The sequence below is a fragment of the Bidens hawaiensis genome, unplaced genomic scaffold (assembly GCF_021521415.1).
Source record: "Bidens hawaiensis isolate Kalapana, Puna unplaced genomic scaffold, B.hawaiensis_p1.1 tig00029593_1, whole genome shotgun sequence".
In the NCBI taxonomy this organism is placed as follows: Eukaryota; Viridiplantae; Streptophyta; class Magnoliopsida; order Asterales; family Asteraceae; genus Bidens; species Bidens hawaiensis.
The window spans coordinates 92-72,180 of NW_027494895.1; the positions used below are offsets into that span (position 1 = coordinate 92).

The following is a 72,089-nucleotide window of genomic DNA, read 5'->3' on the forward strand; positions in this document are numbered from 1 at the left end:
CTTTAGAGTTTTCTTGAGGGCAAGCAAAAGATAAGTGTGGGGATGTGATGGTTGGTTAATTTGTATATTGTTTAGCGCGTTTATTTCTTAGTTTTAATCGTTTATTTTAGGAACTTCGATACTTCATACGTGTATTATTGTATTTCAGGTCACAGGTGTTAAAGTACTCAATTTGGACCTGTTGTGTCACGGAATGAAGACCCTGGATGTCCAGCATGCGAAACGAGAAATACAAGTAAAGTTTGCTGGTGACAAGTCCCATCGCGATACGCGATGGGCTTGGATGAAGGCCCATTGCGTATCGCGATGGGTTTAAATTAAGTGTTGACTTTCTGGTCCATCGCGATACGCGATGGACCAGTGAAGACCCCATCGCGTATCGCGATGAGGTGTGCAGACGGCTGTTAGGGTTTATATTATATTTTTCATCATAAACGAGGCTATCTTGGTTTTTTATCAAAGAAGGCGACTTTCAGAGGTTCCAGGAGTGATTCCATCATCCCATATCGTACCAAGGCCGTATACATGATCCATATCACCATTATTGACGATTCGATGATGTCGCGACTCGGCTAATCTCCTTGAATCTCACTGATATAATGCTAAATATATATGTTTCCCTTGTTTATTTTATTTAATATTTTAATTGTTTTTGTTCGTTTTTAGTCAAGATTTGTATACTATTAACGTTTTTGTGCGTCGTAGGTTCCGGGATTTGATCGTGATTAAAAAGGGCAAAAACGAGCTAAAACGAGACGAAACGGAGATCCGGAACGCGTCAGGAAGGAACCGGTCTGACCGGCCCCCTTGGTGGAGCACACGGCGTTGCGCCTAGGGGAAAGGCAAAAAGCCCTTAGCGCGGCGTCTAGGCAATGCTGATGGGTTTTTAATTCGTTTTTGGTTATTATCGGGCCTGGTTTTCGCTATTTAAACACCTTTAACTTAAACCTTACATAACCTGGAAGCCACCAGACGATTTTAGAGTTTCTTGGAGCATACTTTCCAGTCTTGTGGTGATTTTGAAGGCACGGGAACAGCCGGTGAAGAGCTTTACGTTCAAGATCGAAGACTACGGGTTTTATCGCCTTTAATCTTTCGTTTCTCATTATTTCACCATGTTTTCAGTTTTATTTGCTTTGTTTGATTTAGATTATATGATGCTAGGCTAAACTTCATAAACTACCTAGGTCGTGATGAACCTTTGTTCGGTTTGATTTTGATTGGGATTTCTTTTCGTTATGGATTTTATATTCTAAGTAAAGTGTTGAGTTTGAATTAATTGATGCGTATGATTGCTTGGTTTTATTTACTTGGATTTATTGTTTCACATTACCCTTGGTGATTGTTTCATAGGATAGGGTTTTGTTAGGTCATTTACTGTGTGTTCTTGACTAGTTTATGATTGATATGCATTAAAATCATAGAAACAATAAAATCAATTAAATAGATAAAAGTGAGCTCCTAGCCTAGAAAGCTGTAAAGTGATAGGTTATTGATAGATCTTTGTTGGTCAGGATTGATAGATTTAGTTCTTCGTAAGGAGTCCGTCTAGGTTTGATTGTCAGCTTGGTCTATTAAGTCAATCGAGTCTTCTTAACTATCTTTGCGCGCTGTAAGGTAGGATTTCGTCATAAAGATACTTAGACATAAATTATTAAATAACCGTAAGGAAGTTTAATTCATAAAACTGGTGAGTCTTAAAACTTGTTAGAAATCCATAGGTGTCTTCTTGAAGGTCAAGGGTCCTGTTCGGGTTTTCTGTCAAGGGTCTATTTTACGATCCCAGTTTTATAACTTAAGTTTCCCATTTGATTGATTGTCGTGACATCGGGGATTCTAGCCTAGGTAGTTATTTCATCATCTGAGTTAATCTAAGTGTTTTAATAGTTTATTATATTTTATTTAATTAGGGTTAGGTTTAGTTAATTAATAATTAGTTTAAAACCCTCCTTCAAACATTATTATTAAACAGTCACGTCTTGTTGTTGAGTCTAGTTAGCTAGTATACGTAATTTATAGAGTCTCGTGGGTTCGATATCCGAACATACTTAGCTATACTAGAGTCGACCGGTACACTTGCCGGTTAGTAGTTTAAGTTAAGTTTAAGAGTCTAGAATTATTACTTAGTGTCTAGATTAGCTTATTTTTAGTTAATAATTATTTGACTACTTTTAGCACATCAAGTTTTTGGCGCCGTTGTCGGGGACTCTTGGTGATTGCGTTATTAGTTTTGATTGGACTTACTTGCTATATACGTGCTATTGTGTTTTGATTTTAAGTTTTTAGGGTTTTAGTTAATTAGCTTTTTACGTGGTTATTTTTTTATTGTGAGTCGTAGGTGTCTAATTGTCCGTGTCTTTTGCTTGTTTAGATTCTTGTAATTATGTGTGAAATTTGTAATGAACCTCACTTTACCATTAAATGTCCATATAATAGTAACATTAATTGTGATACATGTGGTGATCCTCATTTACACTATGATTGTCCATACAAGGATTCTCACTTTATTTGTTATAGATGCGCTGGTTGTCATATGACTCGTGCATGTCCATATAATCGTACTAACCCTCTGTGCAGCCGGTGCAAAATTTTTCACATGGACCTTTTCCGTATTATTTTGATAATTCGTATTAGCAACCTCAGTAAAACCAGGAGCAGTGTTATGATCAATTTTCTAAAAGCCTTTCTGATGAGGATGTAGCTGCTATGGGTAGGATAGAAAAGATGTTGGTCCAATACATGGCTACAGATACCCAAATATGCTCGTTGAGCATGATACCATCTTCAAAAATCACCAGGATATTATACAGATCTCCAACGTCAAGTAAGAGAAATTTCTAGGAGACTGGATGAAGAAGATGAAATGGAGAGGTTAAGATCCTTGGAATATGTTGAGCACTCAGATGAGGAGATCATTCAAGTAACAGAGACAAAAATGGATGTTGAAGTTCCACCTCCGGTTTCACATACTATTATTGATTTTTGGAGTGACTCTGATGATGAGATAAACGAAGAGGAGAGTGTGTAGCTGGAGGAGCAACCGACACCTGGTTATAAGTATGATGCGGAAGGAAACTATTTGGGATACATGAATCGGTTAGGCGAGTTGTTCCCGACGTTTCCAGAAGAATGGAAATAGCCAATCATGGAATATGTAGATGAAGAAGAGGAGCTCATCCTGGATACGGAGACACGAGTGGCTGATGAAATCCCACCTCAGGTTTCACAGCTATATGTTGCTAATTGTACTGAGTTTTGTATTGACTCCGATGATGATTGTGACGAGGAGGAGTGGGCTGCATATCTGAGATCAGTTATGGTGAACCTGTGTTTGAGGAAGAGATAGAATTGGGAGAGTCATTCGAGCAAATGTTTGGTGTTGAGGATATGGTTAAGGTTGATAATGAGCTTAATGAGTAAGATGAATTCTTGAATCTGGAGTTGGATGGATTGTCGGATTATGACGGGGGAGACACATTAAACGTTAATGAGGATGTTGCGTTTTTCGAGGCCCTCCTTGTAGAGGATAGTGTAGATGAGGATGTGGTGTTAGAGGAAGAACACCATTGTCGGCTCGTGGACTGTGTTTTGAATGCTGATCAAAAATTAAAACCACGGGAGAAGGTCGAGGATGATAGGTTACCTGAAAACCGAAGTTCATTTACTTTAGAAGATGGTCTACGGGAATGAAAACGCCTTTGCATGTTAAACACGACCAGTCTTCTCGATACTTACAACGCATTCGGCTCTTGCCAGGTAAGTTTAAATATAGGTGGTCCGAACCGCAACTGATTTTTAATTCTAATTTAATATTTTACGGGTCCATCATTGATATATTAATGTTTGATAAATTCCATGTGAAACTAAATGGGTTAGATAGGGTCCAGATTAAGGAGAAACCTCCTGATTAAGTTTAACTGTGGGGAGGTTTCGCGGAGTTTGTATAATTAATCGAGTCACTAACGTAGTTTTTTTTTTGTAGTTATTTTTTGTTTTTGTATTTTTGAGTTTTGCTAGGTAAAAGAAAGATTGAGTGAACTAGAGAGATGATCCCCAAGAGTATATTGAAAAAGACAAGTGTGGGGATGGTAGTAGCAGTGGAGCCGTATACTTTTTATTTATTTATTTGCTGCTAATTATTCATGATTTATTTGTTAGTTGGTGAAATACTTTAATTGCATAATATCTATCATTATGATAAGATATATTTTTAGATATGTTTGTTTTGTTTAGCCGCTTACGTTCGTGAAAGAAGGAGTTACTATTTGCTGAGCACGTTCGTAGTTGGAGGCATTCATGGAAAGAAGATTTTGGCATCATATTTCATGCGCATATTACCAGCTAAGTCTTTTCCATTATCTGGCATATTAACTTTTTATTTTGCTTTTGTTTTTTATTTTTAGTTTTTAGTTTTTTTTTTGTAGTCCGACTTTATTTTTAATTTTATTTTTGTTTTAAGTCGTCCTTATCCTTGCATTGAGGACAATGCAAAATTTAAGTGTGGGGATATGATATTTGAGTCGTAGTTTAAATCGAGTTTATGTTAAAAAAAATTAAAATAAAATAAAAATTGAAAAATTAAAATTTTGAAAAATGTTTTAAAAATGTCCCTTGAATCTAGTTTTTGTTGCGTGAAAGTGGGAGAGATGATGCTTATCGGAAATTGATTTTTTCAAACTACTAATAATATGGGATAAATAAAAGAAAAAGCACTTAACTTGGGATGTGTCGGTAGGCTCAGCCTTGAAAATTAAAGGGCAAATTTGTTAAAAATTGTTTAAAACGGAAATCTCTTGTGGGTAAAGAGTTTTGTCCGTGAAAATAAGTAATGAAAGGTCAGCCATACTCAAGCCTCAATTATTGGTATGAAAATTGGAAATATTGTAAGTTTTAAAATCTGAATACTTTATCATATGATGCTTGGGTAGGTTTAACGTTAGAGTATGCCGTGTAACCGGTGATATAAATCTTAAACTGCTAGTTTAGTGTTTTACACCTCATCGGCGTATGGTTTTATAACCTCAAATCCTGTATTGATGGGATGCTTCGGGGCCGGAGACCATGGGTCTGTATGCCGATTATTCATCTAGGTATTCACAATTCTTAAGTGGGGTTGTGAATATTTAAAATTAAGCCAAAAAGAGCAAACTCATATAAGTCTATAAACATGATCACAAAAGTACAAAAGTACAAATTCACTACAGACTTGATCATCTACGCTGTTAGCCATGTGGGGTCCCCTTGCTCGCGTCTCATTACAATTAAGAAACGGACCACAAGGGACACGCTACATGTAAGCCCTACAGATGAAATTTTGCATACTCACTTATGGTGATGGGTTCGGGGTGTTGCTTGATAACGGGGGTATGTCATGTTGTGGGGAACACTAGCTATAAATTAATTGAACCTTATTCGTATCTAATGGCTGCTTGGTAGGCTTTGATGCTTAAGCTTAGGTGGATAAACAATACCCTTGATCGTCTTAACTATTCATGAAAAATAGAGCAACAAAAGTTTTAATTCTGCTAATTTTGAGGTTTAAGTCAAGTTGGGGTGGTCTGGTTCGGTAAAAGCTGAAAATAAGCGGGTCTTAATTGTGTAAACAACTGAGTAAAAAATTGTCGGATCATATTTGTCCCGGTAAAGATTAAGGCATGGGTTTAAGTGGACAACAATATCGGTGATCGCGGTTTTTGCGTTTTTCTGAGCTTTAAAAATTAACCTATATGTTTGTTAGACATTAATTTTCCGATTCTGATCCAACTGCGTCAAAGTTTTTCAGGGACGAAAAAAGAATAAGTGTGGGGATATTTGATATAATGTTAAATATATATGTTTCCCTTGTTTATTTTATATAATATTTTAATTGTTTTTGTTTGTTTTTAGTCAAGATTTGTATACTACTAACGTTTTTGTGTGTCGTAGGTTCCGGGATTTGATCTTGATTAAAAAGGGCAAAAAACGAGCCGAAACGGAGATCCGAAACGCGTCAGGAAGGAACCTGACAGAGAACCGGTCAGACCGGGCCGGTCTGACCGGCCCCCTTGGTGGAGCACGCGGCGCTGCGCCTAGGGGAAAGGCAAAAAGCCCTTAGCGCGGCGTCTAGGCAATGCTGATGGGTTTTTAATTCATTTTTGGTTATTATCGAGCCTGGTTTTCGCTATTTAAACACATTTAACTTAAACCTTACATAACCTGGAAGCCACCAGATGATTTTAGAGTTTCTTGGAGCATACTTTCGAGTCTTGTGGTGATTTTGAAGGCACGAGAACAGCCGGTGAAGAGCTTTACGTTCAAGATCGAAAACTACGGGTTTTATCGCCTTTAATCTTTCGTTTCTCATTATTTCACCATGTTTTCAGTTTTATTTGCTTTGTTTGATTTAGATTATATGATGCTAGGCTAAACTTCATAAACTACCTAGGTCGTGATGAACCTTTGTTCGGTTTGATTTTGATTGGGATTTCTTTTTGTTACGGATTTTATGTTCTAAGTAAAGTGTTGAGTTTGAATTAATTGATGCGTATGATTGCTTGGTTTTATTTACTTGGATTTATTGTTTCACATTACCCTTGGTGATTGTTTCATATGATAGGGTTTTTTAGGTCATTTACTGTGTGTTCTTGACTAGTTTATTATTGATATGCATTAAAATCATAGAAACAATAAAATCAATTAAATAGATAAAAGTGAGCTGCTAGCCTAGAAAGCTGTAAGGTGATAGGTTCTTGATAGATCTTTGTTGGTCAGGATTGCTAGATTTAGTTCTTCGTAAGGAGTCCGTCTAGGTTTGATTGTCAGCTTGGTCTATTAAGTCAATCGAGCCTTCTTAACTATCTTTGATTTCCGCGCTGTAAGGTAGGATTTCGTCATAAAGATACTTAGACATAAATTATTAAATAACCGTAAGGAAGTTTAATTCATAAAACTGGTGAGTCTTAAAACTTGTTAGAAATCCATAGGTGTCTTCTTGAAGGTCAAGGGTCATGTTCGGGTTTTCTGTCAAGGGTCTATTTTACGATCCCAGTTTTATAACTTAAGTTTCCCATTTGATTGATTGTCGTGACATCGGGGATTCTAGCCTAGGTAGTTATTTTCATCATCTGAGTTAATCTAAGTGTTTTAATAGTTTATTATATTTTATTTAATTAGGGTTAGGTTTAGTTAATTAATAATTAGTTTAAAACCCCCCTTCAAACATTATTATAAAATAGTCACGTCTTGCTGTTGAGTCTAGTTAGCTAGTATACGTAATTTATAGAGTCTCGTGGGTTCGATATCCGGACTTACTTAGTTTTACTAGAGTCGACCGGTACACTTGCCGGTTAGTAGTTTAAGAGTCTAGAATTAATACTTAGTGTCTAGATTAGCTTATTTTTAGTTAATAATTATTTGACTACTTTTAGCACATCACTCACCCGGGAATGTATAGGTTGTAATCTTTTCAGTTTTTCTCATGTAACTAAGAACACTATGTATAATTGTTGATGGTTGATATATGATTATTGATGTTTGGTAGTTCTGTGTGTTTAATCGGTTTAGGTTTACGTTGGTCTGAACGATTTGTTACCAGTTGCTAGATAATTTATCATATGATTGTTTGACTAGATTAAATACGATAAAATATATAATTGCCCTTAACTGAGTCTCACTGGCAAGGACTGTTTGAAAACCAGTGCCGTGTGTAAAGCGATTGTTGATGTCTAAGGTTTTGTCTGATTGATCAGTCTGTAGTTAACCATTAATAATTAATCTGTTAGGTTGCATGAGATCACTATAGATTGCTTACTTGAATTCCCGGGTGTGATTTGCTTTTGTTAATAGTTTGAAACTTGGTTATTTGTTTACTTGCTTAATTCTCTAAACTAAACTATTTGCTTGTGTGATCAGCACTAAGTCTGTTACTTCAGAATACTGAAATTGTTTACACGATTACATTGACCACATACTCCTGGTGGATACGATACCTTACTTATCCTATCTATATAGTTTAACTAGGTTTTTGAATGACTCAAGCGACGGTCATCAGCGTACACCTTGGCTTCTCTCATGAGTTCGTTCCATGACTTTTGCATGCCATCTCTCCCTAGCAGGCACCGGATGAGGTCGTCGCTCCGCACTCCTTGGCGGAAGCCGGCTCTCATAATGTCCTCACTTACCCTACTATTTTGAGATCTTCTATGTTGTATCGCGTGATGAAGTCTTCGGTAGACTCATTATCTCGGTGAAACACAGTCAGTATATCGGCTGGATCGCGGGTATGCGTCCGCTACTGACTGAAATGTAAAGAGAATTTTGTTACCAAGTCTTCAAAGCTCGTGATTTGGCCTTCTGGGAATCTCTCGAACCATTCCTTAGCTGCGCCATGAAGGGTGAGGGCGAACATATGGCACCATACAAGCAATGTCCAACTTGCCACTCCTCCGGCTGATATGAAACTTTGTAAAAGGTCGCTTGGATCGGTCATCCCATCATATTTTCCTACCGCTTATGGTAGTTTTGAGTTAAAAGGTAGTCGAGCCTCCGCTATCTTTTGTATGAATTTTGATCTTTCCATGAAATATTTAGGATTATAAGGCTTGGAGAAATCCACGTCCGCGTCGAGGTAATAGTTTAAGTGTTTTTCCCTCGCGCTTGGTTTCTCGGGCCAGGGCTTTCTCCATCACTTCCACTATTAGGTTCCGCACTTTTCTCTCGCGTATTCCTTGACTTAGCCACTCGACTTAGGTTAGGAGACCTTTCTCGGCTTCTTCCTTGCTTCTTCTGTAAGTCTCTGTGGCTTCCCGATCTTTCATTTTCGTGGCGACGAGGGTGTCTTTCATCATCTAATGATTCCGCTTCATCACCTGAGAAAACGATAGCTCACGGAGTGATTCCCTTCGCCTGTCTTCTCCACTGTCGTTCCAACTTCCTCTCGTATTTTCTGCTAATCCTTTCTTGTTTCTTTTTAGCCACATTACTAGATCTTCTTCTTCGTCCTCCGTTATGACGGGACTTTTCTGACCACCAAAACGAGCTTCCGCGAAACAGAACGATACGTCTTGTTGGGGACGTTCAATTTCGATATTATCTTCTCTCCGCCTCAAGCTTCCTTCTGGGGCCCATCTAAGTTGGGTCCTGCACGGTTGGAAGATTGAGGTGTCGTCGGAGGAGGTCTACCAGAACTCATAACGCTTGATTATCGATTTTTCAGTTCTAGTCGATACATATGGCGCCAATGAAGAAACACTAAGTTAAACCTGACTAGGTTTAACCTAATATCTCACCCAAGGATGGATTAATACATAAACGAACCCTTAATAGGTTTAGCTTAGTATTTACCGATGATACTATTACGAATGGTCGTGAGTTCTAGCAGAAGGCCTCGCCTGCAAAACTGAACACAGTGAGCTCGTTACGAGAAGTGGAATAGGGGGGCTTCTCATAACCACCCTTCGGCGTGAGAATCGGTATGGTAAGTGTTAAGAATATATTTAGAGAATTCAGAGAGGGCGGAAACTCTTTACCATTAGACTTCATTCTGTATTTATAGCCCGGGGGGGTTAGAGAAGGGTTTGGCATGCTGTCCACTCAATGGAAGCTTCCATCTGTGTTGGCCCATTTTCATTGGTCCATCATGTGTCTATATTATTGCCAGTAAAAGGTTTACTCAGCAACGACGTACTGCCACGTGTTTGTCCATAGCGAGACTTCCGATGTGCTTTATTACTTCATGTTGTTATAAGTATCTCCTCCACGGCGTATCTATGTGGTTCTCGCGGATGATATTCTTTCCGCGGGTTTCTCCCTGAAACTTATTATTTGTATGGTTGGTTTGGTACTTAACCCCATATTTGTGTAATTAATCCTTATATAAAATAATGGGACTAAAATACTAAAATATAATGGCGTGTAAATTGAGTTACGTTTTGTTTTTCTGTATTATCTATGAGCGCAACAAAATTATAATGATTATAATATATCATATTTTATTGAACAAAATTAGTCATTTATGTTGTAGCCTTGTTAGAAGTCAAGCATTACATGACAAATACAGTTGAAGCGGTCCCCGAGTTGATGCCGCGTTGTCACCGGGTATAGCCGGTAATGCCAACAACTTATGGAAGCCGACACTAATGAAACTGAAATATTAAATATACTATATGTTGTGATTTTTTATATTTTCTTTCTTATAATTAATTGATTCCGGCTAAAGGAGGTGGGGCTGTATCGGAGAAACCCTATTGGGTACCTGTGTATTTCGGTACCGCCGCCACCCTAAAATTTGAAATAGGGATGTTGTAACGGGTTATAGAACTCGAAACTTGAAAATGATTGTATATATGATGGAACATTATGTAACATGATTAAAACCTTTGTAACACACGGGATGATCTAAATAATAAAGTTACAAATAAGACAATACATCTACCTGATAATATTACACGAATAGATTTAAATTCATAGATTATTAGTTAACCGAAAAAATAAATGGATATATTTAAATCATATATCTATAATTTATAAATTTATATGACAATGTATAAAAAACAATAGAAAAAGATTTATTTTTAAATAAAATGGATCAACTTTTAATAATATATATTTTTAATTTAATGATTAAAAAATTACATTGAAAATGAAAGCATATTAGAATTTTTTATTTTTTTATTTAAAATCTTCAACAATATATACAGTATAATATGGTAATGATATCATTTAAAATTATATTTTTTAAAATCTTTAACAAACACAATTTGTTATTGATTTTTGGATTTCACCAAGTATGTTGTAAAATATATTCTAACAGCGTATAGTAGAATAATAGTAAATATTTAATTTTATAAAATTGTATAGATATAATATAAATAGAGTTTAGAGAAATGTGAATAAGTTAATCATCTATAGTATATATAAACGAAACCTTTAAAAACTCTTTGGTTGTTCCCTACATTTTTTCAAGCCACCAAATTGATTTATTTGTAGATTGAGGCTTCTTATGCATTTGACCCGAATTCACAGGTATGAGTCTCACCAAACTCAGATAGCCCTTAAACAGGTTATAACATCTCATTAAATTGAAAATTAATCTCACCAAATATTTGATATGAAAATCCAATAAAATAGGATATATTGAAAATCTAATAAGCAGGTCATGGGTCTCACCAAACTCAGATAACTTTTAAATGGGTTATAATATCTCATTTAGGGCTATGCATGGATCGGTTTGGGGCGGTTTTGAGTCAAACCCATAAGCATAACTGATATGGCGGTTAATGGATATCCATAACCATAATCGATCCACTATGGCGGTTTTGATTAATCGGTTTTGAAGGTTATAACGAGTCGGTTTGGGTCGGTTAACCATAGCCAAAACAATGTATCTACGACTAAAAGTTTGGTACCAAATATTACAAAAAAATGACATTACATAGTCTAACAAAATATATAATCCATAATACTAATACCATATATTTAAAAAAACGGCAACATATAATCCAACAATGAAATTCCAAGTTAACTCAATATCAAACGTTGAACAACCATCAAAATGGTGTATTCCGATCATATGTTCGGTGGAAGTTAGCCTCGAACATATTGTTGGTTAAATAAATGGGTCGGTTCGGTTATGGCGGGTTTGGAATTATCTTTAACCAAAACCGACCCATAATTGGTGGTTTTTGAAAATTCACTAAACCGACCCATCGGTTATGTCGGTCATTAGTTAAAATTGGTTCGGTTATGTCGGTTATGGTTCGGTTAAACGGTTATGACGGTTAAGTTGCTCACCCCTAATCTCATTTATTTGTTAATCCATTTCATCATCAAACCCTAAGTATACTATTAACTTTCTTACAATAAATAAAGTTAAAATTCAAAAAATATATAAATATTAGAAACATAAATGTAAAACAACCTCCATAAACCCCGTAATACGGGGGATAAACGCTAGTTTTATAGATTTAATACAAATGGAGTGTAAATAGACAATGAATAATTAGTGATATATGACATATATTAGTTTTGGAGAGAATAAAATTGTAAGAATTAACCACAAAATGACATGTGTTTACAGTTATTTTATTATATTAAAATAGGTAAATTGGTTGAAGCATAGAGTGTTGATTTATCTACATCCAATTTGAGTAGCTTTGTGTTGTATTCATTTGTCTGGTTGATAGATTTAAGTAATTTGAGTTTTTTGGGTTGTACCCTACCTCCTAACCATAACGTCGAATTCATCTATAACAAATCCAAATTCCATGAAAGCCGATTCATAAATCTTGAAAATCAATTTTAAAAATTATTATTATTTTAATTTGTAAATTTCATGAAGCACCGACTATTTTCTGAAGATAAATATAATTAATATATTAAAATTTTCATAATTATAAAATGGCGCATTCTATGTATAGCCGACATTAAGTATAATATGAATAGAAGTATATAACATTTGTACATATTGTTTTAGTTATGACATATAAGAAAGTATTTAATCACATAATCTATTAGATCCCTCGCCTATTTTTGATTAGTCATACATACAAACTAACCCATGAAATATGTACTGACCAGACGTTTTGGGAAAATAAACGACGAGATTTGTAATACACTCAAAAGTTGACACGTGTAAATGTTCTGACACACCAGACGAGATTTTTAAAAATCTCGTCTGTTCCGACCATATTTTTAACTAAATCTACTTTTTAAAAAACAGTCCACCAAGACTGTTTAATAATGTTTCTTCTCTGGCCAGTCTATATTTTCTTTTTCTTGAGATTTGAACTTTTTTAATTTCGTCTTGGTAGACGCATTTACATTGAATTTGTACCAAAGAGTTCATATTCTCAAGCTTTCTTATCTTTTAAGTTCAAATCTCATAACATTATTCCTATATCTTCTTCTTGTTTATCTTGTATCCGATCCATCATCATTAACTTTTCATACAAAATGAAGTCTAAGAGAGGAGATCAAGTCGAGGTTGCGGATTTGGGTCTCGGGTTTTTGGGTTCTTACTACAGCGGTAAGAAATACAGAAGTTTGAAGATAAATTCGAAGAACATGAAGAATATGGAAGAACATTAAGAACAAGGAAGAAGATCAATACTTATTTCTTTATTAATATTTTAATTTATGAAAGTGGGGTCACATAAAACTTAATTAAAATAATAGTCGGAGTAGACGGAATAATCAAAAATATTGTCAGTCAAGACGGAATACTAATAATTCTATCGGTCGATACGATATTAAAACTCTTAAAACTTATAAAAAGAAAACTTAAGAAAACTTAAAACTTAAGAATATTGTCGGAACAGACGAGATTTTAAAAATCTCGTCTGGTGTGTCAGAACATTTACACGTGTCAACTTTTGAGTGGATTACAAATCTCGTCGTTTATTTTCCCAAAGCGTCTAGTCAGTACATATTTCATGGGTTACTTTGGGAACGTAGACCCATTTAGGAACTTTTTTATTTTCTCTATCCCTTTTTAGATCATTTTAGGAATTATCCCTTATATTTAATATATTATATTCTTTTTTTAAAACAGATGAACCGCCGTCCAAATATCTCCTTTTGTAGTGCCTTTGGAAATTTGCTAATGCCTCGTAATCAATAATCAATGCCTCAAACTTCAAAGTAACTTAAGGATGCGTATGGAAAAACTAACGTACAAATTAAATTAACTTGTTAAATATGAGAATTAAATAGTATAATTGTTTAATTGCATCGTAGTGTAATTACAGTATGTTGTAATTACGCTATACTATAATTACATTATGTTGCATGTATAATTACACTATTTAATTCTTATAATTAGCATGTTAATTTAATTTATATTTGATCCAACCTATATAATTACACTATGTTACATGTATTATTTATACTTGTTCTTTACTTTGTATCTACATTACTCTTAAGTCATGGGGTATATATTATATAGGAAAAATATTTTTTTTTTGGGTTTGTTCGGCTCCCAACGGTTAAAAAACCATCAAATCCCGTGCTTTTCTCTCTCTTCTCCCGCTAACAGGCTCACGCCTGCATGGTTTTTCGCGCTAGCGCCCCGTTAGCGCCCCCGCTAGCGCCCCGGTGGTGTGGTGTTAGCGCCTGGGGGCGCGAGCGGAGGGGCTCTAGCGCCCCCGTTGAAGCCCCACACCCCTCAGCCTTATCTTTTATAATTATGATTGTATTTAATGTAATTTTATAACAGTAGAAACTCGATAAATTAATACTCGATTATTTAATAAACTCTTTAAGATAATATTTTCTGCCGGTCCCGACTTGGGGATAGGGTGCTAAATTAATAATTCTCTAAAATTATAAGATAATATATTTTTAATAATTCCTTTAGACCCCATATAAAATATAAATTAATAATTCCTTATATATAACATATTACATGAATGATTTATGAAGGTTTCTTGAAAAATGACTCAATTTTCTTTTATTTTTTGTTGAAATCAATTTCCCATTGAATCTCGTCTCTAATTTTCCTTAGCATGGTAAGAACTTCTAGTGTTGTTTTCTCATAACTCAACAAGAAATTGTTCAATGAGATTTCCGCTTTAATAGCTTCGTTTCGAGAAGGGCGCTCCATTGTAGAACTTCCATCATCTTCTTCATCGATATCATCTTTATTAATTCCAATAACGCTTTCAACAATTTCTACATCAGTCAACAGCTGTGCAACTATAAATTAATAATTATTAATTTATCGATTAATTATTAACTCTTTTAATTAATAAATTTTGATGGTCCCAAATGTATTATTTTATAAAGTTTTTACTGTAGTTCTTTATTTTATTTAATGAAATCTTATTTACATTATTTTAAATAAAAAAATAATAATGAGGTAATGATTGAAATATGCTCTATTCATTACATTCATTTTAACAAAAAAAAAAACTTTTATGATAACTTGGTACTACATGACGTAAAATGCTTTCATCCACCACACACGACGTAAACTCGCTTTCACTACTTCCATCACTGATGCAATCGTTATTCGGTTTCACAATTCCATGCACATTCCTCTAATAATAACATGTCTACCTCGAAAGCGTTACCAAATATAAGTATATGTCACATAAAACAATCAAAAGAAATAAGGGGGAGGGGTGGTGCAAAGCTCATCACACACCACCTTCAATGGTTGTGTAACACATCACCAACCCTAAATCCATCACATATAATGGGTTTTTACTAGGGGTGTTGGTCTGGTGTGATGGTTGCTTTCAAAACCCAAATCCTCCAATGGTGGCTCTATTACCAACAGCTCTCCTCGATACACACCCACCACACGCGTGATGGCCATCACGCAGCCATACCCATCACGCTTGACAAAGGACCGGCTAGGGATGGCAATGGGTCGGGTTTAGGTATTCCCAAACCCATACCCAGTTATGAAAGTCCGTCCCAAACCCGTCGGTTATAATCAGGTAATTACCCGTCGGGTTTTGGGTTTTCCCATCGGGTTTCGGGTTTTCCCATCGGGTTTCGGGTTTCTTATTGGGTTTTGATAAAATACCACTTGGGTATACCCGTCTCAAAACCCGTTAGGTTTTTAATGGGTTTTGACAAAATATAACTAATCGATTACAAAGATGGTTACTATAAAGATAAATTCTCTTAAATAATTGACATAAACAAGTTTCGACAAATAATATATTTGGAATATAGTATATATATAATATAATAAGTTATACCGGGTATATCGGGTATATAATCGGGTAAATGGGTTTATGTTATCTGGTAATCGGGTCGGGTAATCGGGTATATTAGAAATCTCAACCCCGTTCCAAACCCGCGAAAAATTTCAAAACTTATCCCAAACCCGTCCCAAACCCTAATGGGTCGGGTATTACCCGTCCCATTTATGTCGGGTTTCGGGTTTTTCCATCGGGTTCGGGTTTTATTGCCATCCCTAGAACCGGCGACGGTGTTGGGAGGCATATCACGCAGTGCCCCGCTCCCTCTAAAGTAAAAGTAATTTGTATAAAAATATAAAATAAAAAAAAGTTTCAATAGATAATATCGCTTTTGTACTATTGTTGTCTTCATGTGTGTGTGAATACAAATAAATTGGAACAATCTATGCCTTCCTTGCCTCCTCCCTCTCTCTCTCTCTCTCTCTCTCTCTCTCTCTCTCTCTCTGTAAAACAACACCAGAAGCTTGCTTGTAGTAATGGCGTTCCATGATAACATCTCTCATGAGATGGCTCTCCAACACTTCTCCGACCAACACCAGTTGACCACCGGAAACGTTGAAGTCCTCGGTGGAATACTGCCGTCCGACCACCACCCTAAGACCTCACAATCACCACCACCTCCTACGTGGCTCAACAGCGCAATTCTCCGGCCACACAGCCACCACTACGCCACCGGCCTCCACTTACAAACCACGAATTCCGACTCATCCAACTCCAACAACCACTGGCTGTCCCCTAGGCCAATCGACAACGACGACACAAACCGAGAATCGATGTTCGTTTCCGCGATGAACGGCGATGAAAATGCTATGAAGTTAAGTCAACGCCAGAGCTTAAGTGACGGAAACGGAAGCAATAACCAGGAGAGAGAGTGGGAATTCGCCAAGTGTAAAGCGGATATATATTCTCATCCGATGTACGATCAGCTCTTATCGGCTCACGTATCGTGTTTGCGAATCGCAACGCCCGTGGATCAGTTGCCGCGGATTGATGCTCAGTTGGCTCAGTCTCAGCAGGTTATTGATAAGTATGCTATGCTTGGGAATAATAACCAGCCGATTGATGATAAAGACCTCAATCAGTTCATGGTAAATTTTCACATCTATGTATTATGTTGCCATTTCATAACTAATTGATTGCTACTTGAGATAGGATAATTGGTCAAACCTTAAATTAAATAAAGCTCGGTTAGTAATTATCTAGCCCGAGGTCGAGCCTTGTATGAGAAGATCGTTTACGCTTGTCGAGTGTTTTGTATTTTTAAGTTTGAACTCTTTACGACTTCTAGGTTTTAATTCCACTGAGCTCGAGACAAACTTTAGCTTAGGTGCTGCACATGAGCTCGAGAAGATTCTTTATGGTTTTCTAACAAAACATATAAAGATTCTATATAAGTTAGTTAATAAATAACAAACGAGCCAAGCTCGAGTTTGAAAAGTGATTCACGAGCCGAGTTTGAGATTTTGATTGAGCTCTTGTAGATCAAAACGATTCGAGCTTAAAAATTGGCTTGGTTGTACCCCTAATCGAGAATTAGCTCATACTCTAGTTAAAAAATAATAATGATGTATAATAATAAAATTATAGGGATTGAAGAGGGTGTGGTACTTTCTGTCTATTGCTTTTACAGGGAGTAAAAGAAAATGGTCCTTTGTATGTCATCAAGTGGTAGATGCATAGTTCTCTATGTTTCTTGTGACATGTTTTCTGAAGATATTTATTCCCCTAGGTATCTGTGTGTGCTATAAAGAGACATAAATAGAAAGATTTGTTAAGAAACTATTTGTTGGCCCTTGATTAAATTAAAAGTGATGATTTTTTATGTGAAGCAGAATGTTCCAACTCAGTAGATTTAAATACTTAATAATAAAATCTGTACCAAGTGTTTTCAGAATCTGTTTCCATTATTGTCTGGTTTTCTTGTAACTTGTAAGAGTCTTTATTTTTATATTTTATACCACCAAACCTAAGCCTAACCTTTTCATTTAATTTAGATCTAAATTTCCTCTGACTCATTATATCAACATTGTTAAGTGGAATAAGCAATATATATACTTTTTTTAAACATTTTTGTATGTTCCATTTAGCACCAAACAACAGTTCTAAATTAATGAGCTAAAGTGGCCCATGTGGGCAACGAGGGTTTAATTGTGCCCTTCTATTCAGGGTAATCTATATGATATGCGTATGTTTCACTTAATAATTTTGATTGATGTGATGTTATTGTTATTATTATTCCAAATGAGTAGTACTTTTGTCACAGTATCACAGTATATCCTACCTGCCTCCACTTTAATGTCATTAATTCATTTTTTATACCTTGTTTCTTTTAGGCACACTATGTTGTACTGCTGTCTTCGTTTAAAGAGCAGTTGCAACAACATGTTCGGGTTCATGCAATGGAAGCAGTTATGGCGTGTTGGGAGCTAGAACAATCCTTACAAAGCTTAACAGGTTAAAAGCCCGCTCGTTTCTTTTCTTTTTTCCTTTTTCTAAAACCATTTTGAATCATATTAATCACAAATTTTCTACCTATGTAAACAGGTGTAGCACCTGGTGAGGGTACGGGTGCAACAATGTCGGATGATGATGAAGAACAAGTAGACAGTGATGCCAACATGTTTGATGGCGGTTTAGATGTTTCAGACAGCATGGGATTTGGTCTTCCAACAGAAAGTGAACGTTCATTAATGGAACGCGTTAGGCAAGAACTTAAGCATGAGCTAAAGCAGGTAACACTCACGGCTTCACCAATATCTTGCTAGCTAACCAATGTTATTTAGTAAATTTGTAGATCTAACTGAATTATTATTATTATTATTAATCAGGGGTATAAGGAGAAAATTGTGGATATTAGAGAGGAGATTTTACGTAAGCGAAGAGCGGGAAAATTGCCCGGAGATACGACCTCTCTCCTCAAAGCATGGTGGCAATCACATTCCAAGTGGCCTTACCCTACAGTAAGCTAGCTTCATATTAATCATCTTTTGACATTGGTTGACAGTGAAAAGTCAAAGCTTATTTGTTGACTTTAATAGGAGGAAGACAAAGCAAGATTGGTACAAGAAACAGGTTTACAACTAAAGCAAATTAACAATTGGTTCATCAATCAAAGAAAAAGGAACTGGCATAGTAACCCTTCATCCTCAACCACGGTTAAAAGCAAACGCAAGAAGTAAGTCACCTACGCTCTGTGCGTTCACCTTGCCACCCACACACATGTAGGCTTGTAAGCGAACAAGGGACATGTTCGTATTCATTCATTTAACTTTGAATGAACAAACGATCGAAATCAAATAGTTAAACAAACTGGGTTTTCTTGTTTGGGTTCGATAAGAAATGTTCCTTAATAGTATAAAGATTCACGAACTTAAATGAATGAACATAGTTGAAAATTATACCTTAGCAACAATTTGTTAAAAGTAACGGGACGTAAAAGGTTATTAAAACAATAAAACTAGACTAGCTTATAATGGGACAAAAAAAAGTTTATTGCATAAATTAAGTAACATAAACTAATAACTTAAACTAACATAAACTAACAAACATAAATGAACGTAAACCGACGAACATAAACAAATGTTTACGAATGTAAATGAAATATGCTCATGTTCATTCATTTAACTAAATGAACAAATTACTTTTATTTGTGTTCATTCATATATTTAATAAACGAACTTCCTGCCGAACCGTTCACTTACTTGCGGTTCAGTTTACAGGCCTACACACATGTGCACGTGATTAGAATGTGAGAAACCTAATCTTTGTGGTTTTGAAAGTAATGCCAGGTAAGGTAACGCAATAACCAAACGCTTTGTGTTAATATGACACAAGAAAACTCATCACATGACCATTTCATCTCCACTCAAGAACCGGTTCGTGCTACACGAGAGATTGTGTGAAGTGTATTTTATTGCTCATGTGACTTAGTATGCAAGTAAGTGAGGTATGGATCGACCAAATGATTCAAAACTTCAAAGACTTGTTCTTGAAGGTATGAGATACTTGGAACAACTATTAGCACTTGTATTCTATTTTGAAGTTTAGTTATTTAAAAGGTTTTTGGTTGGGTTTGGTAGGGTGGCTTAGAATTGTCATAAATTTTGTATGTATAGTAATTGGCAAAACAACAACATGGTCTTACTTGGATTTACTAACCGGTTGGCCGACATGATGTGTTTGTGTATTGATATATCGACTCCCTAGAACTCACGAAGACAAGCTTAAGTGGGTAATTATATTGCTTAAGATAATGACTTATCACCCGATACTTCATTGTATAATACCATTAATATAAATGCAATTTTGTAAATCAATGAATAATGGTTCAACATTGCATTCACTACCTAAATCCTAAAATTCGAAGACCAAAAACAGTAGTCTCTTTTTTAAATTTTGTAACAGTTGAGATACATCCCAATCCCAGTGACCACACCCATCCATGCTTGCCCCGTTACGGGAAGTGTTATGATAATATAAATGGTTCAACATTTTTTTGTTGTAATTCAAGGGACTGTTAAAACAAGCATTTAGACCATGCACGTGTTGTGGGCATTAAATCCACCCACACCATCAATCAAATAACTGCGCCTTGGGGGCCAACACAATTACGGATTGGCTCGAGAGGGGTGTAAGGCAAGGGGCGGGGAGGGGCTTGACGGCATGATTGGGTCTCTTTTGATTGTTGGAATGCATGGGGAATCCCCGCCCCCCGTTAAAATATACAAGGTTCTTTTTTTTTCTTGATAAACAAAGTACCTATTAAACATGTTAGGATTAAACACACACACGAACCGAACACAAACACGAAAGCAATAACTAACACGAGAATTTAACGTGGTTCGGTCTAAACTGACCTACGTCCACGGGTGGCAACCAGATATTTTTTTTATTGAGTGACAATGATTACAAGTACATAATGTGGTTTATATTGAAATTGAACTAGGGTTTGTAAATTATTGAAAAAAAAAATCAAACCGGGCCGGGCTTCGGTCTGGCTAACCTACACAAGTCTGCCCTTTGGACTTCAAATAATAAACCGGGCCACACAAGGCCTACGAACCCAACAATCTCCCAGTCGGAGGCCTTGAATACTCTCGTCTGCACTCCTGATTGTACTTCTGTAATCCGAGCATTAACCATCTTCTAGTTGCCACCGCCTTCTCATTAATTAACCTGAAGGCCCGTTGAAGCTCCCCGGAGCTCCAACACGTCAGTCACGGCTAAAACTGCCCCTGACCCGTTCTCTGTCCCTACCCCGGCTCCCACTGAAACAAAATACCCGGATCCTGAGATACCCTGAGAACAAACACTCTCCATATTCAGCAAGTAATCCAATGGAGAGACTTTTATAGCTGGAATACTGGTTTTCTTAATCCACTGTCGACCTTGAACTGTAACTGAAACACGACCTGTGCTCCCACTGTCACGATGTCCTCCGAATTATTTAACCTTCCTAGCTCGTTCATCCTGAATCTTCACTTTGGCTCTGGGTTTGTTACTTGCAAAACGAACCTTCTTCTGCCCACGAGATTCTGTGAACCAGACTTTGCCTTTCACCAAAACTAGATCCACTCCTTTTGGTGGCATATCGACCATATACAACAAACCTATTTTCTTGCCACGAGCAACCACGCGATTCCCTTTGACTACTTTCCACTGGCCATTCCCGAACTTAACATTGTGCCACTGGTCATCCAACTGCCTAACTGAAATTAAACGTTTCTTTAAACTTGGAATAACCCTCCCGTCTTTCAAAGTCCACGAAGTACCTGCTGAAGTTATCAAATCAACATCTCCCATACCCGTAACCTCTAAAATATCATCGTTCCCTAGTTGAATCTTTCCAAAATCCCCAAAATTTAGATTCTTCATCGTTTCACTACAGTGAGTGGCATGAAACGATGCACCGGCATCCATCACCCAAGAATCAACGTTACTCTCAACACTAAGAACTAAAAACTCATCCTCTGGGCATTCTTCTACAGTGTTGACTTCTGTAACGTTCACCTCTTTCTTACCATTCGGACACTGATTCCTGAAGTGTCCTTTCTCTTTACAACACCAGCATTCAATATCTTTACGAGTCTTAGACTGACTCCTCTTCCTGCTTGCACTGCCTCGTTGTTTTCCCCGTACATCTACCTTTTGTGACTAATATATCACTTGATGATTCACCTGAATTTCTGCGTCTTGAATCTTCTCCAAGAATCAAATCCCGAATCCCATCAAAAGTAATTTTTGTAGACGAACTACAAACTGCAGTCACTGTTTGCGACCAACTGTCGGGAAAAGAGGATAACAATAAAAGACCTTGAACTTCATCATCAAACTTAATGCCGACTGACACTAAGCTGGAGAGATTCGAGTTAAGATTATTGATATGCGTTGTAACTGACCCACCCTCTTTCATTCGAGTTGTCACTAGCTCTCTGATAAGATAGACCTTATTCGCTGCCGAAGGCTTCTCATACATGTTGGATAGTGCATCCATCATACCACGGGCTGTGGTTTCTTTCATGTCATTAAATTCCACATCTTCTGAAAACGACAAAGTAATACAAGCCCTAGCTTTCTTGTCTAACTTCTTCCAATATGCTTCTAACAACTTTTCTGGTTTTTCATTCTCAAACACTACATCCAAGTCTTTCTGACAAAGTAGCGCTTCAATTTGCATCTTCCACCAACCAAATTTCTGTCCATCAAACTTCTGTATCGAAACATTTCTGTCTTCTGCCATAACAATGACTAAAACGAAAAACCTATTTAAACACAGCGGAAATACGAACTGTAAATCAAAAATGTTAAACTGAAACGATAAAACCTGACAATCACGTTTGGCACTGGTTCTCCGTTTCTTTAACGCTTCTTATGACTTAATAACTGTTCTTCAACGAAAATAGGATCTTGATATAATTGTTCTTGGCTCATACTTTGCAACTAGGAGATCGGCCCGCAAACTGAATCGAACTTTGCTTGCTGGTTGCTTGTGGTTGACTTTTCCTTTTTTTTTTCACGTGAGGACACCAATTAATATGAAAACACAAGAAACTCTCAAATAATAATTTTTGTGGTAGTACCTGTCACACCCTCAAAATCCACTAACGGAGTTTTAACCGTCAGAGGGTGTGAACTGGCAGGATCGGATTCATTAGTTATAACCAAACCAAAGAAAAACGTTTAAATGAAAGTAAATGCGGAAGCGTAAAACCTTAATTCAAAAGTTGCGTCACGCAGGACGACTTAAAACCAAATGTAACTGTTAAAATTAAGTTTGCAGAATAAAAGTGTTTTCATTAATGCATGCTCCTAAACCGCGCGCCCCGCCTCGGCTACCTGAGAGTAACATACTAAAAGGGGTCAACACGAGGTTGGTGAGTTCACAAGTTATATAAGATAAATCGTTTAGCGTTTGAGTTCAGCGTTTTCGTTAAGTGTTTTGCGTAACCACGTTACGGCGTTTAAAAGTTTTGCGTAACCACGTTACGGCGTTTAAATGTTTTGCGTAACCACGTTACGGCGTTTAAGTGTGTAACCACGTTACAGCGTTTAAGTGTTACCAGATAATGTTATGTCAAATTATATATCGATAGGTAGCTAATCTATACAACAAGTATTACTAAGTGGTTCGAGACCGAAGCTGACTGTTTATCAAGTGCCCGTCACCAGGTCAACCCAGACCATGGTAAGTGTTAGCCAAAATTACACCCACTCAACCTCCAGTTGAGCTTAGCGTCGGGTGGGGTTTGTCAAACCCAGTAGTACTACTCAACAGTGACTCGCTATTCCAAATATTAACCGGTTCGATGCGTGGGACTTCAAGGGTTACGTGCCGCTTAGCCTCTACAAGTGATATATATAATTTATAACAAAATCTTAAATATGTGTTTATCTCAAAAATGCGTTTATCGGAGTATGTTATCTCCCCCAAGTGAAAAACGTTTGAAAACAGTTCAAAGAGCGGGGTAAGTGAACTCACTGTTTGCGAAGAATATTCCAAATTAGATCACCGAGTGATGCGCGTCGTAGAAAACTCTCTAGCGTTCTAAAATAACAAAGAGATTTTCTAAGTATCGGAACGTTTAACGAGTCTCTAGACTCGGCACATAATACCTATGCACGTATCATGTTTCGTGTTTCGTTTGTGAACCGTGTGTGATTTAAACAAGTACAATTGTGATACGATACACGAGTGAGCAATTACTTTCGTGTCATGTATTAATAACATACTTACAAGCAATTATTCCCGTAAGGGCATTTTGGTCAACAAACAAAGACTAACTAACCATTATTCCCCATAAGGGCAATTTGGTCAATTCATGGCAATCAAACTAGCAACTATTCCCCGCAAGGGTATTTTGGTCAAAATACAACAATTATATAAAAACTATCATATTTCATGCATTCCTACACAACTCAGCAGCTAGTTTCATTGTGACAGAATTTCTACTTGAAAGATTGTACTATTTCACCGATCATATCATCTCAATTAATTCACCAAAAATCACCACTGAAACATACATGTCTTAGGTTTCCAGAACATATTTTATATTATTTTTATTCCATATAGATTTCTCATAATGATCAAAACACTACAGTAAACTCATATCAGTCAGATTCATGCACAACAGAATGTTATTTGCAATTCCCGGTAAACGAAAAATCCAATAAATGCAAGACCACTTGGGTTTGGTTCCTAACTCAGTGAGTCAACTTCCAGAAGTGGAACCAACCCAATTGGCCTCGTAGTTCATGAGATATAGAATTTACAATATAACCTAACAGCAGGTCTAACAGCTCAGCTTTGCATCACGTTTTTGTAAAATCATAAAAGTATACTTCCACTTATCCAAAAATTACGAATTTATACTTTATAGAAACTAGACTCAACCTAGTTTACTGCAGTACCCACAATCTCAATCAATTTTCACGTTTACACTTCGTTACAGTCAGTTAAACATCGTATATACATTCTGTCCAGAATCTGTTCACATCAAAACTCAACATAATCACAACCTATGAATTATCATGCATCCATATAACCCTCTAGACACTGTAACTACTATCCATGCATATCAATCACACCATACATACAAGATTAGGGTTTGTGATCTAATCCAAATCAAAGACAACAATGAATCATGCAACAACATCAATCTAGTTATCAATCTATTATGCAACTAACAAGAATCATATTGATCACATACATACATATAATCGGCCTACTTAGGGTTTACATACAACCCATTAAACATCAAAATTACACAACAAGGAGGTAAGGGGTGATCAAGTATACCTTCCTAGCACCTAGTTCTTGGATTAATCTCTTGATTGATGTGTGTGTGTGTGATCTTTGTGGACGGCAGCCGTGGAGAGGGAACAAGAGACTTCCGATCGGAAGTTGTAGGGTTAGGGAAAATAGTTAGGGTTTAGTGTTTAAGTTATATTTATAAATAATCAAGTTACATTCTAGTCCCTCTTCTTTCCAAGTGTTGTTTTTCTAGAACATTCCATCATACTTGGACAATAAGTTAACATGACCATAGTATTATCACATAGCACATAATCCTAACACATAGTAATCACATAGTTCGTGTTTTGACGTTTGTCGTTTATTTATCAACTCGTTTGCGTTTCGGTGCAAATCCCGAAAGACTACTACACATGTAGTAAATGTTAAGCGTCATTTAAACCCTAGTTTAAATGTAATGAAGTATGCGTTATAGATTCAACGATCTTTAAAGTTTGAATTAACGGAGTTGAGTTAACGAGGTTAACCTGGAATTGACGATTGTCACATCATTCCCATGTTAAAGAATTTTCGTCCCGAAAATTTGAGTCAAGTCGTGATGAGAGCCTGAAAAAGTAAGAAGAAAAATTTTCAGTTTGTCATATCATCCCCTAGTAAAAAGAAATTTCGTCCCGAAATTTAATTCATACCTCCGGTGATGTTTGACGGTTTGCCGGGTTTCGCGGTTTTCGGTGTTTGGTTAGCCCTTCAAAAAGGTGGGGATACTTTTTCATCATTTGATCCTCGCGTTCCCACGTGAACTCCGGTCCACGTCTCGAGTTCCAACGAACTTTAACGATTGGAATTTTGCTGTGTTTGAGCGTTTTGGTTTCCCAATCCAAAACCTCGACTGGTTCCTCAATGAACCGTAACTGTTCATCGACTTGTAGTTCCTCCAAAGGGACTACTTGGGTTTCATCAGATAGGCATTTCTTCAAATTTGAAACGTGGAATACATCGTGTACGCCACTGAGTTCTGTTGGTAGGTCCAGTCGGTACGCCACCCGGACCAATGCGCTCAGTTATCCGGTACGGACCAACATACCGTGGGTTGAGTTTGTTTCGCTTACCAAAGCGAACCACACCTTTCCAAGGTGAGACTTTGAGTAACACCCGATCGTTCACTTTAAATTCGAGAGGTTTTCGGCGCTTGTCGGCGTAACTCTTTTGGCGATCCCGTGCTGCTGCCATGCGATTTCGGATTTGAACAATCTTTTCCGAGGTTTCGAGTACCAGTTCTGGACCAGTGATTTGGCTGTCACCCACCTCTGCCCAGCAGAGTGGTGATCGACACTTCCGTCCGTACAGCGCTTCAAACGGCGCTGCCTTAATACTTGCGTGGTAGCTGTTATTATACGAAAACTCTACCAAGGGTAAGTGGGGTTCCCAACTTTTTCCGAAATCTAAAACGCATGCACGCAACATATCCTCCAGGGTCTGAATAGTCCGTTCACTTTGCCCATCCGTCTGAGGATGGTATGCTGTACTCATATCGAGACGTGTGCCCAGTGCGCTTTGCAGCGACTTCCAAAAGTGTGAGGTAAAACGAGAATCTCGATCGGAAATGATCGAGACAGGCACTCCGTGTCTAGACACCACTTCTTTCATGTATACTCGAGTCAGTCTTTCCATTTTGTCCGTTTCCTTAATCGCTAGGAAATGTGCCGATTTAGTCAACCGGTCAACGATCACCCAGATGGTATCGCATCCCGTCGGTGTCTTAGGCAAACCCGTAATAAAATCCATTGAGATGTGCTCCCATTTCCACATTGGGAGTTCCGGTTGTTGCAGTAGACCAGATGGTTTCTGGTATTCAATCTTGACTCTGGCACAAGTCAAGCATTTGCTCACGTAGGTGGCAATGTCGGCTTTCATGTTCGGCCACCAGTAAAGTGCCTTTAAATCATGATACATTTTATCTGAGCCAGGGTGGATAGAATATCGGGACTTGTGAGCTTCGTCCATCACTAGAGTTCTCAACTCTCCGTATCGTGGAACCCAAATCCGGTTCTCAAAATATCGGACCCCGTCCGATCTGGTTTCAAGTTGCTTGTTCATGCCCCGCATGAGTTCCGATGGAAGATTTTCATCTTTCAAAGCTTCCAGTTGCGCATCGCGAATCTGATCGGGTAAGCTGGCATGAATCGTAAGTTGCAATGCTCTTACTCGTCTGGGTTTTTCTGTTTCTTTTCTGCTGAGGGCGTCGGCCACCACATTGGCCTTGCCCGGGTGGTACTTGATGGCACAATCATAATCTTTGAGCAGCTCGACCCAACGACGCTGTCGCATGTTCAGCTCCTTCTGATCGTAGATATGTTGGAGACTCTTGTGGTCGGTGTAAATGGTAAACTTGGTACCGTACAAGTAATGCCTCCATATCTTAAGAGCAAACACCACAGCTCCGAGTTCCAAATCATGGGTCGTGTAGTTCTTCTCGTGAACCCGTAGTTGTCTAGAGGCGTAGGCTATAACCTTCTCGAGTTGCATCAGCACACAACCGAGACCTTGTATAGATGCGTCACAGTGTACCTCAAAATTTTCTGTTCCCTCGGGGAGGGCTAAAATAGGGGCGCTACAAAGCTTGGTTTTCAACAGTTGGAAAGCGGATTCTTGCGCGTCACCCCAGTTGTACTTAGTGCCCTTGTGAGTCAAAGCGGTGAGGGGTTGAGCAATCTTTGAAAATCCCTCGATGAAACGCCGATAGTAGCCGGCCAGTCCTAGGAATTGTCGCACTTCAGTCGGAGTCTTAGGTGCTTCCCAGTTTTTGATGGCCTCTACCTTACCGGGATCGACATGGATACCATTCTCGTTGATCACATGTCCTAAAAAGTGAACCTCGCGAAGCCAAAATTCACATTTCGAGAGTTTAGCATACAGTTGTTCCTTCTTCAGTAGTTCCAGGATTATCCTTAAATGCTCTTCGTGGTCAGTCTCGTTCTTGGAGTAGACGAGAATATCATCAATGAAAACAATCACAAACTTGTCGAGGTACGCCTTGCATACTCGATTCATGAGATCCATAAATACGGCTGGTGCGTTGGTTAGGCCAAAAGGCATAACCGAAAACTCGTAGTGACCATACCGTGTTCTGAAAGCCGTTTTTGAAATATCTTCTTCGCGCACTCTCAGCTGGTGATAACCGGATCGTAGATCGATCTTCGAGTAGTAACTCGATCCCTGAAGCTGGTCAAACAAATCATCAATTCGGGGTAAAGGATAACGGTTCTTGACCGTCACTTTGTTCAACTCCCGGTAGTCGATGCACATTCGGAAAGTCCCGTCTTTCTTTCGGACAAACAAGACAGGGGCTCCCCATGGCGATGAGCTAGGTCGGATAAAACCTTTATCCAACAAATCTTGCAACTGGGTGGACAACTCCTGAAGTTCCGCCGGTGCGAGCCGATACGGGGCTCGTGCTATGGGTGCTGCACCGGGTGTCAACTCGATCTGAAATTCGACTTGACGAATAGGAGGGAGTCCAGGTAAATCCTCCGGGAAAACTTCCGGAAAGTCTCTCACAACCGGTATGTCTTCAATTAGTTTCTCCTCCGCGGGTTTCTCAACAATCTGCGCCAAAACTGCCGGATGACCCTTTCGTAAATACTTCTGTGCCTTCATAAGGGTAATGACGCTGGTGGTCATGCCGCTTCTCTCGCCTCGGACCGAAATGATCTCGCCGGAAGGGGTGGTAATATGGACTATCTTATCATGGCATATAATCTCCGCTCGGTTCTCGGATAACCAGTTCATGCCGACAACGACATCGAAACTACTAAGCGTAAAAGGAATAAGGTCGATGTCAAAAACATGACCTGACAGTTTCAACTTACATCCCGCAAGTATATGAGTTGTTACTACAGTTTTACCATTAGCTAATTCAACAGGAAACTTAGCGTCTAACGGGGTTGGAGTAAGGTCTAAAAGTTGGCTAAAGGCTTTCGACACAAAACTCCTATCAGCTCCAGTGTCAAACAAAATAGAAGCAAAATAATCGTTTACAGGGAACTTACCGGACACCACATGCGGATCATTGCGGGCTTGACCCGATCCAATCACAAACGCTCTTCCTTTGCCATTTCCTCCACCGTTACTGCCACTTCCATTGCCCCCATTGTTGTCATTATGATTCAGCTTGGGGCAATCCTTCCGGAAATGACCTTCCTGTCCACATTCAAAACATCCCTTAGTCGTCATCGGTGGCTTAGGAGCACCCTTCGCCGCAAGGTCTCCTCTACATTCCTTCGCTTGGTGACCTATCTTTCCGCATCTTTGACACTTGACACGGTCACACTGACCAACATGATGAAAGTTGCACCTGTTGCACTTTGGATATTTCCCAACATATCCGCTCGAAACCTGCCCGCTACCGTTGTTGTTGTTGTTGTGATTCTGAGTGTTGAAACTCCGAGTAAATTCGGGCTTACGGTAGTGGTGTTGCGGTGGGAGGTTTGAGGATGAAGATCTGGTGTTGTCGAACTTTCTCTTCCCGCTGTTCGGGTTGCTGTTGTTGTTACTGTTGCTGACGTGGTCATTACTCGGGTTGTCACGGGCTTTAACAGTCGAACCCCTCGGTGGTAACGCACCCTGGGTCACAGCCTGATCCGTCAGTTTGTGAGCCAAACGGATCGCTTGTTGGATCGTGGCTGGTCTGGAAGACGTCACCATACCCTGAATCTGTGGTGCTAACCCATCAATGTACATCTCTATTCTCTTGCTCGGCGGATCCACCATCCGCGGACACATCACAGCCAACTCGTGCGAACGAGTAGTGTAGGCTTCAATCTCCGAACCTACCATCTTTAGTGACCAAAATTCTGATTCTAACTTCGAAATTTCTTCCCTCGGACAGTACTCCTCTCGCATCATGCTTTTGAACTCCTCCCAGTTCATCGCGTTAGCCAGTTCCAATCCAAGGATCTGGACGTTCGAATTCCACCAAGTGAGGGCGGAATCCTCAAGTGTCCCAGCAGCGAATTTGACCCTACTGGCAGGGGGACAGTTACACATCTCAAAGGCCGACTCGGCCTTCTCAGCCCAACGCAGGAAGCCTATAGCTCCCTCAGTGCCCTTAAACGTACTGGGCTTGCAGTCACGGTAGTTCTTGAAGGTACACGTTCCATTCGGACCTCCTGTTTGATTCTGAACGTGTGCGGCTAAAGCGGCCGCGACATGGTCATTCAGCAGAGTTTGGAGTTCAGCTGCAGTCATGCTGATGTTACCACGTCCTCGTCCAGCGTTTCTTCCAGCCATTTCCTAGAATCACAGTATAAAGATGTTAAACATGAATTTTTCTTTCATATACAACACACCATACATGTAATGAAAAGATAAGTAAGAAAGAAATAAGAGACAACATCACATCACAACCACACATTAGTCTAAATAAAAATTCATGATTAAAACCATTGTATCCGCCACAAAGTATTTCCAATCAATCCTCAATTCATAGAAAAATAATAGTTAGGATGGAGACAACCCCTCCATCTAAGCATCATCACTACTAGATGTCATCATCTGAGGACACCTCTGAGTGTGCCTCCTCCTCAGCCGGTTCTTCCTCCGGTTCTTCTTCGGGATCTTCCTCGGGATCTTCTTCGGGATCTTCCTCAGGCTCCTCTTCGGGATCTTCTTCAGGTTCTACTTCAGGCTCTGCCCCAGGCTCGGCCTCAGGCTCTGCCTCAGGGTCGGCTGCGTTCTGAGCAATCTGCATTTGTAGGATATCGCAACGCTCTAACGCTATTTCGGTTCGGGTCCTTGCTTCTTGGAGTTGCCCTTTCAAGTCTATCATTTCGGCTTGCATCTTCATCATAACCTTCGTTTGTTGATCACTAGCCCCTTGCATATCCTTCATTGCCGCCGCCATGCGGGCAACCTCCTCCTTATTCTCGGTTTCGTCTTTTAACAATCTGGAAACGTTCTCTCTCGTGTAGCGCATGTAACCCACATCACGCTCCAAACATGAAACAACGGCTGCGAGAACTCTCTCTACAGGTTCGGTTATGGGTGGTAGGGTGTTGGGATAAGCAGGGTGGTTCGGGTGTGGCAACGGGGGAACTTGTTCACGGTAGACCATACGTCTGATCATGTTAGGGTACCAATCCCAGCTAACGTTGTTTTCGTAAAGGCTTCCGGATAGGCGGTACCTCTTCGGTGCGGGAGCTGCGAGTTCCGGGACTACGCGGGGGTGGCGAGGCGGTAGGTAACTGAGGTTCCTTCCCGTGAGCATGCGTCATCGAATCGGATGATGATGAGGGTGGCGTCGACATTCCTACAGGTAAGCCGTGTATGCGCGCGCGTATGAGCGAAAGAGGTAAGAGATAAGATTACAAGACTACACAAACCTATGCAGTGCGTATTATTATAACTAATGGGTCGTCGCGGTTATAGTCTAGTATGCATGCAGTTTCTAGTTCGCTATAACCAATGGCTCTGATACCAATCTGTCACACCCTCAAAATCCACTAACGGAGTTTTACCGTCAGAGGGTGTGAACTGGCAGGATCGGATTCATTAGTTATAACCAAACCAAAGAAAAACGTTTAAATGAAAGTAAATGCGGAAGCGTAAAACCTTAATTCAAAAGTTGCGTCACGCAGGACGACTTAAAACCAAATGTAACTGTTAAAATTAAGTTTGCAGAATAAAAGTGTTTTCATTAATGCATGCTCCTAAACCGCGCGCCCGCCTCGGCTACCTGAGAGTAACATACTAAAAGGGGTCAACACGAGGTTGGTGAGTTCACAAGTTATATAAGATAAATCGTTTAGCGTTTGAGTTCAGCGTTTTCGTTAAGTGTTTTGCGTAACCACGTTACGGCGTTTAAAAGTTTTGCGTAACCACGTTACGGCGTTTAAATGTTTTGCGTAACCACGTTACGGCGTTTAAGTGTGTAACCACGTTACAGCGTTTAAGTGTTACCAGATAATGTTATGTCAAATTATATATCGATAGGTAGCTAATCTATACAACAAGTATTACTAAGTGGTTCGAGACCGAAGCTGACTGTTTATCAAGTGCCCGTCACCAGGTCAACCCAGACCATGGTAAGTGTTAGCCAAAATTACACCCACTCAACCTCCAGTTGAGCTTAGCGTCGGGTGGGGTTTGTCAAACCCAGTAGTACTACTCAACAGTGACTCGCTATTCCAAATATTAACCGGTTCGATGCGTGGGACTTCAAGGGTTACGTGCCGCTTAGCCTCTACAAGTGATATATATAATTTATAACAAAATCTTAAATATGTGTTTATCTCAAAAATGCGTTTATCGGAGTATGTTATCTCCCCCAAGTGAAAAACGTTTGAAAACAGTTCAAAGAGCGGGGTAAGTGAACTCACTGTTTGCGAAGAATATTCCAAATTAGATCACCGAGTGATGCGCGTCGTAGAAAACTCTCTAGCGTTCTAAAATAACAAAGAGATTTTCTAAGTATCGGAACGTTTAACGAGTCTCTAGACTCGGCACATAATACCTATGCACGTATCATGTTTCGTGTTTCGTTTGTGAACCGTGTGTGATTTAAACAAGTACAATTGTGATACGATACACGAGTGAGCAATTACTTTCGTGTCATGTATTAATAACATACTTACAAGCAATTATTCCCGTAAGGGCATTTTGGTCAACAAACAAAGACTAACTAACCATTATTCCCCATAAGGGCAATTTGGTCAATTCATGGCAATCAAACTAGCAACTATTCCCCGCAAGGGTATTTTGGTCAAAATACAACAATTATATAAAAACTATCATATTTCATGCATTCCTACACAACTCAGCAGCTAGTTTCATTGTGACAGAATTTCTACTTGAAAGATTGTACTATTTCACCGATCATATCATCTCAATTAATTCACCAAAAATCACCACTGAAACATACATGTCTTAGGTTTCCAGAACATATTTTATATTATTTTTATTCCATATAGATTTCTCATAATGATCAAAACACTACAGTAAACTCATATCAGTCAGATTCATGCACAACAGAATGTTATTTGCAATTCCCGGTAAACGAAAAATCCAATAAATGCAAGACCACTTGGGTTTGGTTCCTAACTCAGTGAGTCAACTTCCAGAAGTGGAACCAACCCAATTGGCCTCGTAGTTCATGAGATATAGAATTTACAATATAACCTAACAGCAGGTCTAACAGCTCAGCTTTGCATCACGTTTTTGTAAAATCATAAAAGTATACTTCCACTTATCCAAAAATTACGAATTTATACTTTATAGAAACTAGACTCAACCTAGTTTACTGCAGTACCCACAATCTCAATCAATTTTCACGTTTACACTTCGTTACAGTCAGTTAAACATCGTATATACATTCTGTCCAGAATCTGTTCACATCAAAACTCAACATAATCACAACCTATGAATTATCATGCATCCATATAACCCTCTAGACACTGTAACTACTATCCATGCATATCAATCACACCATACATACAAAATTAGGGTTTGTGATCTAATCCAAATCAAAGACAACAATGAATCATGCAACAACATCAATCTAGTTATCAATCTATTATGCAACTAACAAGAATCATATTGATCACATACATACATATAATCGGCCTACTTAGGGTTTACATACAACCCATTAAACATCAAAATTACACAACAAGGAGGTAAGGGGTGATCAAGTATACCTTCCTAGCACCTAGTTCTTGGATTAATCTCTTGATTGATGTGTGTGTGTGTGATCTTTGTGGACGGCAGCCGTGGAGAGGGAACAAGAGACTTCCGATCGGAAGTTGTAGGGTTAGGGAAAATAGTTAGGGTTTAGTGTTTAAGTTATATTTATAAATAATCAAGTTACATTCTAGTCCCTCTTCTTTCCAAGTGTTGTTTTTCTAGAACATTCCATCATACTTGGACAATAAGTTAACATGACCATAGTATTATCACATAGCACATAATCCTAACACATAGTAATCACATAGTTCGTGTTTTGACGTTTGTCGTTTATTTATCAACTCGTTTGCGTTTCGGTGCAAATCCCGAAAGACTACTACACATGTAGTAAATGTTAAGCGTCATTTAAACCCTAGTTTAAATGTAATGAAGTATGCGTTATAGATTCAACGATCTTTAAAGTTTGAATTAACGGAGTTGAGTTAACGAGGTTAACCTGGAATTGACGATTGTCACAGTACCACTTTGTTCTCACGCACACACCCCCAAGAAAAAAAAACCTCAATATTTCTGGCCAAAGAAAATTCAATAGTCCAACAAACAACCTAATCTTGGTCAGAACCCCCTAGTCACGCCGCCTTTATCCAAACAAATGGCAACCGATAATATCTAAATTTTGCCTCTCTCTCTCTCTCAAACCCACACTCACAAATTAAATCAAGTCTCCTGCCGAAAAAATGCAAACAAAAGTTTCCCGCTAGATAACCGGCGAGGCTGCCGTGTCTGTTCCTAGCGGCAAGATTCGGACGACGGCGGAACCCTAGCGTAGTGGGGTGGCGGCGGCGGGAGGTTTGGCGGCGACTCGATGGGTTCCCGTGTTCTTCGTGTGATACGAACGTAAGCTCTGATACCACTTGTTAGGATTAAACGCACACACGAACCGAACACAAACACGAAAGCAATAACTAACACGAGGATTTAACGTGGTTCAGTCTAAACCGACCTACGTCCACGGGTGGAAACTAGATATTTCTTTTATTGAGTGACAATAATTACAAGTAAATAGTGGTTTATATAGAAATTGAACTAGGGTTTGTAAATTATTGAACAAGAAATCCAAACCGGGCCGGGCTTCGGTCTGGCTACCCTACACCAGTCTGCCCTTTGAACTTCAAATAATAAACCGGCCACACAAGTCCTACGAACCCAACAAAACAAAGACCCTACACTCCGCTTTCGAACTCTAAACAATGTTCTATTTTCCTCTCGTATTTTTCGTTTAACTACTATGAATCATAGCCAACATTACAACACATCCATACTAATTGAAGAGACGTTGGCAAAAGAACTCCGATATGAAATTGCTTGCTATGCAGACGGGACATCTAAGCCTAGATGATCGTCATATGTTCGAAGAGACAAAAGAGAAAATCCATCGCTATTACTGAAATAGTTACAACACATACATACTTGATTACAACACATCCATACTTGAAGAGACATAGACAAAAGAACTCCGATATGAAATTGCTTGCTATGCAAACCGAACATCTAAGCCTATACGATCGTCATATGTTTAAAAAGACCAGAGAAAAGCCATCACTCGTACTGAAACAATTAATTAAGTTGTTTTTAATTTTAACTTTAGGAATTGTTAATGCTATTTTTTATGTTGTTTGTGTATTTTTAATTTAATTCTATTCACTGAATTTTTGTTTTTTTTTTATAATATTGATTATATTTTAAAATATATTTAGTTACAAAAGACCAAAGAGGAAAGCCATCAATCGTACTGAAACAATTAATTAAGTTGTTTTTAATTTAAACTATAAGAATTGTTAATGTTATTTTTTTATGTTGTTTGTGTATTTTTAATTTAATTCTATTAACTGAATTTTTGTTTTTTATAATATTGATTGCAGTTTAAAATATATTTAGTTACAAATTAAAAACCTAAAGAAATAAATTAATAAAAAATCAAAAAACGTTAACGGCCCTTTCGGACTGACCGCTACGCAGCACTACACCCCTTTGGTGAATTCGTGGTGTCCAGGGAAGAAAAATACGTGACTTTGCGTCACGTTTTCATGGGCGGATCAAAGTGGGGGCTAGGAGGAGTTATGGCCTCTTTTGGTTTTGGATTCCGAAGTAAGGTATTAGGTATATGGCCCATTCTATCCAGAAGAGCAATATTATATACTAGATTAGAGTCTGTGTTATATACGGTTGGAACATAAAATAAAAATAAAAAATTATTATATGTAATACGCAATTAAGCTATTTTGTATAAGAATTTTTATTTATTACTATAAGATCTCACAAAACAATCTATTCAAATTTCACAAAACATGCTCAGATGATATCTCTATTGGTAAATGTGAAAGCTTGTAATTATTATTATCATATGAATTATATTAGTTTTACTTTTCATTAAGGAATGTCAAATATATAACAATAAAAAAAAAATTGTTTAGCGTACATTGTATATTCACATATATTTAAATTAACAAAAGAAATTACACAATTGACCCCCAAGAAAAGTAAAAGAGTATTAGATTTACAAGGAAGAAACATAAGACACACAAAGGAACCAATAAAAAACCCATCTCTGTGAACATCATAAGTCATTTCAAGGCCTTCTGTATACATAAATAATTCGATGATTAGGTGTCTAAATGTTAATATAAAATAAAAACTAAAAAACCAATGACAAAAGGTACTCACATCCAACAACTTGTATCAGTGGCACAACCGAGGGATCCAAACTTATTCTGGTTATAATATATTCAGACCCGCTTGTATTAACGTGAACCATTGTGATACTCCTTTAAAAAGAAATCAGTTTCGGCTCTAATTCATTTGTGAAAGCTTTGTCAGGTTTTCTCATTAAACTTTCTAATTAGTTGTCGACCGCTTCTAACAACTTATTTCAAAATTAATCTTTAGCTGTATAGACTGTTGTAACTAAGCCTGAAAACAATAATGACATCAAAACTCACAACAACCAATTTCCCACCCAATCAAACCCAAATAAATCATAATACAAAAGCAACCAAAATGAAAAAAAATCAAACTAAGGTACCACCATATAAATACAAAATCGATTGAAACAAACCTGGGGATTAGTTGCTGGAACATTTGTGTGGATTCCTATATATTCAATATATTTGGTGAGAAAACTCTAGTAAGTCTTTTAGTACAGATACGCTTAATTCCCATAGATTGCATCCTATCAAGTAAAACCTTAAATTAGAAATTGTTAATAAATGGTAAGTATCAATGTAAAGAGGGTGAACTTGTCAGTACTTTTTAAAGTATTAAAATACACTAAATCATTATAATCATATCATCTAACTATACTATTAAAGCAATAAGCTTTAAGTTCATATACCCCCTTCCTATTGGTTGCTTCTCATGCTTTCCATATATATCAATGTCTTCTCTAATTTTCAAGTGAATAAAATAAATCAATAATATATTAAAATAAGATTAATCAATGCTATTTAATTATTATCTTTCCACTTTCATTTAATCTTTATTTTTTCATTTTGAATACTAAAGTAATAATGTAATATTTTAATATTTTAATATTCCATTTAGCTAAAAGTGTAAATTTAGATTAATTTAATAACTACAAAAAATATTCTAATTAATGTAATATTTTAAAATCGTAGCTATAGTTAGAATACGAAATATTCAAATTTTTTATTTGAAAATTGTATTATTTTTGGTTGATTTCATTCACCACCTGTGTTAATTTTATAGATAATATATAGTAAATAATTTAATTAATTATTTGTTATTTCATCAATAGAAGAGATTACGGATTTAATATAGAAATACCGATTTAAAATATTATAATTCTGTTAAAATATGATATTATTTAAATTATATTTGTCAAACTCGTAAGGAAATTAGGAAAGGATGGCCCAATTTATTAAGGAAAAGTTTAATTACGAATTTGTAAATTTGTAAATTTGATATTCCCCCCTTCCTATTTGAATTAATTATTGCCTAAATTATGGTATAAATTTGAATGTCAATTTTATTTAATTAACAATCGTTAAGTTTTACTATAATTACGTTAGTTGACCCATTGACCCACTTATATAATTTCACTCATTTACTTTTAAGAATTAAAATACAAATCCATTGACTTATTATTGTTTAACAATAACAATTGAGTTACAAATCCATTGTTGACTCATTCACCCATTCACTTATAATTGTCAACATTGACTTAGAAATACGATTTACTAATTAACAATTGAGTTACATATATATAACTAAATTAGTAACTTTATTTTCACACCTTATATGAATTACAATACATACTATATAATTAGTAACTTACATTTTACATTATGTAACATTTCATTTTAAAGAGCTACCATTACATAAAATTCAAAAATTTCGAAATATATTATTTGTGTTTCGAATAACATTGCATATTATTTGAAAATCCATTAATCACGATATCAATTCTATTCCTTCTTACTATAATAATTTTGAAAATTTTTAAAAATTTCTAAATTTATGTTTTTAATCAATTATATTTGTCAAACTCGTAAGGAAATTAAGGAAATTAGGAAAGGATGACCCAATTTATTAAGGAAAAGTTTAATTACGAATTTGTAAATTTGTAAATTTGATATTCCCCCCTTCCTATTTGAATTAATTATTGCCTAAATTATGGTATAAATTTGAATGTCAATTTTATTTAATTAACAATCGTTAAGTTTTACTATAATTACGTTAGTTGACCCATTGACCCACTTATATAATTTCACTCATTTACTTTTAAGAATTAAAATACAAATCCATTGACTTATTATTGTTTAACAATAACAATTGAGTTACAAATCCATTGTTGACTCATTCACCCATTCACTTATAATTGTCAACATTGACTTAGAAATACGATTTACTAATTAACAATTGAGTTACATATATATAACTAAATTAGTAACTTTATTTTCACACCTTATATGAATTACAATACATACTATATAATTAGTAACTTACATTTTACATTATGTAACATTTCATTTTACAGAACTACCATTACATAAAATTCAAAAATTTCGAAATATATTATTTGTGTTTCGAATAACATTGCATATTATTTGAAAATCCATTAATCACGATATCAATTCTATTCCTTCTTACTATAATAATTTTGAAAATTTTTGAAAATTTCTAAATTTATGTTTTTAATCAATTACATTTATACCTTCCTTCTATAATTTTCTCTACCATAATTCGTTTCCTATAAATATGTACATTTGAAAGGCTAATTCTTACACCATCAAAGCCTCTTTAGTAAAAACGAAGAGCTTTGTGCCAAGGTTTTTAGTTTTTTTTTTGTTTATATACCTTCCATTTTCATATTTCATTTTTGAAGCTTAAAAGTGTTATTGTTGTTTAATTTTAATTTATTTGTGTTTTTGTTAAATTTTTCTAGCAAGATGGAGCCAACAAATGTTACCATGTTGAACCAACTTGATGTTCTTAATAGTGAGTGTATCCTAAAGGTCCGTATTTTGAAACTTTGGCGGCTGAAGGATAACTCAAAGCCCGGGCAAGATTGGTCCATCGAAATGATTGTTCAAGACGAAATGGTATTGTTAACACATTCAATAATTTACTATATTATTCATACAACTATTTACTAACCTTAATAATAATTTGCAGGGCAACAGATAGCAAGCCTATGTAAGGAAGCCTTGCATTCCTAAGCATGATGTTTGGCTTGCCGAGAATAAATCTTTGATTATTCGGAAGGCCTCACTCGGTGCAAATATGTCTACTTACAAATACATCGAGTCCCACACAAGCATTGTTTCATCCATTGATAATTCTTACTAATTTGTTTTTTAATAGTTTAGTATATCTAACATTAATTTATTTTAAATAATTTCAGTTTATGGCGGCCCAAATTGGTAGATTGGCTAATTGCATGGAAAAAGTATTTGATGGAGAGTAGTTTGATTATGTTTGTTTTGGTCGTTACTAATGTATTTTAGTTATTAATTTTCTATCATTTTTTATTTTATGTAGCTTAGACAATTCATGTAAATTATTTCATTTTTATATGAATAACAATCTTTATTTTCTCCGTGTTAAAGTTTTTGAATCTTATCTTGAAAGTTTTAAAAATTATTTATTGAACTTCCAAAAAATCGAACGTTTTTTTATAATAATATTTACAATTATTTATTTTTGTTTTCAAAATTCAAAATTGACCATTATTGCAACAATCTTTTTTTAGTTTTTAGTAGTATTCAATCTCAACAAACTTTCCATCTTTTATATTATACCAAATTTTAATTAGCATAAACGACATATTTAATATAAACCGGAAATTTTAATAATTAACTTTTGATAATACTTTAAAGTTAATAAGTTTTGGATTAACAACAAATTAATTTATTTGACCAATTTAATATGTGGTGTATTACTTATTTCAAATGTATATTTAGAACATCTTAGATATTTACTATAATTGCTTATTTATTTTAAAATATTCATCATCTTTAATTTAATGATACATTCTAATCATTTATACATTAATTTATTTCTATTTTTAAGAACCGAATTTGACCACTCTTTTTTAGTTTTAATATTCTCCAATCTCAATAAACTTTACATCTTTTATGATTGACCAATTTTTAATTAGGCATAAATGTTAAGAATTACCTATTCGTCTAAATTATTCTGGTGAAATTAAAAAATAAACTAATAAACTAAATAGAAAATAAAAACTTTCCATCTTTTATATTTGACTAACTTTTCATTAGGCATAAATGTCATGATTAATGAATAAAATTGAAAAAAGAATTATCTAATGAATTTATTGTTAAATAAGTTAATGTTGCTAGAGTCTTGATAATAATTTCGTGATAATTAAAAAAAGTTTAATATATTCTCCAATCTTAATAAAATTTACATCTTTTATGATTGACCAATTTTTAATTAGGTATAAATGTTAAGAATTACCTATTCATCTAAATTATTCTGGTGAAATTAAAAAATAAACTAATAAACTAAATAGAAAATAAAAACTTTCAATCTTTTATATTTGACTAACTTTTCATTAGGCATAAATGTCATGATTAATGTATAAAATTTAAAAAAGAATTATCTAATGAATTTATTGTTAAATAAGTTAATGATGCTAGAGTTTTGACAATAATTTTGTGATAATTAAAAAAAGTTAATAGTACATTGTTTAGTTAGTAAACTTATAAAAAAATGGAAAGTGTTTTATAATAATATTTACATTTATTTATTTTTGTTTTTCAAAACCGAAATTGACCACTCTTGCAACAATCTTTTGAAGTTTTTAATAGTTTTCAATGTAAAAAAACTTTCCATATTTTATATTTGACCAATTTTTAATTAGCATAAATGACAAATTTAATGAATACAAGAAATTTAAATAATTTACTTTTGATTATACTGAAAAGTTAATATGTGTTATATTAAATACACATAATTATTTTTGGTTAGTTAATTAAAGAAGAATTATTATTTTCAATTGCATTCAAGGTAATCAGTTTCATATAAATTTGAATTTTGACATATGTAACAAAAAAGGAAAGTTCAAACCTATAATTTATCTAATTAATATTGTTATTAGTAGTCAAATGGTTTTAATGTAAAAATGATTTCATATTGATTTAATAAAAAATAGATACCTACTTATTTAAAATTCAAATTGTTGAATGAAATTAAAGAATATACCATATACCATAGTTAAGATAGCTATATAAATCTAATATAATAGTTTAATAATTAAATTAACATTTTGAATTAAAGAAAAAATATATTTTAAGGTTATATGAAATATCATAGAAGCTAAAAATACAAAGATTTTTTAATATATAAAAATAGTAAATGCTTTTCAAAATAAAACTTTTACTATAATTACGTTAGTTGACCCATTGACCCACTTATTTAATTTCACTCATTTACTTTTAAGAATTAAAATACAAATTCATTGACTTATTATTGTTTAACAATAACAATTTAGTTACAAATCCATTGTTGACCCATCCACCCATTCACTTATAATTGTCAACATTGACTTAGAAATACGATTTACTAATTAACAACTGAGTTACATATATATAACTAAATTAGTAACTTTTTATTTTCACACCTTATATGAATTACAATACATACTACATAATTAGTAACTTACATTTTACATTATGTAGCATTTCATTTTACAGAACTACCATTACATAAAATTCAAAAATTTCGAAATATATTATTTGTATTTCGAATCTAATTATGTAACATTACATATTATTTGAAAATCCATTAATTACGATATCAATTTGAATTTTGAATTTTGACCTAACAAGGTAATCAGTTTCATATAAATTTGAATTTTGACATATGCAACAAAAAAAGGAAAATTCAAACCTATAATTTATCTAATTAATATTGTTATTAGTAGTCAAACGGTTTTAATGTAAAAATGATTTCATATTGATTTAATTAAAAATAAATATATACTTATTTAACTTAATACATTTAACTAAATGGTCTTTGAATTTAAATAAAACAAAAGTTTAATTACAAATAATTTATAATAAAATATACCTTTATTTATTTATTTATTAATGTTGAAATGAAACTCATAATACCTTAAAAACTTTAGCTGTATATTTAATCAGGCTATTATGGTTTATTTTGTTTTTTAGATTGTGAAGCAAAACGATTTTTTTTTTCTTGTAAAATATCGAAGAAGTTAATGGTGGGCTAATATGATTATAAGATGTTCGTATATTCATTTGGTTTTTTAATTTAGGTGTATAGTATGTTTGTGTAAGTATTAACCTTTTATGTATACAGTCTAAATGTTTAATATTTTGGTTACAAACTGATGTTAAATATTTTTATTGGTTTAATATGTTAGTTTATGAAATTTTATGGTTTTCTCTATGTATTTGGTTGTTTATATGTTTTTAACCATTGTGTAACATGGACTACTATTCTAAAAATATATTGGTGGGTTAGATACTTTTACATAAATGAATTTCTGATCATCTATGTGGATTCAAGTTAGCTCAGAGTCTTTATATCCAGTAGAGTAAGTTGTGTTATTGTTGTTTCCTGTGTAATATTTCTAATTTTCATGTCTTTAATATATTTATGAATACCAAATATAAATAACCTACAATTGTCACTAAAGTTAATAGTATTTGGTTTCCTGTTTTCTAATTTTTTTGTTTTATGTTTTAAAATCATTCATTATGTAAGAAAAATTGTAACATCATGCTCTATAAATTCTGTTTTATATTTATGTTGTTCATTTTCTTCATATGCTAACCATATTATATTTTATTACAGATGTCTTCAAAATTAAAGAAAATTTAATTTTTGGTCAATCAACGCCTTCCAATAAGAAGATTTCAAACGGTTAGTTATTTTCATATTTTTTAGTTACTCTTTAAAATTTTTAAGTATGCATTTTTTTTGTAAACGTGCAGCTTCAACGCCAAGAGAACTACTTATTAACATTTTGAATAGTTACATTTTATTTGAAACGCGTTAATACACTATATTGTATTAAAGTATAATTTTTTTATTAAATAAATATAGTAAATAAAATTTGATATGTTATTACCTAAAAATTAGGCACTTGTAAAAGAAAATTATAAACGATTTTTAATATTTTTATTATTAAATACATTATACCTCTTTGATAAACAGATATTTAATAACACTGAATGTATGTTTACATATTTCTTTTTTCTATTTTCATTTTAGAATTGATACGAAACATAATTTTCAGTTATCCATACTATTTTATTTTCTTAAAACCAATTAAAATATATGTTTTAATTAAAATGTGTATACGAATAAATTATATTAATTAGAGGCGCAAAAATATTTCTTCTTATTTTTTACTTATATTTGGTTTACTCAATTTATATTGTTTCCATACTTTGCAACAAAATTAACAAATTTAGTTATGCTCCATATAAAAAAAATCAATTTTTTGGTTTTTAATTAAGATCATACCAATTATTTTTTTAGATTTTAATTTGAACTAAAATTTTCAAAAACACATTATGCTAAATAAAATCAAAAATACCAAAATTATTTTGACTCATAGATTGGTTCTAAAAGTCGTTGTGACAATAATGTTACTAAGGAACATGAATCAGAAGAACGGTTTGTGTAATGGAACTAGATTGCGAGTAATTAAGTTGGGAAATGTGTTTTGTTGAAGTAAAAATTATTTCAGGTACTAATACTGGTTATTGCACTTATATAATTCGTTGTGGTGTAACACCTTCAAATATGAAATTTTCGTTTAAATTTAAGAGAATGTAGTTTTTTTTTCCAGTTGTAGTCTGTTTTGCAATGACCATTAATAGAAGTCAAAGTCAATCTCTAGCAAAAGTTGACATATATATCAGAGACCAGGTCTTTACACATGGACAACTCTATGTAGCTTTATCAAAAGTGAAGAGTGGTGTTAAAATTCTTATTAAAAAAGGAAGATAAAGTTACAAATAAAGAATCAATATGGTTCATAAGGAAGTCTTTTTAATAGCTTATGTATTTTAAAATTTTAACTTTTGATTATGTTTTCAAAGACTGTAATTTGAATGTTATTTGGGTTTATCTTTGTATTTCACAATCATTTGTTTTCGTACAAATATTATTTACTACTTAAAGTATGTTGTTGTCCTGAATAACATATAACAACTTATGTTGTCATTTCAAATGACATGTGTTTGTTCGAAAATTTCAATATTTCCACCCGTGTCATACACGGGTTAATAACCTAGTAATAACATAAACACACATGAGGAATTCAAATTCACATGAATAAAATGTGTTTACTTACTAATAGATCCATCATTATATCATTATGACTGTAATCTTCTGCAATGAGAAGCAACAAAATAATTAATATTAATCATAATAAGACCCAACTCAGATTGTCATTGATGTAATATTATGCTGAAAAATCAGATTAACCTAAAAATACACGGATAAAGTCTGTAAGCAATAGTATGCTGAAGAATCAATGGCAAAACCAATATAGAAATTCCTCAACATGAACACGACCGACGATTGAAGACGTTGAAGATGGTGATTATGATGTTAAAAAGAGACTTGAATCACAGAGAGATGTGTTTGAAATTTTAAAATCGATTAGTTTGAAGAGGAGAAAGAGAACACGATATAGATATTTGGAGGGAGATTTTAAAACCCTAGATTACATAGAAAGCGTCCAGAGTTAGATTCTTGATAAGCTTCCAGGGAAGATTTCAATTTCAAATTTCAAAACACTACATTCTTTAATTAGACACAACACTATAATAGGAAACAACCTACATGGCATGTAGGTGGCATCCAATGTGGAGGCACTGGAATGATGTCATGTGAAAAATATGTATTGCTTTAATAGATTAGTAAGATAAGATGTAAGAACATGTTACTTTTTTCGTGATTTATGACCTTTGTTAAAAAAAAATTGGTTGCTTTCTATGTAACTTATGATTAATCAAAAATTTTCGACCCCTTATTATAATTGTTCAAGTTCTACCACTGCAGATGTCTGCACATTTTTCTTGTTAAACCCTCCTCCTACTAAACCTAAGGCACATAAACTTAGTGTGAATCTCCGGACATTTCTATTTTTAAATTCCAATTTGAATGTCACGTCTCACTTTCATCCTTGGACGAAGCTTATTGAGGGCCTGCCCCTCACCCACCCCGTTTTTTAGCGCAATAGTATAAATAAACTCGTTTTCCGTCTAAAATTTAAGCCCGCCCCCCTCGTTATGAAAATTCCCATACAATTTGAGTCCTCCCCCCACCCGACGTTTCTGCCAACTTCGCCACTTCTTTCATCCTCAACGTTCTGTAATATCTTTAGTTAATCCAACAAATTATACATATAAGATATTAATGTTTTCATATCGCAAATCATTTGCATTACTATTCTGAAATTTTAGTGATAACTTTATTTATTCATTTATTCTTTTAGTAACTTTCACTTTTATTAATGAATTTTAGATTGATATAATTTGAAATATATTCATTTTATTATGTGATAAAATTATCAAAAGTGATACTAGACTTTAAAGCAATTATTGGAGGAAGGTTCATGTTTGATTGGATCCCCAGCATAAAGATTGAAACTGATTTGAGACATGATGTGCTGATAAAAAGTTATAAGCGACAATTTCCTTCTCTTTTTCTCTTTTTTTCAGACGAGTCAGCAATGTGTTGCCAGCTAAACCTTAGAAAGTAATAAATTAATGTTAACTGGCGCTACATTATTACTCCTGCTAGGTGCTAAGCTCGCGATAACTTCAACTTCAATTGGACTTAAGATAACAATTTCAGGGTTAGTTCAGTTTTGAGTAGCCGACTATGCAGTTTAATTATGAGTAGGCCCACTATAAACAGTATGGGCTAGTGCAATTATGCAAACTAGAGATGTAAAAAAAAAAAAAACCCGGTTTGAAACCGGTTACCTGTAAACTTACCCCAAACGGTTTGACAAAAACAGCGGTCTCAACCAAACCCGGTTTCAAACCGAACCAACCAACCTTGATATGCAATTTGCTGGGAACAACAGATTCATGCAGCTACACGAGTTGAGGATGCAAGCATATGACAATTCACGGATTTACAAGGAAATGACGAAAAGACTTCATGATGCGCGTCTAAAAGGTGAAAAACAATTTAAAGCAGGCGACTAGGTACTCCTTTGTAACTCTCGCTTTCATTTATTTCTTGAAAATTGAAGTCTAGATGGTCAGGACCTTTTACGGTTAAGGAAGTTTTTGAGTATGGAAACGTTGAACTTGTTCAAAAAGATGGGCATAGCTTTAAGGTAAACAGTCACCGGCTTAAAATTTATTTAGGAAAACCCGTAGAAACCGCGATGGAGGTGCTTCACCTTCGTCCCATGAACTAAACTGTCAAGATCGTGATCAGGCTATCGACTCCGACAAAAATTTAGCATGTTTAGTTTTAGTTTTTAGCTTTTTAGGTTAAGTTAAGTTATATACAAACACACACACACACACACACACACATAGGGGCCCTAGTATTTAGGACTAACCGGGCTTAACTCGGCTTTTATCTGTTTGTTTGTATTTGTATGTTTTAATTTTATGTGATTTTAGGAATTAATGTAATCTAGGACTTCTATGGAATGAAATTTAATTGAATTTTAGGGATAAGATTTGCACACGTTAATGGAAATTTCATGACCTAATCACAAAAGTACACCAATTTTTGTGACCTAATCCGAATCTAGGGCTCGGTTCAACCCATTTCATGACAAATCCGGGTAAGATCCAAACCCTAGATCCAAGTTCCTTCAAGTATTAAGTTGACTTAGGCCAAAATTGTTTTTATACTTGGTTATGTTGTTTGTGTGTGATGTTGGAACAATTTATCTTATTTTCTTTGTATGAATGTTGCTATACATTATTATTATCGTTTATGTACTATGCCCACTTATGAGCAACACGGGTTTTATACGTGTGCCTACTTTATATTTTATGTTTTGTGTTTGTGGTTGTATTTGCAGATATTGTGTAGGTAGGATACATTTAGTGTTAAACAACTCGACAACGTGCAAGGAGACAACAACAACTGTAACAATTCTAATTTTTTTCATTTATATATATTAACAACCAATACCGACCCTTTTTCGTTTTCGGGTAATTTTAATCTATAAAACGTCATGTTATTCGAGTTATTTTATTTTATTATTATATTTATTTAATTTATACATATAATTTTCAATTATTAACATTTTTACCCTAAACTTTAGTTTTAACTCTTTATGTATCCATATTTAAACTTTAAGGATCTAATTGCAAATATTATCAAACTTTTACCATCATCATCTTTACCAGACCCGTAACCCAATTCTAAACCCAAACCCACGACCCATTTGGGTATCTTGTAGCTTAATCCTCACGTTATACATGGAATTGATCTGCGGGAATTATTCACATACCTTATGCGTCTCTACTAACACCTCTAATTAGGAAACCGGGATCGTTACGATACGTAATAGTTAATATAATCAAACTGTCACACCCAAACCTACGATGGAAATGCCAGGGCATGGATTAATTGTCCACAGCTCTCAAGGTACTATCATGCAATATTGGAAATTTAATATCTATTAAGTTAACTTCAAATAAAACCAAATATTCAATACAAAATTTCATAATCAAATAAGTCAACAAACAAATATATATTAAAATTTTAAAAGTCTTGTTTATTTTTCTCTATCTTGAAATCCTAAGTTTTCTTCTAGTCTTGATTGAACATCACATCACATCACACGATAACCTGCATATGCGTTAAAAATACAATAGATTTGTCAAAACGAGGTTGAGTGAGTAAAACACCATATTTTCATGATTATATAATAATAAATAAAAGGCAAACTGTTTCAAGTGAGATAAACAATTTAACCAATGAGCAAGTGTATAATGATGTCGGTAAGCTAGATGTCAGATGAACTGAACGATGGCTAACACGACTGATGTATGATAATACTAGACTGAGAATATGTTGGACCTCTCCAATAAGTATTCAAGCAAAGCATATAAGCATATAACACGTTAGGTATAAACTGTTAAACAAAAATGACTAACAGTTGCATGTTGAGTAATATATAGTAATAAAATAAATAGAACACATATTTCCCCAAAACATTTGAAAAAAGGTAAAATAGAAGAGTGATTACTCACCTTAGTAAATACGCAAATGTTGGAAGATGAATAAGAAACGAATATTATGAGTTATGCTTGTCCCGATGTATCAACGGAAAATCCTTAAGTATTAATAATTGAGAAATACTACAAGTTAACAAATGATCTAATAAAGATTAAAGTATATTTGAGGCGGAAACACGAGAGTTTTAACAAGTTATCTAACGTTGATTTTATAAAAGATTAAACAATTATATTATAAATAACAACATAAATCCTTTTCTTATTATAAGTACTAGTTTTTAATTAAAGTTGTAATAATTTATATTAAATATTTGTTAATGAAATTACTTGTCCAAAACTTATTTTAAAATAATAAGATATATTTATTATTAATATTTTAAATCAAAAACCCTATTTAAATGTTTAATATATATAAAACAATCTCACCGCTCTCTCAACGTTCCCAGAATTACACAACCCGTTTATCAAAGTATTATATTGTGAGAGGAAAAGTTCCATAAGTTACACTTTTGTAACTTATTAATTTAATCATACACACACACACATATATATATATATATATGTATATATATATATATATGATTTTAACAAAGATTCGGAAACGTGATCGGTTAATATGTCGGTTTTCACAAAGTTTAAATAAATAATAAGTGTTATAGAATTAAAAATATAATTTAAATTATTTGGTAAATAGGTTAATATAATTTTTATATAGTTTAAATGAGTTAACTAACAAAAATACCAAAAAAAATCGATGCTAGGGTGGCTCGAACCCACCCCCAACCACAACGAGCATTAACACACACACACACACTGCCAACTGGAGAAGGGGGGGGGGGGGTGTTTAGTTGGTAGTAAACAAAAACTGGAAAATTATAACCTGCAGAACAAAAGCTCATATTATCAACAAGAACCCTAGAATCGTAATCAACCAATCTGTTCATTGTTGGTTCAATTAAGCTAAGGGTTAATATTTGTGGATTAACGACGAACTAAAACATATAATTTATTACCTCAAACTTTGTGGATTGAATGTTTAATCGTGTATAACAGCCGACAGCCAAGGTCAACACAAAACGGGTATAATGAGGTCGTTAAAAAAAGAATTAAACGAAGTGTTAATGACATCGATGCTCTTAGGATGGTGTACACATGTTTAATTGAATTATCACGTTCGTTTATATAATAAATCAAATTTTAGGGTTTCGGTTTAGGAATATTAGGAAATCTGAACCATAAGATGTAATTTGCCTAATTCCTTTCATAGATAGACCACGCAATACTCGAATATTCGAGTTTCAAAACGATGTTGAATTTGGATAACGTATTGATCACGAATTGAAATTGGGTTTGAATGTGGAAATATGGGTCGGATCTGGGTTAAATGGGTTAGGGATAAAGATGATGTTGATATTTTGTAAGGCCCCGTTACCGGTAGCCCTACTTTTGTGTTGGATTTACTCATAAACGCAGTTCTAAATATCAGAGTTAATTAAAACATTCGCAGAATATAAAAGCTTTCATAAAACATTTCATAACAAAACACGTCTTGTCTTAAAACATCATTTTGTCTTTCAAAATAAACGAAACATTAAACTTAAACGTCTTGAGTCTTCCGATGCCAGCCTCTTATTCAGTGCCACGTGTCTCCTCAAGCGAGCTGCCTCATCCTACTCACCTGCGTGCATACTAAAAGTCAGCTACGCTGAGTGAGTTCTAGTTAATCATACACTATACAATACACATAAACTTATATTCTTTCATTCATACTTTCATACTTTCATACTTTCTTTTGTATTAACTTACTTTCATATCTTACGTTATAAAGAGCATTACGCCCTACATTCCTCGAGTATTATTAGGGCTCGGTACCCTCCTTCCTCGAGTATTATTAGGGCTCGGTACCCTCCTTCCTCGAGTATTATTAGGGCTCGGTACCCTCTTTCCTCGAGTATTATTAGGGCTCGGTACCCTCTTTCCTCGAATATTAGTAGGGTTCGGTTCCCTAGTTCTCGAATATTAGTAGGGTTCGATTCCCTCTTCGTTACCATACAACCATACATCATACCTCGAGTATTATTAGGGCCCGGTACCCTCTTCGTAACCATACAACCATCCTTTCCTTCTTTTATTAACTTTATCACATTCATACACATAAGCATACATATCATACTTACCTTATACTTAGCGTTACAACCTGACAGTACGTGCAATATCCGAAGATCGTTCACGTACCGTCAAGCCATCATTCATACATATCACATCATTCACATAAGGCATACACTTATCTCTTAGGATAAGCGTATTAACAAACATATCGAGTATGCACACAGCCCCAAAAACATAACACATAATTGGGGATAGAAACTCACCTGAACACGGTTACGTTCACCGTTAATCGTAATCCCTTTATTCAGTTGTGCACGGCTGACTGTATAACAAGTATACGTATCAATTAACTATCACTACTCATATCATCTTTTTAGTCTTAACTACTACCCATAACGAACGGGGGTCCGGGGGCAGCGCCCCTGGCAGCGGGGTCTAGGGGCGGCAGCCCCTAGCAGGGTCCAAGGGGCAGAGCCCCTGGCTGGGGTCGAGCTGCCAGGTCAGCTTGGAAAAATTTTATTTACATTAACTGTCTTAACACATTTTCCTTTAGGTTTTTAATTTATTTTCTAAGCGAACTTAACTTTAGGCGAAGTTAAACCTTAAGCGAACTTAGCTTTAGGCGAAGTTATCAGTTAGGCGAACTTGGCCTTAGGCGAAGTTATCAGTTAGGCGAACTTGGCCGTAGGCGAACTTGGCCTTAGGCGAAGTTACCAGTTAGGCGAACTTGGCCGTAGGGGAAGTTAAGCTTTGAAGGCGAAGTTATGCTTTGAAGGCGAAGTTATGCTTTGAAGGCGAAGTTAAGCTTTTGCAGGCGAAGTTGTTCAGGTCAGCTACGGGTTTGGTTTTTATCAAGCATTTTGGCGATTTTAATACCCTTGTTATGGTGCGACATCACCCCCTACGTTCCCTAACCGTTTTCGTTCGTATATATATCCCGTATATACTATAAAGCTTGAACCTTTAAGGTAAAAACGTTCAATACTACGTAAACTTTAAAGGTCAAGAACATACCTTTTATACGTTCGGTGTGGTCGCGGTTTGCTTGGTTATCTCGTATATTGAAGATCTAATAATGGTCGTCTTGATTCTTGGTCTCAGATGTCTCTCTCTCTCTCTCGGCCGAATATGGTGTAGTGTATGTGTGTGTTTTTGAGTGTGTAGAGATTATGATGGAAATGAAATGAGGGTTTAGGGTTTTAGGTTGGTTTAGGGGATATTTATATCCCTTAAAGCCCATGGACCTAAGGCCCATTCTCATTTAACCCATCTTAATTAATCTAAGTCCATGATCCGTTCTTTACTCGACATTAATTAATTAATAACGCGAAATCACTAAACGTAACTTTCTTTATTTAACATTATAAATTTTAGGATGTTACATATTTGCATTCCAGTCCCTAAAGAATGAATGTGGAACCATAAAGAGATAATAGTTTTTGTTTGGGTTATTTTTGCCGTAAATTAAAAGTTATAATTATATATATAATAAATAATTTAACAATAATATAATAATAATAATAATTAATCTCCTCGATAAACGAACAATTTTTATTTAATAAAATAACTCGAACATCGAAACGGGTCGGGTATAAAAATATAAATTTGAAAACCCAAGTTGTTACACAAATCGTCTTTATTAAAATTGGGAGATATGCTTACCATTCACATAATTACAATTAAACGGGTACACACCGTCGTCTGGACCTCGTAAAAAAAAACCCTAAGATCAATTGGATTATACCAGCCTATATTACCTACTTCTGGATTGTGTTTTGGCCGCAACCTGTAGTTCGGCGTTCGTCTTCAATTCATCATCTCTGCAGGTAATTAAACGTTGCAACAAGATCGTTTTTGACCATTTTACAAAAGCCCTAACCTTAAATCAAAAACATAAAACGGATTCATCAATTGCAGATATAGGGTTTTTATAATCAATTTGGGGATAAAATCTACTTCTGTATTTAAATTTTTGTTTGCGTTTGATTACCATCCGAAGACACAGTGCAGTTGGTTTCATGGTGTGTATGTTCATCCAGGGTACCGGCCAGGGACGCGAGCTCGAATCCCGGCAAGCCCTTTTTGCTCTTTTATTTTCTATTTTATTGTTTAAACATATTAATGATTTTATTAAGTATTATAATTAGTATTAAATATAAAATAAACATTATTTTATTAAAGCGACATCTTAGAGTTTATGTTTTCTTGTCAATTAATCCCGTTACTAGCTTCCGTACACACACACACACATATAGGAGGGTTATCCTAAAAATAAGTAGTTTTCTAGGAAGACTAAGAATAAATCACAGCCATTGGATCATGTTAATCAAAGGTAGAGATTTAAAATTACCAATAACCGACATAGTTTTCTAGATTTTTTTTTCACCATCATTTGTAATGCCAAGTGTCAAAAATTTGTTGGTTCTTACCATTCCTAGAAAACTCCTTATTTTTATTTGAACAATTTTCTATATATATAGGGGTTAACGTAAAAACAACAGTTTTGTGAGAAACATAAGAATAAATCTAAGCCCATGGATATATGATCTAGTGGTTGAGATTGATAGTTTTAAAAACCGTATAGTTTCCTATTTACATGGTATAATGTCCTATTTAGGTGGTGTGCTTTATTTTAAAGTTTTCTCACACTTCTCACAAAACAATTGTTTTTTTTATTTGAACCTTTTTCTCTCTCTCAACACACACACACACCACACACACACACACACTAGTTGGAGACCCGCGCGATGCGACGATGCTCAATACCATTTTGTACCGGGTTGGCGTTTATTCTAGATTTCTAGTGCGTCATAAAATAGAATACATATATAATACTTCCAACATGTTACAAATTACACTGAATTGAATGATAACACATTCTACCAAAATATTCCATTGATTATAATAACTCATAATGAGCATGCTTGTTGACAACATGGATAGGGTCATAGAGAAGTAGACCTGACGCGTGAACTTACTACTTTCGAAAACACCTAAAAACAACAAATCAAAAACATTTGTTAGTTGGAGTAGTAAAATATTTGAACTCATTGTGTACACAGACATTTTTTTCTTATTAGCAATAGTGAGGCATAAAAGTACATGTTTTCCTTCAATCTTTATGGACATATTTGACTTGTAACCCATACTAATATCATATATTACCTTCACATCACTATAGCTAGTGTAGCAACAACTGGGTCCCTAACATCAACAACAGTCCACATTAAATAATTGTCAGCATGCATGGGCACCGGTAAAGGGTCCGACGTCGCGTTATGTGCGAACCAATGTCGAGTTTCACGTGAGAGGGCCTCGGATTGTGTTTCCATGAATCGAATGCCATGTTACCTGTGCCAATGACCGAATTCAACATAAAAGTAAAAAGTTAGCCAGATTTCTTAACCTCATTCCAACATTCCGAAAGATAGAGTAAGATCAACAAACAGTTTGAAAAACGACCGGCCAAGCTTTGACATCAATGACCCATGTCGGGTTGCGTCTTATGTCACATTTTGACATACCTCCAGATCGATCCGGGTTGACCCAAACCAAACCAAACATATACCATTTTAAAATGGCCCATTTTGACCCGAAACAAACCAACACCATTTTAAAATGGCAAGTCTTGAACCGAAACAAACCAACACAGATTTAAAATAGCATGTTTTGACCCGAAACAAACCAACACTTTTTTTAAAATGGTTAAGAGAACTTTATCTTAAACTTTTCCAAACCAAAGTTTGAAGGTTAAAATGGAACAAATTAATTTAATATTTGTTCAATTCACTTTCAATTCAAACTCTGCAATTAAGGTTGTATCACACATTAATATAAAAAATGATTCCACCTATAGCCATGGTATAAATGGAACAAATAATTTAAATGCTAAAAATAAAATATGATTCATAATTGAATATAGGGGTGTTATGGTTCGGTTTCAAACCGTGAAACCGTCTAAACCGGTTATTGGTTTGGTTTCACGGTCGGTTTTTCAGTCGGTTTTAAAACTTTCTAACCGTAACAAACGGTTTGGTTTGTGGTTTATACCGAAAACCGGTTGTATAAAACCGGACCTGACCACGAGATTAGGATATTTTTTATGTTTTTGAATATTTATATGTATACACACATATCTTAGGCTTAACTGAAAGTGCTAAATGAGCTAGGACACATATTACATTTATCCTTACCTATATTTTTTTCTTAATCCTAACTACTTGAGTAACAAATTTGCACTTAGAAGACGAAATTAGATTAAGAATTTATACTTGGTGTATGTCTAATGAATGCTCTTTCTAAGTAACTCACAACTAAGCTTTAAATTTATAAACGAAACTCCTAATGAATCCACACACAACAGGCAAGTGTACCGATCTTAAATAGTATAGATATAAGGAATTCCGAGTATCGAACACAAGGACACGTGGAAACGTTTCTGATCATTAACCCTAGAAAAGACCTTCCTAAGAATAATATATTTTAAATTGTATTTTAATTATTAAACTGCTTGACCTAACTTACTTTAACTAAATTGAAAGACTTAACTTAACAAGACTTAACGAAATTTTAAGAATGAGACTTAATAATGAAGAAAACGTATACCTAGGTAAGAATCCTATTGAAGGTTTAACAAGCTAATGGATTTAATAATCTCACGACACCGGTATCTAAGGATGACACAACTAAGGTTCACTCAAGAAAGCTAGATCACCTCTCGGTCTCACTAACAAACCCTAACTTACACTTAGTTGATTTTTAGAACAAACCGGGAAACGAATTGCTAAAGTGTTCTAATGTCGACTCTCCTCTCGGTCTCACCGACACACGACCCTAATGAAAACGAATACTACGCAACCAAGGATAGAGGAACAATTTGGTTTAACTTAAACTAGATCAACAAATCGCTCACAAACCCAAACTCGACAAGAACCGAACCCGTTCTCGCGCGATCCTAATCCTAAAAAGTAAAAGCTACGAGACGAGTTTACTTCCTATCACTTCTCGGTCTCTAAGAAGGTGCCTACCCTCTGAATTTAACTAATTAACATACCCAAATAATCCCTACGGTTGATCGTACCGCAAACAATCTCTAGACACAAAGTAAAGAGTCAAACAAGCAACAATCAATCAAAACTAATTCAATTAATCAAAGCAAGGGGTATATGAGTATAATTAAATAAATCGCAGCCAATAAACACAACCTAATTCCATATTAAGCCAAACTTTCATTAACAAATCAAGTCATGATGATCAAACAATCCATATTACTTACTAAAACCTAACAATATTCATCAAACCTAGGTAGAACTAACAAGTTTAGCCTAACATGATTTTTGGACAGCAGGTATACATCAATATAACCATCATAAAGCTCAACCAATTCATAATCAAACTCATTCAATAATCAATATTAATCAAGCACAATCCAATCTTCAATTCTATTACAAAACAATTCAAGTATAGAGATCAAATCACAAAGTTATGAACCTTGAACAAGAACACAAAGTTTATGGAGTGTTTACTACCAATTGAGGCTGAAATAAACTATGATGAATGATGCTAGCTGCTGTCCCAAATTCCCTTAGTCTTCTTCTCCTTCCTCTTAGCCGCCACAAGCGCAAAACTCTTCTTTTTTCTTCCTTGGTGGCTGTTGAATTGCGACCGGCACTGCTGCCCAAGGTTAGGGTTCTTTTTTTTTTATTATTATCTTAATATATTATGCATAAAGGCTTGGATCTTGTGGGCTTGGGTCGGGCATTGACTTGTAGTATTCAATCTTAATCAAAAAGGCCCCTAGAGTCTTCAAACTTGACACTTTTCTCTATTAAAACTCAAAACCTACAATCAACTATAAATCTTTGTAAGATCATGCAAAAGCCATCCATAACTCTTATTTATTAAACGATTAAGCAATTAAAACATGATAAAAAAGTACGGAAAGTAAGTGTGTTTTACAACACATCAAACATTCCCACACTGAAGACTTTTTCGTCCCTAAAAAAGAAATCCATACAGGATCATAACCAATTGAAAAACAACAAACTCTCAGATTATTAATCATTATCAAAACACAAGAAACAACTCGACATATTGATCGCGATTGCCGATACTGTTGTCCACTTAAACCTAACCACCAACCAATCAAGCCCCCTTTTTGCATTAACCATTTTAAGTCCAAAAATTAAGGCTACACCTACCCCATCTCAGACAAAGAGAGCTAGAAAAACTAGAGTCGAAGCAAACTGGTTCAACAAATCACCATAAGCCAAGGACTCGTTGATGGTACTAATTAGATGCACCCGGTGAAATTTTGATGGATGAATGGTCATGTGGAGGTCGTTCGAGCTATTCCTAAATATTATTGGACTTTGTCCTATAAATTCCTACTTTGATATTTATTGACTAAGAACCTTCGAGCTCCAATAGTGTGTCCTTAGAGTCAGCATCCCCAAGGTAACACGTAAACTCTAAGTCCCGTCTAGTATGTGCATCTTTGGCCTCTGTTACTAACTTTAAAGAATGCTTCTTTGGCATTTTACAATACATAACTTTCTTCACAAGCATTTGCTTTTCTTGAACAACTTTTGATAATACACATAACTTTCAAAACATACTTCTTTTTTTTCATCATTTTTTTCTTTTTTTTTTCTTTTTTTTTATATCACCCTAAAGTATATAACTATTTCTAAGCTCGTAAAAAGATGGACATGTGGTGGTGTGCTGGTTTGAGTGCATCTAAGTATTACCATCTCAAAGTTTTTAGATTATGGTAATTCTCCCTAAGCATCAAAATTCGGTTTCACCGTTTTTAAAATTATTATATATATAAAAACCGCTAAAGAGAACTATCAAAGCTAGTTGGGCCTACCTACACATCCCAAATCAGATATGCAAACCATCCTTTCTTTTATTATTATATTATATATTTCAAAAGTTTCGAGAGTTCGTTAGCACATTGGTAATAATATCATTTCCTGCTTAACGTAGAATAAAAACAATTTTCAAGGGATATTTTTCTTTAAATCTTTTTTTTATTTCTTTTTTACATTCAGTCGCCCAGCCACTTTCAGTTTTCAGATAAATGGCTATCACGTATGTCTACAGGTAGATAACGAGACCAAACATATACACGTATATGTCCCTCGAACTTAAGTAACCGTCATAATTTTCAGCGAAAGAATATTTTTTTTTAAAATATTAACTCCCAAGATTTTCAATATTCTTTTATTTTTCTTAAAAATGAAAACGTCAGTTCCTCATCCCCACACTTAAATTTCACATTGTCCTCAGTGTGAGACAAGGAAAAGACAAAATTAAACATAAAGAAAAATAAAGTGGAACAAACTCCCCTGGTATATGTGATCATGCAAGTGTGCGGTGAATCATGTTCCTCGCCCTCCTATACGAACGCAAGCTTAAAACTCCAGTGCTCTCTATCAAGCTATCACTAACAAACGAAAGCGACAATCCTTAAGCAAATTGCATCCCCACACTTGTTTAAAACTCCAGCTCATAAACCGTCATCAACCAACCAAGGAGTAACCTACAAGTAAGAGAAGAAACAACACAGCAAAACTTGGAGATAAAAATAAAAATGAAGATAAAATAATAAGGAAAGATATTATCGGGTTGCCTCCCGGGAAGCGCTAAGTTTATTGAATAGTCTTAAGCCGGACTCACTCCTGAAACCTTAATCAAGAGGCTTCTCCTTTATCCTCTTCCCATCGATGCTCCTCAACACTCTCCTTTTACAATTGGTCGGGAAGAAACCAATTGCACAACTCCCATGGGCCCTACCATATGAAGTAAAATCGGCCCACCAACTCTTGAATTCCCCTAAAAATGGTTCAATGAAGTGAAACGGGGAAGTCAATCTCTTTATCACACTATGATTTCTTCGCCCAGAAATCCTCCTTCTATTTCTTTCAGCCAAATTTCTAAACCTTAACACGTCCCGAATGGAGATTGAGTACGGTTAGTGTTTTGGTTTTTCATAATCGAGGTGAAGTGTCGGAAGGACCAAATCACTAACCACTTCATGGCTCTCCTTACAAAGCTCTTTCTCGATCCCCACACTTGGCTCGTTATATATTAAATCTTCAAGCAGCTTTAGATCACCAAGTGGGTCAAACTCGCCTTCATCCATAATGGCAAGGTCCATCAACTCTTCACCAAACTCATCCTTAAATTCTTCCTCCCAAGAGGGAACATACTCCTCTACTCTCTGCCCCTGCATTACGGTATCTTCAATCTCACATAGGGTTTCAAACAAAGGTGGATTCAAAGGTGGAATATATTCCAAATCATTTCTAATGGCAAACAATACATCATCCATTATTGCCTCCGATTCTGGGGTGGGCTCTAATATATTCCTTGACAAATCTTTATACCCTAAGAAGTTTCCCATTTGATCATATGCAAATCGGTATGGAGGAGTCTTTGCCAAAAGTGATTCCCATGGAGCTTTCCGTGCCTCGACTTCTATATTTCTCCTTTCACAATCATCATGCAGCCAGTGATTTCCACCACAAACTTTGCACCATGGTTCTCCAACTTGTAAACTGAACATTTTTCCTGTAAAGAACACTCAAAAGAAACGGATCATGGGCACCAGATAAAAATAGATAAAATAGTTAAGAATAACAATAATAATAAAAATAAAACTAAACTTAAACTACACTAAACTAATTAAAATAACTAATCTAATCTAAATATAAATACGAAATACAATAGGCAAGTCCCTAACTTGAGTCGTTCTCAATACGCCTCAACCGTGTCCCCGGCAACGACGACAAAATCTTGATGTGTGTCTAATGAATGCTCTTTCTAAGTAACTCACAACTAATCTTTAAATTTATAAAACAAAACTCCTAATGAATTCACACACAACCGGCAAGTGTACCGATCTTAAATAGTATAGAACTAAGGAAGTCCGGGTATCGAACACAAGGACACGTGGAAACGTTTCTGATCACTAACCCTAGAAAAGACCTTCCTAAGAATAATATATTTTAAATTGATTTTTAATTTTAAAACTACTTGACCTAACTTACTTTAACTAAATTGAAATACTTAACTTAACAAGACTTAACGAAACTTTAAGAATCAGACTTAACAATGAAGAAAACGTCTACCTAGGTAAGAATCATATTGAAGTTTTAACAAGCTAATGGATTTAATAATCTCACGACACCAGTATCTAAGTATGACAAAAATAAGGTTCACTCAAGAAAGCTAGATCAACTCTCGGTCTCACTAACAAACCCTAACTTACACTTAGTTGATTTTAAGAACAAACCGGGAAACGAATTGCTAAAGTGTTCTAATGTCGACTCTCCTCTCGGTCTCACCGACACACGACCCTAATGAAAACGAATACTACGCAACCAAGGATAGAGGAACAATTTGGTTTAACTTAAACTAGATCAACAAATCGCTCACAAACCCAAACTCGACAAGAACCGAACCCGTTCTCGCGCGATCCTAATCCTAAAAAGTAAAAGCTACGAGACGAGTTTACTTCCTATCACCTCTCGGTCTCTAAGAAGGTGCCTACCCGCTGAATTTAACTAATTAACATACCCAAATAAACCCTACGGTTGATCATACCGCAAACAATCTCTAGACACAAAGTAAAGAGTCAAACAAGCAACAATCAATCAAAACTAATTCAATTAATCAAAGCAAGGGGTTTATGAGTATAATTAAATAAATCACAGCCAGTAAACACAACCTAATTCAATATTAAACCAAACTTTCATTAACAAATCAAGTCATGATGATCAAACAATCCATATTACTTACTAAAACCTAACAATATTCATCAAACCTAGGTAGAACTAACAAGTTTAGCCTAACATGATTTTTGGACAGCAGGTATACATCAATATAACCATCATAAAACTTAACCAATTCATAATCAAACTCATTCAATAATCAATATTAATCAAGCACAATCCAATCTTCAATTCAATTACAAAACAATTCAAGTATAGAGATCAAATCACAAAGTTATGAACCTTGAACAAGAACACAAAGTTTATGGAGTGTTTACTACCAATTGAAGCTGAAATAAACTATGACGAATGATGCTAGTTGTTGTCCCAACTTCCCTTAGTCTTCTTCTCCTTCCTCTTAGCCGCCACAAGCTCAAAACTCTTCTTTTTTCTTCCTTGGTGGCTGCTGAATTGCGACCGGCACTGCTGCCCAAGGTTAGGGTTCTTTTTTATTATTATCTTAATAATTATGCATAAAGGCTTGGATCTTGTGGGCTTGGGTCGGGCCTTGACTTGTAGTATTCAATCTTGATCAAAAAGGCCCATAGAGTCTTCAAACTTGAACTTTTCTCCATTAAAACTCAAAACCTACAATCAATTATAAATCTTTGTAAGATCATGCAAAAACCATCCATAACTCTTATTTATTAAACGATTAAGCAATTAAAACACGATAAAAAGGTATGGAAAGTAAGTGTGTTTTACAACACATCAATACTTGTAAAATAGCTTATGTCATCATCCCCAAGTTCACAAAGAATTCATTGAAAAGTAATTTTTGTTTTGTGGTTCTAAAATGTCTATATTAATATGTATGGTAGTAAAAGTTTCATGTACTTCTCTTGTTTATTATGGTAAAATTGTGTTGAAGACCTCACCATAGCTACAATGAAGAGTTTGGCATCAGAATAGATCAACAAAATAACACAGCATTAGTTAAATAAGTTTTACAACTTGCATAAGGTCGAAAAAGTTCAAACCGTGAAACCAAACCGGAACCAAACCGTTATTAGCGGTTCAGTTTGGTTTGGTTTCAATTTTCAACTGTTCGGTTTTGTTTTTCAGTCATAGAAAACCGTACTAACGGTTTATTTCACGGTGTGACCGAAAAAACATGAAAACCGGACCGTGAACACAAATAATTGAAAACATTTAATGTTATAACTTACCTATGAAGCCTTTGGACTGAATTGACTTACTGCAGATGATATTCCCACTTCAGAATCTTGAAAAAGCACATGGGACAGTAGATGTTTAAGTATAACCATAATCAATATTATTATCTCCTCAAAACTAAGACTTAAATTCCAAACGAAGATATGTAACAATCAAATCCAGCAAAAATAAATTCCAGAGCATCCACATAAACTTATGCTATTAATAATAAACCCTACACCTCAAATCTAATTAAAAAATGTGTCCAAAATGCTCAAAAATTAAACTCGCAATAATTTCAAAGAACCAAGTGTTTACCTAAAAAAACAGAGAACTTTAATTCCCAAAATTCCAACATAACCATTGATAAAAAATGATGTTCCTGGACAAACACAAACAAAATAAGTTAGACGTAACCAAAGATCAAAATAGAAACACTAACCTCCAATTTAATCTAGGTTCTATCAAATCTCGAATTTTTTTCCAAATGGTGTGGATTAATATAAGAATTAGGTTAACGGTAAAGTAAAAAAAAAGGTTTTTGGTGTATCCGCTATTGAGAATAGAGGATTAGGAGATAATTAATTTTTATCCGTCATTCTCAAAGATGGATCACCTGACAACAATAATTGGATCTGTAATCCACTATTGAGAATATCGGATTAGGACAAACATGTTTTAACCCCGTTTGGCAGCCAAGTTAACCCCGTTAACAAACCATACTAACTAACTAACTAACCAAACTAACCCCACTAACCAAACTAACCTAACCAGCCAACTAACCAAACTTTGGATTCTACCCCTTATTGTACACTGCCAATTCACATGCATCTGCCATTTCACCTACTACCCCCTTCACATGCAAAGGCAGCCATTACATCCCCACCATACAAAGGCTGAATTCATTATTGTCCACACAAAGAATATATGAAAGCTGCTATGGGATACCTACCAATTCACATGCAACATGACCATACCCTACCAATTCACATGCAACCTTACAATTCACATTGTATTCCCTAACAAAGATTTGAAAGCTGCCATGAATGCCCTATTACAAAGAAGACGAAGACCAAAAAAAAAAAACACTTTTCCTAATCTGCCATTACAAATAGCGGATTAGGTTTTTCAAAAATATAACCTAATCCGTCATTGTTAATGGCGGATTAGGTTATTATAAATCTTTTTTTGTCCTAATCCGTCATTGCTAATGGCAGATTAGGTTATTTTTTTAAAACCCTAACTTGTGAAGACAGTAACATAATAATAATATTATTAGGATACAGTATTTTCCTAGTATTATAAACCAATGAATGTAGTTAGTATATTATAAACATATGACTACTTGGTAATTCACCACCGACTAAAATGGATCCTCACGTTGTATATGCTAGCAGTCCAACAAACGTCATACCTAGGGAGTTATGTTACCTATGTCGTGATCCTACTTACTACCGTATGATTTGCACGACATGGATCCTACATTATGTAAGTATTTATATATCTATTTTCTTGAACAATATATCTTTTGATTGAGTAACTACATATCTGTTTTGTTAGTGTAAGTGTGATCTTCCTCAGCCTGAAGAAACAGTACAACCCCCCTCACCGGTGTTAACTTTTGACCAATTGAACCCTGATTTGTTGGAAGACCCAGATGTACTGAAGAGTGTTTATGAAAACGAAGGGAAAGAAGTTAAACCGGAGACTCCGGAGTACTACCATGACCCGTATCCTGGAGAGCACTCATCGGATTCCGAGTGGTCAAATGACGACTGTCATTGGAAGTAAACTATGTTTTAATAAAGTAGTTATTTTTTATGTGTTTTTAATAAAATTTTTATGTGTTTTGTTATTTGTTTTTAATCAAGTCGTTTGTTTAATTCTATTTTGCTTAATTATAGTGTGTTTAATTCTAACACTTTAAAATCTCGACTAATTTTTTTTTGAACGGCCAACTAAGTAACGCCGGGTACTCCGTACGCGGCCCCCATTGGCTAAAGGTAGCCCTAGCTGGCCACTAGTCCAGACGGACGGAGCCCCTAACGGTCCACCTATTGAGGGATTCACCGGATAAAACCCGACCCCACGCCCGCCAAATAAAAACCAAAACCCCTAGAGTTATTAGTCTTGACTAATAACTCTTATAATTTACATCAAGAAAATAAAAACCAAAAACAGTAAATTACAATTTATAATAATCTATTATATTCTATATAAATACCACACACACCCACACTTTAACACTCAAACTCACAAACCACATCCAACACTTCAAAGACATTCACCCAACCCACACCCAAATTCAACCAAGAAAATGAATACGAACTTGTATCTCAACCCGGGTCCAAGGGATGAATGTCTCTTGTACCTGGGAGCCGAACACCAACCCAGAAATTTGTTTCTCAATCCACTAGATGGGGAGAGGTCTACAATGGATTTTAAACGTGTGGATGGTACAATTTGGGAGCGAGTTATGGACACCGACATTACTCAAACGTGTAGAGTTTTGACGTTTATCCGTTTATTTGGTTTTGAAGGTATCGTACGATGTGGTTATAAGAGAGTTGATCGAGCGTTGATAGAAGCACTGGTTGAATGGTGGCGGCCCGAAATGAACACATTTCACCTGCCATTAGGGTGAGGCGAATGTCACCTTGGAGGATGTTAACGTTCTATGGGGGTTACCCATTGAGGGCGAGGTGTTAACTGGGTACGAGGGTTCGTTTGACTACAACGAATGGAGGCGTATGTGCCTAACTTACTTAGGTTTTGATACACAACCATATGATTATAAAAACCATTTGTTAAAACTCAATACTATGCTAACATTTAAGTTAGATAACCCAATAACCGATGAACCTACTGATGAGCAATGTATGCAACATGCCCGTTGTGTCTGCTTAATAGTGTCTACTAATAACATATTAGCAAATACAAATAATGGGTACACGCCATTACATTTATTACCTCATTTGACAGACTATAATGTTAGTGGGCGACTGAGTTGGGGTGCTGCTGCCCTAGCGTGTTTGTATAGAGAACTCTATAAAGGAACCAGATCACAAACAAAGGCAGTTAGCGGCCCAATGTCACTGTTACAAATATGGGCATGGACCCGGATTGGACCATTGAGGCCCACAGTTGTCGATCAACAAATCGATTGGAGAAATCCACATGGAGCAAGGTAATTACGTACCATTGTAATAGTAATATATTTATTAATATTCTAACACTTATTATTTTCTTCCTAAGGTGGGTGGAGCATACCATTAGTAACAGAGAGACTCCTTCACACATGTTAAAGGCCCAACGGACAACACTACAAAATACGAGAGGCGAAGGTATTTTTTCCTTTACCTTAACGGTTTTATAAATAAATTGTAAATACTAAATATTAACATTTTTTATATTAACAATTTGATTGGATGCCTTATCGGAACGTGATGCGTAGCCTCCCGGAAATGTGTCTAAAAGGCATAAACAGTTGGAGGTCACGATGTTTTTTAATTTATTGGAACATCGTTGAATATCATCCGGTGGAAAGGGTGATGAGGCAGTTTGGATTTTTTCAGGAGGTCCCTACCCCATTCCCTTTTTCATGTGAAGTTCTTCGCTTACTCCATATGATAATACGGAAAGGGAGGCTGGCCACAGACTGGTATGAATTTCATGCCGATTATGTTGAAAATTGGAACCATAGACACGATAATGTGGTGGTAGGTGTGCCCACCCCACACCTATGGCACACCATACTTACATTGACTGGTTCCATCGACATATTGTGTTATATATAAAGGACCCGAGGCAGGTCCTGGTGTTGTACATACTGGATTTGATGATCATGGTGGAATGGCAAGATACTTGGTTAGTAAACTACTAATGTAAAATTAAATTTAATAAATAAGTAATGCGTTTAGGTTTTAATTATTTTTGGTTTTGGGGCTTCATTAGTCAAGAAGCCATCCAAATGCAGAACATGGTCCCTAAACATTACTATGAAAATTTTGGAGGGGTCCAAGGCATGGCTTCTCAGCTAATTGAATATGTTAATGATGCTGATCATCATTCATATATATACAGACTAATGAACCGGATTTGAGACCGGATAACACTCTCACCCAACGTGACCTGCGTGGTCGGGGCCGTTGTGGTCGATAAAGACCTCGGGTAAACCTCGTACATGATGATGATGAGGGGTAGGGTCCCTCAAATTTTGGAGGGCCTACTGCCAACTATGGGGAAGGTCCCTCAAATTTTGGATGACCTAATGCCAACTATGGTGAGTATCCCTCAAATTTTAGAGGCCCTAGTCCCAACTATGGGAGGGTCCCTCCAATTAGGGAGGGGCAACACTAGATTGGCAAGCCAGTTATCAGCTTTCGTTTCAAAATGTCGGACAGGGATCATCAATCATTCAACAAGGTACCCGGTCGAATGCTAACAACAACCAAGAAAACAATTAGGTATCCTCTTTGTTTGACTGCATTCCTACTAGTTATATGATTCCTACGATGTACGCGAACAACCGGGACACTTCCAGAATTACGATTATACCGATGTTAGTGTACAACAACCGCGTTACCAACATTTAACTCCGGTTCAAATGAGCTTGGACCTACATCTGACTCAACCCAAAGGCTCCAGTCCACCAAGTGATGATGAACGTCAAGATCCAGAACATAGACGCGTACAACCACGAAGACATCCAAGACCAGTTGGTTGTGGCACAGGTGGCTGTCTGATCCGCCATCCGCATAAACATTAAATAATTACGTAGATTGTTGTTAGTCCTATAGACGGATCTTTCAATATGATATCAAAGATCAATGTTATTGCGGAATATAACATGAGATGATTCAAGAAACACGATTTAGAATACTCAAATAACACCAACAATGCTTCAAAACATACGTATATTGGACGTCTAATGCTTAAACAATTACAATACTCGTTCAACAAAAACAAAGTGAACTGCCAACCTAAAACCCTATACATAACATGTATATATAGGCAAACTAACGTGTATATATAGGCAAACTACAACCTAGACCAAAAACAAGCCCAAGCCCACATCTCGGTTTACATACACATACAAGATACAAACCATACAAGCATAGACTGAGTACAAACCAACTAAGTAGACCCAATAATCTCCCCTTGGTTTGTAGCTTTGTCTTTGAATCGTGTTCCATAATGTTCGCGTCAGCCTCTCTATATCCACCATACCACAATCCCGTTATGATAATGGATGCTACTATTCCCGTATAATATTTGGCAGAAACCTCAAATAGTGGTTAAACAATAATATGAAAATTACTCAAAGTCTTGATATTCCGCTCATGAAACTTCAATTATCACGCAGATCAACAAAACGATATTGCCCCTTCTTCATTCTGACAGAAGCAGTTTCACTGTTGTATGCCCAGAACTGCATCTGATCCAGTGATCCTTCTGGAATTGAAGTAAATAGAGGAATGTGAGTTGCCTTTTGGTAGCAGGCCACATCACATTCACCATTGTCTTTCCTGTCTTTGGATCACGAACACCCTTAGCCTTCTTCAGAAATGACTCAGCAGTGGTCATATTTGGGAAACCTTGATCGACTTGCCTCTTTAAGAAATTCCAAAAGTTTCTAGATTTCTTGTCATGATTCGGGTTATGAAATGGAGCATTGATGAGGTCGCTCAAATCCACCTTCGTCCAAGATCCAAAATCTTTCATCTTGCGACAATACTCAGTGATTCCAGACTTACATTTAACCCACCACATACTCTTATCAATATCAAATCCCCATGACATGATCCCAGACCTATCACCATACTTCTCAGAAAAACCATGTTGTATATTTAGAATTAACTTATCTGGATGGTCAGAGGATTCAACATTCTGGTTGGAATTCTTCATAATGAGTATCTTCTTTTGGAGTCGGTACGATTGTTCATATGTTCTTGGAGGTGCAGAGAAATAATGTTCCAGTGGCTCAGATGCATCTATATTTGTAGTTGGACGACCATTGAAAATGCCACCTTGATCAACAATGGGTGTCTTTGATGTCACGTTTTCACTGCTCTTGAATTCATCTCCGAACTTTCGAGTGAGTTTCTGTTGAAGGTCCAGATACATAACAGTAAGACCACCCATATTGTACTGAAGCTCTTTAATCATAGAATCTTTATATGAGTTTCCGGCTTCAAGTTCTTGAATACGCACATCTTTCACAACATAATCTTGTTCGAGTTCAAAGACTCGACGTTGCAAAGCCTGCACGTCCACAGGTGTAGCTTCAAGTATAACTCCCTTTCCTTTATCATGCAAAAATTTATCTTGCATAGCAAGAATATAAGCAATTTTGTCATTAGCACTCGAACTCGACTGACCAATCGGGTCAGATGATCCCGATGGTTCGTCAAACGATGGGATATCAGCTTCAAAGTCAAATTCCTGAGCAATATTGTTGGAACCCGTATGATTCGTATCAATAACAATAACCACTAACAGATCTCAGATCTGTGTTTAAACTATTAATACGATTAAGGATCTAGCTCATAATTAACATTGATTCAGTGTTATATATGTATATCTATTATCAATATATTATCTGTATAATATTAGGTGAAGCTTGAGAGAGAGTTTGGAAAACAATTCGTTAATTAACTCACCAAAACTTCTTTTTAAATTGTGAACAGGAGTTCACTATATATAGAAGGTGATCTGGTTCGCTAACATCCCCTAGCGAACCAGCCTCTCCTTCGTTACATACATTAACATAGCGAAACACCCCCTGATTCGTTAACATCCCCTAACGAATCAGGAGGGAATACATTTAATGTCTAGTTCGCTAACATCCCCTAGCGAACTAGACTATAATTTAACGAACTAGCTATTAAATAAATTAATTATTACATTAATTAATAAACAAAAACGTTAACGATAAATACAAAGACTCTAGACGCAAAACCGTGCACTAACAGAGACCCCCTCGTCTTGAGCTCTTTGTCTTTAACTTATTTGAAGCGCTTGGACTGCCAGTCTCTGCAACTATGAATTCCATGTTCATGACACACACGAATGACTCGTTGGAATTGCATAGCCAGGTCGTAATCTTCTTGGTGCTCGAACAAGATCTGCTTCCTGAAGAGCACGTTATTATCGGTCTCTGATAAGTTAACCAACCACATTGGGTCGATTATCTTGATAAACTTAGTCTTCAAACCTCTTCCCAAAACAATGACGGCCTCGCTGATGAGGTTGTCATAATACCAGCGGTTGAAAGACAGATAAATATCTTGAGGCAATGTCTTCATGGGAACCTGCTTCATCGTCATTGGCGGCTTCACTTTCAAGACAAGTTTCATCTAGCCGGTCCTTGGATCAATCTCGTCAATGCGCTTACGTCTTGGGACCTGGGGCTTGAAAAATTTGAAGCCATGATTGACCTCGAACAGTAAGTGTTGGTGAAACCACTCAGCTGTTCGGTAACCCCCACGATTGATAAATGGACGTCTCGCGAGGGTACGAACATCCCACCGTGGCAATGTAAGAACATCCATTATCTTCTCGTAATACTGGACACCCTTTTCCCACTTGACTATACATACTTTAAGGTCAGAATCATAGAGCCAGGAGACAATATCACCATGTACCTTAGAAACGGTCTTGAAGGTGGTCACTTGATTAGCTTTAACCCAAGCTGCAGCTGTGTCTTTGCGTTCTTGGTCAACAATGCGATGTACCTTAATAATCTTACCCACAACTTTAAACCTGAACCAACTTTTAATCTCATCAACAGTCGGATCATAAGGCTTAGCAGTATAAAAGCCTTTTCCTTTGGACTTTACTTCAAGACAATCCTCAGCTTCTTTAATTACTTCTTCATGAAATATCGGAGCACCTTGATCAACGTTTGCGTGTTGATACAAGTCCGGGTACTTTTCAGCAGTCACATCCTCCATCTCTACATCCTCATTCTCATAAACAAAATCCGTATTCATCTGAAGTGACGGATCAACTTCCAAACCTTCCTCATTCTCTACCTCAACATCGGGCTCAGCTTGTAAAGCATTTAGCTGATCATCATTCAGCCTAAGTAGAATAGAAATCTGCGTCCGTGTCAACGATCTTTCTACAAACTCCCCAACCTCTAACTCATCTCTATTCACCACACTCTTAACCACCCCTGATCTATCAACAAATATCACTGTGTTAGCTGCAATCATTTCAATTGGCTTGGCAGCTGTTGGATCTTGATAAATAATAATTTGTTTGCTCGAATCAACACCGCCAACACCAGCACCAGATGATGAACCATGCGATTGTTTAGGCTCACCTGCTGCACCAGATTCGTCAGGATCATCGTCGTCATTCTTGAGTTTCTTGAGGACATCTTCTTTAAAAGTTAATTGTAAAATCAACTCTTCTTGTTCCTTAAATTTCACCCCCTGAGACTCAACAATCGTACGCAACGACTTAGTCTCCTTATGACAGAAAGAAATATAACTCATCATTCGTCGTTGATTCTCCATGAGTCGTTCTTGATTTTGACGGTCAGCTGCCATTTGATTTTCATATAGATGTAGCAGATTTAGCAGCATTTCAGTTTGACGACTTGACGGCAAGTTGTATAAAGATGGATGAACAGGTTGAACTGGTCCTTGAGGCCGAGTAATTCTCATAAATGAGATATCACTAGGCGGAGGTGGAGGAGGAGGAGAAGTAGTTGTTGGCGAAGGAGGACGTCTCATTGATGTAGTAGGAGATACTGTAGACAATGAAACAGGAGGTCTCGGTATCTCGGTTAACGCCATTTGAGGAATAAGACCGAGCCTCTCGTGTGACACCAACGTCGTCGTCAAAGTAAGCATCGGAGTGCTAGTAGTTAGCGGCACCGCCGAGCTTTGAGGCGTTGTATGACGTGGTGGTGGGGTTCCAATGATTACTCCAGCCCCAGCAGACACACGAGGCTTCTTTGATGGTTCACCAGTAGCTACAGCTTTACCCTTTCTTTTTCTTTCCAGCTGAGCTTTCATGGTGGCAGCTAGAGCAGCATCGACTGCATCTTGTTGTTCTTTAAGAGCTCGTTCACCAGCTCCACCATCACCATCATTCCCATCACTATCACCATCACCGTTCCCACCTTCTCCCCCTTCACGCTCGGAATCCGAATCGTCATGAATCCAACGTTCATTAGGAGGACATACATAGTTCGGATTGATTATATGACCAATCATCCGTTTATCCTGTGGTTTCTTCTTTCTATAAATTAACATACGATGAATGGTATCTGCTGTCATATGTTCCTGATGAAGTACATCATTCACCAACGTCCGATCAATCACCAAATTCGGAATCAAATCTTAAATAATTAGCTGTAAAAAGCGAGGATACATCAAGAATTTCTTTGACTGAAGAGTTTGCTGAACCTGTTCCTTCAAATGATCAAATACTAACTCTGAATAATTATACGGCTTGTTCAGAATCAAGGCAACAAAGGCCGACTGCAAACTCAGTCTACACTCATCAAAACCACCCCGACGGCCACTCATACAATGAAGTAAAACGTGTAGCAGATACTTGTATGGTGCACACACCCCATTCTTATTCAACATGGACTTAAGAATATTTCCATTATAGTGCAAACGGGTGAATAGTCCTCTAACTAATGACCTGTCAAATTCACTCGGGTCATCGTCATTATCATCGAATTGAAGTACTCGGCGAATCACTGCAACATCAATTCTAATTGGAGTTTGATTGATTGTAGCCCTGATGATCTGAGTTTCTTCAACATATGCTGCCGTGTTCCAAAATTTTCTGATAATACTTAGATACACCTTTGGTCTAGCAGTGATAGCATAGTGTATCTTTGATCGTCGTAAGAAAGTCAACAAATCTCCAAATGTTTCCAAATCAGGTACATCTTGATCAACATAAGCACAAATGTTGTGCTTTTTATCAAACGACAATAAGATCACTTCAGCTTGTTGATCTTGTTGATCCTGTGGAGGTTGTTCTGGTGGTGGTTGATTTTGTTGTTCTTGATCAGCCATGTTTTACTGTATAAATAAAATCAAATATGAGAAGAGATATCAAAATATATCAACATATCTATAGATGGTGTATATACGTAATCAAAGGATATGTATAATTAATATATTTATGCGTATTAGACGTTTTAAATTCTTTAATTAAATTAATTGAACATCTAGTTAATATAATTAAATTAAAAAAATGAAATGTCATTCGTTAACTTCTCACTGATTCGTTATAATACTTTAACGAATCATGCGATTCGCTATCAAGTAAATTAACTAACGAAATGAGCATAGCGAACCACTATTTAATTATGACGAACTAAGATCTAGTTCGTTATATTTTAGATGAATCCACAACTGATTCGTGTAATGCCTTATTCGCACAGCTAGTTCGTGTAGAATCTTAACGAATTGGACACAAAACATTCCCAACTCGCTAAGACTAACGAATGGTCAAAAATTAAGACTTTTTCTTTGACTCGCATAGTCAAGGTCAAAATCAGGAAGAACAACAACAGTCAACATTATAAACCCAGATACAATTAGGCCATAACCATCGTCGAAGCATCAAGATAATCAGCTCGTTGAGCTCGGAATCACATTAGTAAGCTTAGGTGGATGAGATTGAGACTCAACACGTAGATGTA

General features: G+C 35.8%; 1 protein-coding gene across 3 annotated transcripts; it reads left to right on the top strand.

The window, feature by feature from the left end:
• Positions 1 to 16,109: 16,109 nt before the first annotated feature.
• LOC143579046 (homeobox protein knotted-1-like 3) lies at positions 16,110 to 19,778 on the top strand. 3 transcript variants are annotated; one of them, XM_077062458.1, is made up of 6 exons: positions 16,110 to 16,777; positions 18,023 to 18,143; positions 18,234 to 18,421; positions 18,518 to 18,649; positions 18,728 to 18,864; positions 19,409 to 19,461. In XM_077062458.1, the coding sequence occupies exons 1-6, from the start codon at positions 16,166 to 16,168 to the stop codon at positions 19,428 to 19,430; spliced, it is 1,212 nt and encodes a 403-aa protein (XP_076918573.1). In that variant the 5' UTR covers positions 16,110 to 16,165; the 3' UTR covers positions 19,431 to 19,461. The 3 variants fall into 3 exon arrangements, with proteins under 3 accessions (XP_076918573.1, XP_076918574.1, XP_076918575.1); XM_077062459.1 differs by lacking the exon at positions 19,409 to 19,461 and adding an exon at positions 19,478 to 19,778 and having other exon boundaries at positions 16,111 to 16,777; positions 18,728 to 18,868; XM_077062460.1 differs by lacking the exon at positions 19,409 to 19,461 and adding an exon at positions 19,483 to 19,778 and having other exon boundaries at positions 16,111 to 16,777.
• The last annotated feature ends 52,311 nt before the right edge of the window (positions 19,779 to 72,089 follow it).

Coding starts and splice junctions, on each gene's coding strand:
- LOC143579046 (XM_077062458.1), top strand. CDS start 16,166: ATGGCGTTCCATGATAACATCTCTCATGAGATGGCTCTCCAACACTTC. Junction 16,778..18,022: donor AAGACCTCAATCAGTTCATG/GTAAATTTTCAC, acceptor TGTTTCTTTTAG/GCACACTATGTTGTACTGCT. Junction 18,865..19,408: donor GTTAAAAGCAAACGCAAGAA/GTAAGTCACCTA, acceptor TTCAGTTTACAG/GCCTACACACATGTGCACGT.